The 55,413-nt window shown below is 43.3% G+C and overlaps 6 protein-coding genes across 7 annotated transcripts; 1 reads left to right on the forward strand and 5 right to left on the reverse strand.

Moving 5' to 3' along the window:
- Positions 1–15,039: 15,039 nt before the first annotated feature.
- On the reverse strand, positions 15,040–18,795 carry LOC310993935 (uncharacterized protein). The gene is made up of 2 exons (XM_083982419.1): positions 18,627–18,795; positions 15,040–17,244 (listed from the first exon to the last, which is right to left on the reverse strand). The coding sequence occupies exons 1-2, from the start codon at positions 18,688–18,690 to the stop codon at positions 15,494–15,496; spliced, it is 1,815 nt and encodes a 604-aa protein (XP_083838545.1). The 5' UTR covers positions 18,691–18,795; the 3' UTR covers positions 15,040–15,493.
- Positions 18,796–24,071: 5,276 nt separating this feature from the next.
- On the reverse strand, positions 24,072–28,128 carry LOC310993936 (uncharacterized protein; the record flags this gene model as incomplete). The annotated part of the gene is made up of 2 exons (XM_083982420.1): positions 24,072–25,384; positions 27,843–28,128. The coding sequence occupies 2 exons, from the start codon at positions 28,126–28,128 to the stop codon at positions 24,072–24,074; spliced, it is 1,599 nt and encodes a 532-aa protein (XP_083838546.1).
- Positions 28,129–32,769: 4,641 nt separating this feature from the next.
- On the reverse strand, positions 32,770–36,300 carry LOC310993937 (uncharacterized protein; the record flags this gene model as incomplete). Its single annotated transcript, XM_083982421.1, has 2 exons — positions 32,770–34,555; positions 36,060–36,300. The coding sequence occupies 2 exons, from the start codon at positions 36,298–36,300 to the stop codon at positions 32,895–32,897; spliced, it is 1,902 nt and encodes a 633-aa protein (XP_083838547.1). The 3' UTR covers positions 32,770–32,894.
- Positions 36,301–36,404: 104 nt separating this feature from the next.
- LOC310993641 (RNA/RNP complex-1-interacting phosphatase-like) lies at positions 36,405–39,114 on the forward strand. Of its 2 annotated transcripts, none has more exons than XM_083982056.1 (2): positions 36,405–36,601; positions 37,286–39,114. In XM_083982056.1, exon 2 carries the CDS (start codon positions 37,354–37,356, stop codon positions 38,230–38,232), a length of 879 nt encoding a protein of 292 aa, XP_083838182.1. In that variant the 5' UTR covers positions 36,405–36,601; positions 37,286–37,353; the 3' UTR covers positions 38,233–39,114. The 2 variants fall into 2 exon arrangements, with proteins under 2 accessions (XP_083838182.1, XP_083838181.1); XM_083982055.1 differs by having other exon boundaries at positions 36,425–36,629.
- Positions 39,115–40,034: 920 nt separating this feature from the next.
- Positions 40,035–43,795, reverse strand: LOC310993938 (uncharacterized protein; the record flags this gene model as incomplete). Its single annotated transcript, XM_083982422.1, has 2 exons — positions 40,035–40,960; positions 43,603–43,795. 2 exons carry the CDS (start codon positions 43,793–43,795, stop codon positions 40,230–40,232), a joined length of 924 nt encoding a protein of 307 aa, XP_083838548.1. The 3' UTR covers positions 40,035–40,229.
- Positions 43,796–44,637: 842 nt separating this feature from the next.
- dnai2b (dynein, axonemal, intermediate chain 2b) lies at positions 44,638–53,730 on the reverse strand (the record flags this gene model as incomplete). Its single annotated transcript, XM_083982423.1, has 12 exons — positions 53,400–53,730; positions 51,852–52,013; positions 51,614–51,735; positions 50,372–50,514; positions 50,170–50,283; positions 49,212–49,351; positions 48,996–49,118; positions 47,736–47,959; positions 47,524–47,659; positions 46,072–46,218; positions 44,913–45,140; positions 44,638–44,703 (listed from the first exon to the last, which is right to left on the reverse strand). The coding sequence occupies exons 1-12, from the start codon at positions 53,580–53,582 to the stop codon at positions 44,638–44,640; spliced, it is 1,788 nt and encodes a 595-aa protein (XP_083838549.1). The 5' UTR covers positions 53,583–53,730.
- Between the last annotated feature and the right edge of the window lie 1,683 nt (positions 53,731–55,413).

Below are 55,413 nucleotides of genomic sequence, written 5' to 3' on the forward strand. Positions count from 1 at the left end.
AACAACAAAAGTTTTCGGTTCATTTCTGGTAACAACCACATGTTAGAACGTGTTCATGAAATGTGCTTGTGTGTGTGCGGATGTATGTTCAACTTGATTAGAAATTAAGACTTCAAGAAGCTTCATTAGATCATTGGTTCCTCACATGTTACATGCCAAGTCACATCTGTTTACAGTCAGATCAGCTTAATGATGTCCTTACAGTACTTTTTTCTCATTTTGGCTTTGATTGAATGTGACGATATAAAATTGTTTCACCTATTCTTTACTCTGTTTTACGTTGTAAACTTAATTATAAATTGATCTCTGTTGTGGCTGCTGTGTATGTTCTCTGTGTTTTAAACCACAGCTCGTGTTGACAGACCATGACTCCTGTTTAATCTCTGCTATTGTCTGTTAATTTACATTACAGTGACACTTATCCTGGTTTTATTCACTGTAAATGTCAGGCACACCTAGGAGGCCCTTCTGCAGATTTTATTTAGAAATATTTTACTCTTATTATCTTGCATTCACTCTTTTACTACATTTAGGCAATCGTGTGGACACGCTGACACTGAAGAGCTTACATTTCTATTTACACTCCTCCAAGTGTCACTTTTCAAAATAAAACAAGTATACTGAAATATAATAATCACTGATGATGTAATAGTGAGTGTCCAGCTGCGATGCTGCTAACCATAAAGGTGCAGATACTATTACAGTGCCACATTACATGAAGCCAGAAGTAGTTGTTTGTTTGTTTTTCCACTGGCAGCTGGATCAAACCTATGTTTTCTCCTGATGTCTCCACAGTCAGCGGCTTGACTCTGCTTTAAAAAGAAGACATGTTAACTTGCTCTTCTCATTTGAGAAGTGCTAAGCCAAAGTTAGAAACACTGTCTCTAAATAATGAATGAGTAACTTTGTTGAAGTGATTCGTGTCTTGTTGGTTGTTAAAACTGGCTGTATTGTTCAAACTGCAACCATAACCAAATAAATAAAAAATACATGAAAAAAAAAATGATAAAAGGGCCATCCATGATAACTTTGATCTGTAGGGGGGAGAGCAGCTTCTGGATCATTTCCACTTCATTATAAGTTATATCATGAACTCACAGTGGGACTGAGCTGAAACTAATGAAAGGTAGGAGTATTCTTGATGTTGCGTTCACGTGGAAACGGGCAGACGTCAGACAGACAACAGACGCTGCATGTAACAGGATAAACAAGCGTCTATGTAAACAAGTGGTCCGCCAGCACCAGGCAAAACAATACAGGCGTGACAATATGTTGTAGGGGTGGGAGAAAAAATCAATTCACATAAATATCGCAATATCTTTTTTGACGATTTTTAAGTCGATTTTTTTTTTTTTGAATTTTTTTTTTGTTGTTGAATTTTTTTAAATATTGTGCAATGTGCATTTGTTAGCCTTTTTTACATACATAGAGTACAGGTTTTGAAAAGGGTTATAAGGGTATAAAGTTCACTTTATAATGGAGTATGTTAATTTATAGGCTCCTACAGTATTTGTGTGCAGATAAATGTTAAAAGTGCAGACTAAAAATCGAGAGAATTGGCAATATCGTAGAATCGCAATTTAAATCGAATCGCCATCCAAAAAATCATAGAAGAATCGAATCGGGAGAAAAGCATATCGTCCCAGCCCTAATATGTTGTCATGGTGATGTCGTATTGTTTACCCGACCCACGTTTTACCGTCTTTCTCTCGTCGAGTAAAATTACATCCGGTTGGTTTGCCGACGGCCGTCTGCCTGACTGCACCTGAATGCAACATCGGTGCCTCCGTCCTTCCTCACACTACACAGTGGTGACAGTTTTAACAGGCGCTAAAAATGGTGATGCAACATGGCCGCCTCGGTTCGGTGCGTCGCCCACTTATGTATTTGTAATGACTTGTAACAACTCATTCTAAGATACCAGAAAGCTTTCATTTGTATGCAGGTGTGATTCGACTATAGTGAAATACGCATTTATGAAAGCAATATTTGATTTTTGCTAATAAAAAGCCAAATAAGTTACATACTGGGGCTTTAATATTCTGAACAGTAATAATGATGGGTTCTCATTGATAATAACAAATGTGTTATTAGTGATGGAAAAAATAACTCAGGCGTCTTGTTTTGAAGTGCTGTAAATAGCTTAATAGGAATATACAAAGAAATACTTAAGCATGTCATACGTTTTTAATTTTATTTTTATTAAAGTACAAATATCCTGAACCCACAAAAAAAGCAAAACATGTTACAGGTATTTCAGCTTCAGCTACAATAGCAAGTAAAATCTCCCACTTCCACCCAAAACAAAGTCCTGAGTGGCTTGAAGAACAATTATCTCACAATGTATGTTATAAACTATAGATATTTCCAGAATAACTCACTGAACATCCCATCTGTAGACGGTCTAGTATGATAAGAGAGGTAGATGGGAAGCGTGTTGAGGTTTCCCTTACATAATGAAAACAGAAATAACTTTATCTTTTTAGTTTTGCCATCTGCAGAGGACCAACCAACCGCCATATCAAAAACTTTATTCATGTTTTTCAACTGTAACCACAAGCAAAATCGTTTTCAGCTTAAAGTAATAAGAATCTCAGAGTTAAGTGACAGTACATTTAGGATATTACCTGTTTTTACTTAATCTTTCTTTTAATGTGAGGACTCACCAACACACTTATGGTATTTAAAGGGATAGTTCACCCACAATTCAAATTTCACTCATTATCTACTCACCCTCATGTCGACTGGGAACTTCCGCTAAAAACAAGCTTAAAATATAGACTTATTTAATTTTTTTCTGAACAATTTCTCATGTCGAGGCTTCAATACAAGAGGGACATTACAGACGAGCAGCATGGAGGTATTTGGATGTTTTTTGGTGTGTCTTTTTGGACGAAGAGCTCCGTTCGCAACCGTCATATGGACATGCAGTGCTGCACGGAGCCCCGCTGTAACTCCGAGAAGGCACAGAGGACTCTGAAACTTCTCCCAGCCCTTAGTCCACATGAGGGGGAGTAGATAATGAGTGAAATTTGAATTTTGGGTGAACTATCACTTTAAGCTCTGTGTGCCAAGCAAAGCCTTTTTCACAGACACTGCAACTGTAGCGTTTTTGCCCAGCGTGAACGTGCAGGTGACCTTGCATACTTGACTTATGTGCATATCTTTTACCGCATATTGGACGAGGGAATGGTTTCCCTCCCCTGTGGGTCCTCGTGTGTTTGCTCAGTCTGCATTTGTAAAGACATTCGAGCCAACAAATGGCATCTCGGCGGCTGAGTGCAATTTCCAGTGGGCCTTCATTTGGATAAAGGTGGGAAATATTTCCTCGCACTCTGGGCAGCGGTGTGTGTGACCTCATAATCTTCATCTCACTTTCAGACACGTCGTCATTTTCCAAATCCAACGGCGCCCTCTTACCAAAAATCACTGTCGACACTGTCGTCGCTCTCAGGTTCGAGGGACTCTGCAGATTTCACATCGGAGCAGCCGACGGAGTTCTTCCCACATCCAACGTCTCCTTCGGCGATTTCCTTCTGTGCGACCGAGTCAAAACTTGAGGAATCTGAAGCCTTGTTGTCAGTGTCCGGTTGCCAAGCAGGACACAACTTCCTGTCCGGTTCAGGTTCTCCACCGTTGGCTGTTTCCATGTGTCCAGTCGAGCTGCTGCTGCCGCTGCCGACGTGGAGCCATGAAGACGGAGGTTCCTCCGCATCGACCTCCTCTGGTTCTTGAACCTCCTTCTCCTTCTGCGTCTCTTTAAAACCCGAGTCCTCGCGTGCTGCGTCGCTCCGAGAGGTTTGTTTTTCCATCAGGGAGTTCAAGGACGACGAATGAGCTTTCTTGTCCTCCTTCCAAAAATCGCTGTCGACACTGTCGTCGCTCTGATAGTTGAAAAACTGACCAGGAGCACTTCCAGTTTCGCTTTCAATCATTTCCTCTTCCACATGCGTCGAACCTGACGGACGCTGCTCCATCCAATCCCAAGAATCACTGTCCTCAGTATCAGTAGAGTGTGAAGGGATCGTGAACAGTTCTCCTGGGGGACGTCCCGGTCCGACGGGCCTACGACCACATATATGGCGAGCGAGGTCGGCACGGGAGCTGAATATTTTGTGGCACTTACTGCAGGCAAATTGTCCCTGCTTTTTATGGATCTCTATATGTTTGGTCAGACATCTCCTCCATACAAATCTCTCTTGGCAAATTACACATTTGAATTGTGTTTGATCCACGTGGGAGCCCATGTGTTGATTTAACGACTCTTTGTCGCCGAACTCCTTGTTGCACAGCGAACAGCTTAGAGATTTATCGCCCACGTGGCACATATTGTGGAGATTCAGCGCTTCATGCGAGGGATATCTTTCGCCACAGATGGCGCAGATGAACGCGTTCTCCTCGCTGTGACCTTTCCACCGCGAGAAGCTGGTCAGATCACTTGCCTCATCCAGACAATGAGGAAGCTCGGGCGGCTTAACGCACTTATGTCTGAAGAGCTTTTTCTCCGTGGGGAAGCTCTTCTCACAAATAATGCACGTGAGAAGTTGCTCTCCTGTGTGGATGGACACGTGTCTCGTCAGATATCCTCCTCTTTTAAATTCCTTCTCACAAAAGAAGCAACTTAACGGTTTCTCTCTCATGTGACACTCGAGGCGCGCCTGTAACGCCTGATGGTCCTCGGATGCTTCGCGGCACTCAGAAGAGCCGAGCGGTTTCGTGCAAGCGTCCCAATCTTCCTCACTCCTCGAGGCGTCTTCTGTTTTCACACCCATCTGCATTTTCTTGTTCTCTTTGCTGGAATCACTGTCGACACTTTCGTCATCCTTGGGTTCAGTTTTAACGACGACGTCAGAGGCGCTCGGTTTATTTTCGGTGTTACATCCAACGTCCGAGACTTTGTTTTTCCTCTGGTAAGTGACACCTGACTGATGTGTCCTGGTGTCCTTCCAGAAATCAGCGTCAGTGGGAGTTTCCATTTGTGAAAGTCTGTTCTGTGCTGATTCTCCGTGGCCGGTGCCTGGGTTTCCTCTCAGCGAAACGGCCGAACACCTGTGACTTTTGAGCTGAAACGGCCAAAAGAAATCTCGACCACATTCGCAGCAACTGAACGGTTTCAACTCCGAGTGGGACTGTTCCTTTTCCTCCTCGTGCATTTTCTCGTGTTCCTTCAACTGGGATGCGAACCTTAGCTCCAAACTACAAACTTTGCATTTAAACAGTTTCTTTGCCTTCGCCGTATGTGTTTTCATGTGTTTCTTCAACTGGGTCTCAAACTCCAGCTCCAAACTACAAACTTTGCATTTAAACAGTTTCTTTGCCTTCGCCGTATGTGTTTTCATGTGTTTCTTCAGCAGGGCTTTGACAGGAAATATCTCGTCACATTTGGGGCAGCTCACTGGTCTCCTGTGCTCATGCACGCCCTTATGGACATTGTACGGTTTGATCCCTGTGTGCATTCCCATGTGGTTCTTTAAAGTTACTTTGTTTTTCAACGTAGGTTTCAGCGTTGAATGGGTTTTCAGGTGGTAATGCAAAATTGTCTTTACAGCAAACTTTTTGCCACACACATGACAACCAAAAGGCTTCTCCATTATATGAGAGTTTTTTGGACGCGAAGCTGGATCAAAGTTCTTGTGCGATTCTGATTGAAATCCTCCGCAGTCCTCTCCATCGTCACTACATTGTCCTGATCCCTCTTCAGCGTGTGGACTTTCTGGGTCCCGCTGCTCCCGTTTGAAGATCTCTTCTCTTGTCGCCAGCTCTGATCAGATAAAAACAGACACGCATCAGTGGTGAAATAAGAATAAAGAATACAGAATGCTTTACTTCATTGTAAAATTGTACTTATACCACTCCTATCTAGTAGCCTACTACCTAGAGAAGCAGCTGGGGATCACAGGGCTTCAGACGGCCCCTCAATGCGGCATTTTCATCTACTGGCACATGGGCAACTAGTAAATTTGCCTTTTTTTTTTAACACTGGTAAAATGTAAAAGTGGAGACTCGAAGAATCTGGAATTTGTCATTACAAGTGTCAGGGCCGTGTGTATGTGAGGATCATGAATGAAAAGGAAAAGTGAATATTTGCTTTGCAAGTTGATTTAAATTTTCTGATTGCGCTCTAAAAGTTAAGCTAGGGGCCACTGTGATCCTAGCCAAAAAAAAAAAAGTTAGCCTGGAGCCCTGGATCAGGGGTACAACATAACTGTTGGCTTTACCATATAAAAAGAAACAAACACACAACTTTTCTTAGAAATAAAGACTATGTGACTCAAATCAAAGTTTTCACATAGACATAATAGCCTATTACTCTGAGTCATGGGTACTTGTCAGGACTCATCTGGACTAAATTACAGTATCTGGACTTAACTAACATTAATACGGTATGTAAAGTATTAGTATATTATATTATAGTTTTGTATAATTTGTCTAAAAAGAAAAGATCCCTGTGTGCTCAATTGAGAGCTGGTATACTTGGTCTTCATATTGAGACAGGCAGATATGTCGGCACAGCAGAAGACGATAGAATTTGTAATTTATGTGACATCCAAGAGGTGGAGAATGAAATTCATTTTGTGTTATACTGTCCTTTCTTTGACTCTATAAGACAAAAATTGTTTAGTAAGGTAGATCCAGATAACGAATTTGTGTGGTTAGATGATGCTGAGAAGCTAAAACATCTTTTTCAGTCGAATATATTTGCATTTTCTTTATTTCTTGAAAAGGCTTGGGCAATGAGACGAAGAGCGATATATAGCCTAGTTGAGTACTTAAAGTAATCTTAAATTGTTTATTTATTTGTCACACTTGTGTGGCAGGTAACACCAACAGGAAGGACTGTCTAGTCTTTTTTCTTGTATTTGTCATTAAATGTGTCTTGTAATCCCATATGGGATGGGCCATGTGGCACGAAAATAAAAATTCATTAATTCATTCATAGTTTATAGTTATTTTATGTGAGACAGAAACGAAATTCCTTCTGAATGTCCTAGACATATAGAGCTGCTGACAATAAAATACAATATTTGAATGTTTTATCAGCTAAATGCAACTAACAGACTGTGTATAGATTATGTAGGCCTACAGTAGTTTATTTATTATTACTGCATCCTACACTGGTACAAAAGTAGTCCTACTGTTTCTATGTGTTGCATATGGTGTGTTTATTGTGCCAACTGCTGTTGTATACTAAATTGCCCCCTTGGGGATATTAAAGTAAATCAATCAATCAATCAAAAGTACTGTTTTATTGCAGTGAAATACAAACAAACCTGTTGTTCGTGGCTTCAAATCCGGGTGTTTTATCATCTCCAGTAGTTTTCTTTTGCGGTCGATCTCCTTTTCATACTCGTTTATTGTTGTTTCGAAATGTCCGAACAGGCTGTGTCGGACGGTGGCGAGCAGCCGCCGCTTCAACGAGGCTTTCACGCTCTGCAGCGACATCTTCCTCACACCGGACACTCACAATACTGGTTATTACTATTATTTTATTGTTTTTCCCGTCTTCTGTAGGAGCCGACACAGCTGCACCATGATCTGCACAGGACAAGGTTTTAGCTACTTCCGCCACCACGAGCCGCTACGACCCGGAAACTAAACACGACTTCCGCCTCACTCCTGCCTTTCAGAATAAAATGTCTCCAAACCATAGACTGTAAAAAAAAAAAAAAAAAACTCAACATCTACATTACAACCTCTGAAGCAGGCGGATCAGGGCCGGTGTTATAGCCCAAGCCTCCATGGGGTAAAATGTTTATTTTGGGTTAATGGGATTTATGCACAGCTCCACTACTTCCTGAAATAAACCAGCTCGTTTATTTCCTGTCTTACATTATTGGACCAAATGATTAATCCAGGTGTAACTGACCATTATTGTGAGGTCAGACACACCTGGATCAGTTAATTAGTTTGTCCAATAATGTCAGACAGGAATTAACGAGCTAGTGTGGCAAGGTGAAGAGAGCCCGGGAAGGGATTGAACCCACACCTCCCGGGTAAGAGTCATGCGCCTACCAGTCACCCAAAGGAACATCCCTTTGGCCAAGTAGCCAGGGCACATGATCAATTGGAGGCATAGTGACAGGACAACCACTGTCACACTGGCTTATTTCAGGAAGTAGTGGAGCTGTGCATAAAGCCCATTGTGAAAAAGGATAAGTGTATAGCCTAGCCTACAACACTAACATACAGTCATTAACACACCAGATGGTTTAAATGTGACAACAGAGAGAGAGAGAGAGAGAGAGAGAGAGAGAGAGAGAGAGAGAGAGAGAGAGAGAGAGAGATAAACTAATATGAATATTTTGTAAAGCTGACAAAGACTATATGTTTTAACAGCTTTTTTTTTTTCTTTTCTTTTTTTTTTTTACTATTATTATTTTCACAAGCAACTATAGATGAGATAACACACACACAGACAGTTCCAGAAAATTTTACTTATTACCTGAAAATTTAGATTTAGGCCTATGTAAATACCGGTATGTGGATAGAATAATTAACACAATAATCAAGTACAATTGGGAATTTAGTTCATTGTCAAATTCAGTGTAGCAGAACAGAACCAGAGCAAAACACCTGCATAAATTAAACTGGGGGGTAAAAATATGATCACTGGTAAAAAACAAAACAAAACAAAAAATAAAAGAAAATAATAATAATAATAATAATAATAATAATAATAATAATAATAATAATAATAATAATAATTATTATTATTATTATTATTATTATTATTATTATAGGCTAATAATAAGCGCCTAATGCCTAATGATTAGTTACCGTAAAATCATAGACTGTAAAAATCAGTGAAGTTTTGGTAGCCTACCTTTATTTTGAAACGTGGCCCGGAAGTTGTCGTTTCACAGCAGAGGATGCGCTGAACTGACAGTTTGGCTTGTGTTTGGTTTGGTTGGAAAAACCTTCAATAATATAAAACAGGCAGTGAATAACAATGCGTCAGTGTCTAGTTCCGTGTGAGATGTCCAAACTGCGCAGTCTGAAGCTGTTCGTGTCCCAGCGGCTGACCGCGGCCGTGGAGGAGATCTTCGGACACTTTGAGAAAACCATCACCGAGTACGAGGAGGAGATGAACCGCCGCCATCACCGCCGCCAGATGTTGGATGATGTTGCTGCTTCAACACCTGAGAAACAGCAGCGAGGTTCGTTTTCCTTCTCTCACCGTTTTGTTTGGTCATTCAGACAATAAGTTAACACACGTTTCTTCCCCGTGGCTGTAAATTTAAAACCTCAACACTTATCTCTCATAGGTGCACATAGCTACAGATTAATATCCACGTTTAAATAAACAGTATGCTAGTGATTTTACAATAACTAATAGACTGAGAAACAGCTTTTATGCAAGAGCCATATAACTGCACTAAACGCAGCTGACTGACTGAAACAAATGTACAATAACAGAGTTGCTTTTATTGAACGTGAATATCTGTAGTGTATTATTAAAGGTTAAAGCAGAAGTAAGCGATCCGGTCGTTTTGGCTAATGCTGCGTTCCAGGCAGGCTTTTGAAACCGTAAATTACAGCTTCAAGTCACAACTTACGACTTTGTAGCGTTTCAGGCTACCCACTCGTGTTTTTCCGACCTGTTTTACCGGTGAAAGTCACTATAGCGGCCACTCGTAACTTCCGACCCGTGAACTCGTACCAGATTGAACTGGTATGACTTCACAGGTCGGAAAAACACGAGTTACGAGTTTCCTTGAACGCACCATAACAGTCCTCGTCCCTACGTCACCACATTCACGCGCGTCCCTTGGCTGCACACACAGCCCTGCATGCCGTTCTCTCTCCTCATTGGATAAAAACTGTCGGATACGAGAAATGTTTTCTCTTCGGCTCAGAGCAGAGCAGAGGGACTGAGAGAAAGTGATTGCTGTCGGAAGATATAACTATTTAAGACTTATATTAACACAAATATATCACTTACTTCTGCTTTAATGAATGGATGGAAAAAACTATGATTTTTTACGTTTCCAAAACAAATCTACACGCGTCGGCCAGACAAATGTCTTCAGGACAGTGGGAAATGCAAGTCTTCATTCCGGCAAAACACCGGCACTTTCGTCCACAGGGGCCGCCAAAATCAACACTAAATGAAAAGTCTGTACAGGGGCTATAAAGGGATAGTAGCATTTTTTTTTTAAAGTGGGGTTGTATGATCTACAAAAAGCCCCTAAGTACTTTAATTGCAGTAGAAGACTCTCTGCACTCCTCCCGTTAGCAACGCCAGCCCATAATAGCCCTGCCCAGAGATTTACAACATACAGTGTTGTGAACAGACCCAAAGAAACGGCCTATTTTCGCGGCCTAACACCTCGTCCTGACATACAGTGAGCAAGCGAAATGGCAACGAAAACTCACGCGTGACGATTTTGTCGCAAGTATATTCTATTGGTTCAGAATCCAAACCAATCAAATTATCGAGGGACGTACACAAACTTGCGGTGCTATTCTGAGATTCCTGGCATTTCCTGGTTGCCGTTTTTCACATCTTTGAGTGTTTTTTCCTCTCATATTCTCCTCTCTCTGATAACTTGCTTGTCAACAGAAAGCAGCATGTACTTTTCAACCAATAAGAAGTGTTTAGGGGCGGGACACCGCCGCGAAATGTCGTCCAGATAGAGACAACGTGAGCGATAATTTCAGGGTTGAGCGACATCGCTGGACGGCGCGTTGTTGCTCGCGGCATGTCAGGACAGGCTGATTGAAAAGTACGCATTCTAATCACTTTTCCTCGCTCGTGCGCGTCGCTGTATGTCAGGACGGGGTGTAAAAGAGGTTTTACCTAAATAAAAACTGTGTTTTTCCTGCACTTTTAAAGGCTGGAAAAAATTATATTATAGCGAACAATGGAACTGTGCTTGTTTTTTTTTCAGGTAAAACCTCTTTTAGGCCGTGAAAATAGGCCGTTTCTTTGGGTCCGTTCACAACACTGTATGTTGTAAATCTCTGGGCAGGGCTATTATGGGCTGGCGTTGCTAACGGGAGGAGTGCAGAGAGTCTTCTACTGCAATTAAAGTACTTATAGGGGCTATTTGTAGTTCTTACAACCCCACTTTAAAAAAAATGTTACTATCCCTTTAAATGTCAGGATGTTGTTTTGGTCTTTGTTGTGTTGGTCCGTCGGTTGCACTGATAAAAAAAATTACAAAAGAAAATTTCCCAAGTGAAAACTCAGATCAGTGTTTGCTTCATGCAGTTGGGGAAGATATAGGTCACTTGATCTCCAGACTCAGAGTCTTTGTGTTTCCTGCAGATGTTCAGCAGCTGTTGGTGAGTAAAGAGGAGCACCAGGACCAGGACCAGGACCAGGACCAGGACCAGGACCAGGACCAGGACCAGGACCAGGACCAGGACCCATCAGATCCTCCATGCGTTAAAGAGGAACCGGAGGAGGTCTGGACGAGTCGGGAAGGCCTGGAGGAGGCCGATGGTACCAGTTCAACACTGACTCCTGTCCATGTGAAGAACGAGGATGATAATGAAGACGAAGATGAAGAGAAACCTGGGTCGTCACATCGAGGAGCAATTGATGGAGAGGAGGACGACGACGGAGGTCCAGGACCAGACAGAGACTCACATCCACGTCCACTGTTACTAGAACCAGTTCATCCCGATCACAACACTTCAGACGTACATATTAATAGGAATTTATACCGATGTCCTGAGTGTAAAAAAAGCTTTGGCTCTTTGTCGTATCTGAAGTTACACGTCCGATGTCACACGGGGGAAAAGCCGTACAGGTGTCCGGTCTGTAGGAAGTGCTTTTTGTGGAGCGGGCGTTTAAAGAAGCACCTGAGGGTCCACACGGGGGAGAAACCTTTCCGCTGCTCCGAGTGCGGGAAAGGTTTTGGCGAAAGCGGAAACCTGAAGGTGCACATGAGAACTCACACGGGAGAGAAACCGTACAGCTGCTCCGCATGCGGGAAAAGATACAGACACAAATGGAGTTTGACCAAACATCTGGAAGTCCACAGGAAGCAGAAATAAACATCAGTCTGTCCTGAAGAAGGCCCGTTATCTTTCCCATGAAGGTCAAGGAAACAGGCTAAAGGGATAGTTCAACATTTTGGCAAATTGGCCCATTGCCATATTCCCTATAGTCATAGCAGTAGGTTTGTTACCTTTAATTGTCGGTGCAAGCTGTTTTTAGAACGGCGAAGCAGAGCCGCGAGCTGCTCAGAGCTTCACTACGGAGGCTAATGGGATTTCTTGGTTTCCCTCATCAAACTCATCAAATACACAATCCAACAACTCCAAAACGCTCTGGTGGACAAGTTGTGACCTGCACATTCACCAAGCTATGAGATAATAACACAACGTTACGAGACAGAGTTGTTTTAGAGGCAAATTCATGCAAAACCGCTGATGTGCGTTTCCGTCGGGGGCAGTTTTTCAGCAAGCAGTCTCTGCATTTGCCTCTAAAACAACTCAATCTTGTAACATTCTGTTATTATCTCATAGCGTGGTGAACGTGCAGGTCACAACTTGTCCACCAGAGGTTTTGGAGTTGTTGGATTGTGTATTTGATGAGTTTGATGAAGGAAACCAAGAAATCCCATTAGCCTCCGTAGCTTGCAACGACAATTAAAGGTAACGAACCTACTGCTAAAACTATAGGGATTATGACAATGGGCTAATTTGCCAAAATGTTGAACTATCCCTTTAAGTCTCCTCCAGCTCTGGTTGGACGGTTAGTCTCTGTTGTTTTTATTTATTTATTTTTATCAGATTTGTTCTGTTGACTCTGGTCTAGTGAAATCAACATGAAAGACATTTTATTACAAATTAAACAAATATTTTCAAAAATGTTGTGATGTGCTAAAATGTTTTAATGTTTTTTTAAAGTTAATTTATTGTAGTTTTATTACTTGAAATTTTAATGGTATTGCCAATTTATTGCTGCTTGGGCAGAAACTCAGAGCAGGTTCGAGCTCCTCAAACTCAAATTTCCAATAAAGTAAATTTGTCAATGCTGGTACAGTTTTTTTTTTTTTTTTTTTTTCATTTTTACTTTTGTCTGATAATTGTGAGACATGACAGACGAAGACAGACGTTAATAACCAGATACTGACAGTCAAGTTTCAAAATAATAAAGATGTTCTCAGTGATGAAGATTTATTTATCCTTTTTTCAAGGATATGAAACCTGAATAATGTTTCCTTAAGTATTTTAAAACCTCAACAATGTGTCATAGATGCATATCACAGATTAATATTCAAGTTTAAATAAACAATCACTTTATGCGTCCTGGGGCCTCATTTATCATTGTGGATACACCTTTTTTTACGCCATTTTCCCCTCGTTTTGTGCGTACGCACTTTTCTCCGCCAAATTTGGGATCTATCAAGCCAAAACCTGACGGGGAAAAGTGCGGACATTTACACCCATTTTGACCCTGGCGTACGCCTTTTTTGAGGAACAGGAGGAATTGGCGACACCGTTGCTGAGTCAGAGAACTGCAGTGTGAGAGGGAGAGAGGAACCTACATTTAGAAGAGCACAGTGGGATTTTTTAAAGTAATTGTGGTAGTGGTGGACCGTTGATGCTGGCAATCCAACCCGCTCTATAATAACACTAGGCTTTATGTTAATTGATAAACAGAGCGCATTGTGGATTTTGCTTTTTTGATTAGGCTATGTGTGACGTCCGACAAGGATCAAACCATCCAAGTTTAAAAACACACCGGCAGCAGCGCACACTGATCTGCAGCCTAGACTGTTATTATTCTGTCACCTGAGTTAACGAGGTGCACGTGAGTTTGGAGCTGACGAGAGGAGAGAATAAAGAGTGAGACAACGCGGCTCTGAGGAGGAACTGTGAAGGACTCAGCTCAGCTGACCTAAACCGAGTCCAGTAGAGCTCTAACTGTGTAGTGGGAAGGCCTGCAAAGTAATGGTAACTATCGTCCTGCTTCCTACATTGTTTTAACATCTAGGTAAAAAAAAATATATATATATATATATTTTCTGGGATAAACGGGCAGATTACATACGATTATTCTTCTTTCTGCTCCCTTTTGTTGAGATTTTGGAGTTTTTTGTTTTTATTGTAGCTTATTAAAATGCAAGATCATTTATTGCCCGTGTATCTGCTTTCGGAGAAGCGGAGAAGTTCCGCTTCTTTCCCCAGCCCTCCGCCGGTTGTCTCCGTTGTCACTTTGTTGTCACAAAAGTTGCTGCGCCACAGAGAGCACATGGCTAATTAAATATGCACGTGCTGACCATATATAGTTGTATATAGGCGTTCCGGGGGCGGAGTAAGAGGTGTGTTCACGTGTGCACCATTCTTGAGTCCTGTGTGACTTATTGCGGAGAGTTGTGCGTACGCACAGTTTGATTGATCTGAAAAAGGTGTAAATATTTAGGGTGTACGCCATTTTCGTCTTTTCGCCGTACGAAAATATTTAGTAGCAGTTTTACACCCTCTTTGATAAATGAGGCCCCTGATTGTTATGATTTCAAAAGTGAAACTGTTGATCTTGTGAATGAAGGAGGATTAAAACTTCCAGGTTGCAGGTATTTAAATGGGACGTGAACCTGCAGCTGTGACTCTCTGAATGTGTTTTATCTGTTCACAACATAACATTTTACTTTTACAGCATAAAAATCTAAACGTACAAACAATGAAATAATAAATTCTCATGAAAGAAAAGTGGTTTTACTGATTCAAAGTGAGGATGAAGACAAAAGAGAAAGCAGGCAACAACAGTCACTTTGTGTCCGTTATATAGTATTTATTTTAAGAATAAAATAACAGAATAAGATGAGCACCATCAACTCCTCCAGTCCAGCTACAATAGAAATAGAAGGAAGTTCGATTAAATATCATCAGATTCTCTTTTCTTGTTTTGGAAAACATTTGTTGATTTAACATCGTGTTCCTGCAGCTTATCGTCACTGTACAGTTCATAGTTCAAGAGGACATTCTTCTGCCAGATCAGTTCAAGAAATGATTTTCTCACATTGTGCGAGGCAATTAAACAAAACAAAAAAAATCAAGGTATCATCACCTAAATATTTAATATTCATTCAAGGTAAAAAATAATTTTCAGATTACTTTGAAAGCCGTCGTTATTCTGGATGTTTCCAGAGTGAACGGTGAGAACAAGTCCGAACCAGAGCCGGTGGTGAGTTCAAGTGTCTGCAGTCAGAGTAGGACAGGTGAGTGTTATCGTCCAGTCCAGGCCACATAGTAAATTGAGATAGATGTTTTCAAAGTAAACATCTGAGCTCTCCCCCTCTCTCCCTTCTTTTGATTTCAACACATTCATAATCATCATGATTGAGTCAGTAACAAGATTCTGATTTTGATGAACGTTATTTCCTTTTATCCCGGGAAAATAATGAACATGATTGTTTTCGTGCAGAAGAAACTTCACATTTCTCAAGTCAAGACTATTCTACTCACTCCACATCTTTAATTTATTCCAATGATTCAGATTGTGATCGCAGGGTTTTTTGTTTTTTTTACGAGATTAAAGACAAGTGTGTTTTTTGACGAGTAACTTCTTATTGAATCCTTTACCGCACACGTTGCACTGGTAGAGTTTCTGACCCGTGTGAATCGTCATGTGCTCCGTCAGATGCACGTTCTGTTTGAAACTTTTACCGCAGATCCGGCAGCTGAACGGTTTCTCCCCCGTGTGGATCCGCATGTGCGTCTTCAGGTTGCCCTTGAGGCTGAACGTCTTCCCGCAATCGGTGCAGCTGAACGTTTCTTTGGCCGAAGCCTTTTTCTCCGTTTGGTTTTGTCGTATCTGCGAAGACTCGCCGCCGACACATTTGTGGGTTTTGAGCTGCGTGTACCACGTGAACCTTTTATCGCACGCGGTGCAGCTGAACCGCTTCTCCTCGGTGTGGACCGACATGTGCAGCGTCATGCGTCGCTTGTGGGCGAATCTCTTGTCGCAGAACGGGCAGCTGAACGGTTTCTCCCCCGTGTGGATCCTCACGTGCAGCTGCAGCGTTCCCTTCTGGCTGAAGCTTTTGCCGCAGAACGAGCACTCGAACGGTTTCTCCCCCGTGTGGATCCTCATGTGCGCCAAAATGTTCCCGCTGCAGCTGAAGCGTTTCTGACACACGGAGCAGCTGAACGGTTTCTCCCCCGTGTGCGTCCTCATGTGGCTCATCAGGTGGTCCTTGCGGCAAAACGTCCGCCCGCAGTCGGAGCAGCTGAACGACTCCTTGTCGCCGCTGCATCTCGATGAGACGTCGGCATCGTCGTCGTCGTCGTCGTTCGTCAAAGCGTTTGAATCCGACTGATCCCTCGTTTCCTTCCAGCCGTCGTCGCTGGGTTCAGTCTCGGGTTCTGGCGTTTTATCGTCGGTAACCGGTGCGACGCGTCGGGCCGCGTCTACGCTCCTGTTCGGTTCCGACGCGGCGTCAGCGTTGCCGTTGACCACGTCGACCGTGATCGTACGTTTGATTTTCTTCTTTCCCGTGTGGATCCTCATGTGTCTGCTGACGTCGCCGCTGTATCGGAAGCTCTTGCTGCAGACGGAGCAGCTGAAGGGTTTTTCTCCCGTGTGGAGCCTCATGTGACTGATCGAGTTTCCCTTCTGAGAAAACCGTTTGCCGCAGAAGGAGCAGCTGAACGGTTTCTCTCCCGTGTGGATCCTCATGTGCGCGTTCAGGTGCGGCTTGCGGCCGAACCTCTGGCCGCACTCGGAGCAGCTGAACGACCGCTCCACCGTGTTGCAGTTAAAATCCACGACGGCGTTGACGCTGCCGTTGTTCTTCTGCGAGTCGAGACTGGACTGAGATTCCCAGTCGCCGTCGCTGACTTCGGTGTCTGAAGAGTCCGAGGCTTTGTCGTCGGTGTCGGGTTGTAAGTGGCCGTCTGGATCTGAGCTCCCGACTCGTTCTGGTTCTCCGTCGGCCTCTTCTTCATCTTCATCTTCATCACCGGCTTCTGTTTTCATCTGCTCAATCCTCCTGTTCTCCTCGGCGTGACTCTGATGAAGCTGCGAGGTCAGAGGTTTCTCCTCCTCCTCCTCCTCCTCATCATCTTCACTCTTCACAGGGTCGGTGGTGAATGTGAACTTGGTGACGTCGGCCTCCTCCGGTGCGTTAAGCTGCTGCTCTCCGTCCGCACCGGTCCACAGCTCCTCCTCTTCCTCTTTAATCCGCGGAGGCTCCGCTGCGTCGTCCTGGTCCACAGTGGAGCTCCACTCCTGCTGCCGCTCGTCTTCACCAATGATCACCTTTCGGACATCTGAGGGTAAAGCTGCAGCACAGACAGACAGAAAGGTATTAACAGTGGCCACGGTTACACAATGTTTTTTAATTTGGAATTAAAATATTGTCCATAATTCAGGAATAAACGTTTACGTGATCGAGGAATTAATTAATCGGATTTAAAATCGGAATAAACCAGCGACTTACTTCGGAATTAAGTTTAATTCTGAATAATAATTTTCATTCAGAATTAGTTTATTTGTTTGTTTTATTGTTGTGGATTATTTTCTTTTGTTTTTTTGTATTGTTGAGAACATGTTTGTACGATGAGTTCATGTTTGTCTATTTGTTTGATGAATCTCAAGGGGTTTATCCAAATAAAAAAATTTCAATCTCTCTGAACTAGGTGTTTACGTGGTCTTTTTTCAAGCAGAATTACTTTTTATTCATTATTAAATGATTTCTATTCAGAATTAAAGCTCTCATGTAAACGTGGCCATTGGGGCTCTTTGGTCACACTGGCAGTTATCCAGTCATTGTTTTCAATACTGTACAATCAGATAACAAAAGTTCTTGCTTTATATTTAAGGACACATGTTCTTACTATGCATATTCTTACAGGAATTTAAATAACTTGATGTATTCAAACAACCGAAATAGAAATAAAATAAAATGTAATGTTTTCTGCCAAGATGTTGTGATTTACAATGAAAAACCTTCAACATGCTGACCAAACAGAAACCTATAAGATGAACCAGGCCAACGTTTTAGTTATCCTTCTTCTATTTCTTGTCTTTCATTATTATCATCAATTATATTAACTATTTTCTGAACTGTCTGAACTCCTGCTTATTGCAGAAAATACCTAGTTTTTCCATTTGAAGTCAAAAGTTACAAGTCAGTAAAAGGAGACAGTGATCGACTGTTCTGAGTTTGTTTGATCTGATTAGATTTATACACATGGTGGTAGAACAGTTTTGAGTAAGAAGAAGTGTTACAATACATGAAAACACTTTACATAATACTGTGAAGTTTTCCTAAACAAGAAAACTAACATTTTCTATTATTTATTATTTTTTGTCATTATAGTAAAAAAAAATTAAGCTTTCCTTACAAACAAAAGTGAATCCAAATAAGGAAAAACTCTCAACTTTGATAATCTTATGTGTATTTACAGCTGTTAGTCTTATATAAACTACAGATTCACCAAACATGGAGGGTTTCACAGCACCACAACATTAAGAACCGAGCTTTTAAGTTAAAATGTGAAGGTTTTTGTCCTTTAATTGAACAAAGACACAACATATAAACACAACATATAAACCATAATCCATCTGCTGCTACTGTTGTGAACTCTGTAGCTAACGTTAGCTTAGCCACATTAGCAGCAGGGCAGAACTAAACGTTTCCCGCAGCAGAAAGAAAACAAACCTTCTCGTTTCAGCTTCTTCTCCGGCTTTAAAACAACGTCCGACAGTTTACGGCGTCGATCCATCGCTGCTCCGGTCACAGAAACCCCGGTTTTCAGCTCGTTTTTAGGGGGTTTATTTAGTCCACAGCAGCTCCGTTGTTCACAGCTAGCATCGGTTCACACAGGACTGACCGCGACTTCCGGGGGCAACTTTCAAAATAAAAGCCGCTGTCAGAACCGAATCATATACTGATGGATTATTATCAGCACTTTGATGTCAAATCACATATCAGTTGATGTTAATTTTTTTCAATGATTTAATTTTTTTTTAATTATTATTATCTATATCAGGGATGTCAAACTCAATTTAGTTCAGGGGCCACAAACAGCACAATTTAATCTGAAGTGGGCCGGACCAGTAAAATAATAGCATAATAACCTTTAAATATATTTTAAAAATTGAAAATTTTCCTCTGTTTTAGTACATTAATAAGATTTTACAGTTTTACAAAACATATTATGAACCACTTGAAATTTCTTGATAAAAATATGTGCAATTTCAAATTTTCACACTTGACAAATTCATCCTGAGGGCCAGGTTGGACCCTCTGCAGGGCCGGTTCTGGCCCACGGGCCACATGTTTGACACCCCTGATCTATATCTATACCTTCCCTTATAGCTATATATAACTCATTACAGTGTCTGGCAGCAGCTATACCACGTTGTAAATGTCTCTCTGAGGTTCCTCCTCCTCCTCCTCCTCTTTGGTCTTCACAGCATCAGGAGTGAATATGAACTCCTCCGGTCCCTGAAGCTGCTCTTCCTCCTGACTGGTCCAGATTTCCTTCTGTTCCTCTTTAATGTGTTGGGACTCTCTGGTCCTCTTGTCCCCGACTCGATCGCTGCTGCTCAGGATGAATCTCCTCCTTCTTCTTCACACACTTCTTCACACAGAGGACCAGAGGATATCTCACCAATAACCTTGTTACAAACTTCTGGTTAATATTAACGAGTCAGTGAAAAAAGTTGAAAAAGGGGCGAGAAACAGTCGAAGCAGAATCTGGTTTGGCAGCAGACTCTTGGTCCAGTGAAGGCGGACTCACCTTCTCTATGGAGCTTGACCTTGGGCTGCAGCCAAAAGATACTCTACTATATATACTCTACTAATACCAAAGATACTGTACTCTGATTTCTGTTTCTAAACCATCTTTGGTAAACAGAGATATCGAGCTCTGCGTCTGCGACACTTCACACGAACACAGACTGGAGGAGAAAAACCTAAACACACACACACACACTGAGGGACCATAGTTTTTATTCAGGTAGCCAACTGTAAATGTTCTGAGTTACTGTCAAAATAATAATAACAAAAACTTGTCTTGTTCTTCTGAGAACTGTTTTTTTTTCTGTTTAGCAGTAAAATATAAAACCTCAACATTTAAATATAAACCATCATGTAAATATTCAGACTTTAAGTGTCAGTCAACGAAATAAACTAAACTCAGGACATCTCCTGTCAGATTAATAATAAAGTGCTTATGATGTCGTTAAATACGCAGAAACCAACCTCTTATTTAACAAAAAGCTGATGCAACATTTGTTTTTACTTACTGATGTGTGTTAATGTGACCATCAGCTCACATTTACCTCCTAAAAGAAAGTTTTTTTTCCCATACAATAATAAAAAGAGATAGTTTTTATTATTACTGTATATAATCTCATATAATGATTAGTGTTCTTAGTGTTTCTTAACCACTTTTTCTTTTTTTGGCAAAACAATCCTGCTGTGAAACATCTTCAGGCAACAGGATGTCATACAACAGTTAGTAAAAAAAAAAAAAAAAAAAGCAGTTCAGGCACAAACAAACTAAACAAGTTCCCGTCCTGCACAGACAATCTCCTCGTAGTGTCTAAATAAAATCTTCTTCTTTTCCTTCAGGTCCTTCACCTGTTTGTCCGACTCGTCCATGTTCTTCTATAAACTGTAGTGTTCATAACAGTGACGTTGGGGATTATACAGCTGAATTTTTTTTTATCTGAACAGCAGCGTCAGTTTTCTCTCCATTCATTCACAAAGCCGTTCGTAGTGTCGTGTTCAGACTCTGTGTTTATCAAGCTCCTCAACAGGAAACATGTCGTCACTGCCTCCAACACTGGAGATAAATTAAATCCTAGCCTGGTCCTTAAAAAAAAACAAAAAAAAAACAGTCTCATTGCACTTTATTTCATTTGAGCAAAGAGACCGGACACTCCCCGTTGTGACACATTTACTTCTTCTGAGACTCTGTTGAAGTTTAAAGGTGTACAGAAATGGCCGTTTGTCCTGTTTGTCGCGCCGAGTTGTCACGAGCTGCAACACGAGTTTACCCGAGTGAGGAAAACGAATTTGATTGGTCGTTATCGAGCGGGCGGGATATTCAAAGCTTGGGGCGAGACCGAGCTCTGTGTGTGTGTGTGTCTAAGACGTTTGAATGACGGATGACGGATCCAATATCAGTGGCTGGTGAATCGTGTACAGGCTGACGTATAATCCGTGCGCCTGCATTATCCAATGCGAAAAAAAAAATACACACTTTCATCCCAGATTTACTCAAAAATAGAATTTTGCACAAAGTTTGGCCTACAACGTCTGAAAGATGAGTTATCACATTAATTTTATGATCCAGAGTGGGCTCAAATTCAGTTTTCTTGTCTGTACACCTTTAAACCTTGATTTGCCACTGGCACTTTTGTTCAAGTTCATGAACATCCGGATTGTCGCACCAAGGACGTTTTACTCCATCCAAGACTGTGTACTGCGTGGACAGTATAAAGGAGTGCTGGTGCCGGATCAAACCCCGGGATGTGGTGCTTATTGGTAAGAAATATTTTATAGTTTTTTTTTTAGGTCTCTGTTAAAAAGGAGGATGGACAGCCCTGGCCACTGTGCTCAATACCGCACATACGCGGTCATGGACAACGACTCGAAGGACATCATCTCGATCCTAACCGTTGACAAGCGTCAGACAGACCGAAATTCCGTTATCATGGAGAAAAATGGCGTTTGCGGACACCGTGACCCAACTCATGGCCGAGGTCAAGGTGGTTGAGGTGTGCACAGATGCCCATGTGCAGATACCTGCCCTCGTGGGTAAGTGGGTTTTATAATAGCAATGATACTGTCTGTCTCTGTCACTGCTGTACTTTTTCCTAAAGTCAAACACAGTTTTGACATGTGGCATGGGTCAAAAAAAATCTAGCCAAAAAGATCTCTGCAGTAAGTGCTACCTGTCATGGAAAACTCAAAATGACCAAAAATGTATTTATCAAACTAAAATTATCTTGTGCATCTACTTTTCAGGTGGCCAAGACCAAGGGGCACCCCGAGTCGTTTGTTCGGCTGCGTGACATTGTGAACCATTTTTGGTGGGCGGCGTGTTGCAAGGCTGAAAGCTGTGACCAGTTCGCCAGGGGTGGAAAGTAACGAGTTACATTTAGTCTTGTTACTGTAATTGAGTAGTTTTTTTGTGTACTTGTACTTTTTTGAGTAATAATTTATCATTTATCATTTATCATTAATCAGTAATTTTACTTTTACTTAAAGGGACAACGAGGAGTTTCTCCAGCGGCAGAACGAAAAGTTCCGCGACAATAAAAAAGTCTCATATTAATGTGGATGAATCTACGTTACCACTTGTTAATGGGCCCATTTTAGATAAATATGTCGTTCTGTCTTTATCGTTATTTTGTTATTATTAGTGGTGGCAGAAATGCTGGGCGAGCCGACCAGCGTTTCCTTACTTTCCGTTTCGCAGCGAGTCATGAGAATAACGCCGCCGAATCGCCATTTATGGTCGGGACTACGACGGTATGTGATCGTCTTCGAACCTCTGACTTTAATTCTTGATGAATAAAAACATGAGTCCGTCTTGCGCTGGTCAAAGAATTTCACGGTGCGCACGGAGGCTCATAAATGTAGTGTGAAAACACTTTTCCAAAACTCCTCGTTGTCCCTTTAAGTACATATTGTTGGAAGTAATTTACTTCGCTACATTTTAAATAGCTTCGGTTACAAAGTTAAAAAAAAGATGAACTTAAAAGTACGCCCCCACCCACCCAAAAGAAGTAACTAAGCAACCTAACTTTTAGGTTTGTTCAAGACCTGTCTCCGTCTGAAAAATACACTCTCGTAAGATTTGGCTCAGATCTCCTAGCCAATGCCAATCCGGCTAACTCATTTTTGCAATGCTAAATAAGACTGTTAGCTGTGTAAATATTTAATGTTATCACAAGAAAATATGAATATGAATAGCTCACTTTCCTCCACCAACAACTTTTATAAATCCACACACACGTTCACAACACAAGGCGACCTGACCACTTAGGAGACAGGAAGTACCATTTCATGTCATTGGCGCAGCTTGTAGCCGTCCTGTCGTAGTAGAGTATTGGCCTGCACGTTATCAGCAAATCTGGTCGACACTGTTCAATATTGCGATGACGATACGACTGAAAAAGTCAATACGCTGTAGTACAAACACCAGGCCTGTAGCGGCGCTGTAACACCGCCACGCAAATACACCAAAAACAGAGAAGAAGAAGAGTGGAAAGCTTGTGATGCAGTGAACAAACTCCAAACATTTTAAGTCGACGAAACACTAGAAGTCGCGCCAGAACAAATATGCTGATCCATCGACGCCACATAGATGCGTTTCAGGCGCGGTATCAGTTGTTGTTCATTACATTACGTTGCGTCTAGCGGTGTCGCTCAGGTTATAGGTGTGAGCTGCGCCTGTAAATAAAACGTACTCATCGCGTTTCAGGCAACCTTTGCGATGTGTTTACCGTGCATGTTGACATCGCAATGACGATGAAAATAAGATTAAAGAGGAGCTTTTGGTTATAAAAGAGTCTCTTATTAATGTAGATGAATCTACGTTACCCACTTGTTAATGGGTCCATTTTCAATAAATATATCGTTTTGTCTTTATAGTTATTTTCATATTATTATTTAGTGGTCGACTCGCCCAGCATTTCCTAGTTTCGGGTTCCTGGACGCTGCCCGCTAGTTAAGAACTACGACGGTATCTGATCATCTTCAAACCTCCGACTTTCATTCTTGATTAATAAAAACATTCTTAGCAAATGTTTTCGCTTTCGTCCGTCTTGCGCCAGTCCAAGAATTTCACCGTGTGCGCGGAGGCTCATGGGAAATGTAGTGTGAAAACACTTCCGCTTTCTGAAACTCCTGTAGTTCCTTCAATCGTGCAGCCCTAGTGGAGTATCTTTGTCAAAGGGAAATAAAAATTGAGCAGAAGTACGTAGGCGGGAGGAACCAGGCTAGAAATATTCGACCTGAACGCTGTTGAACAACAGAATCACTAGTTTCAGTTTAATAAAGGTCGTTGACATGAATCTGAGGAGCTTGATAAACTCAGGCTTCGTCCTGAACCACCTCTTTGTCCTCGTCTGACCGTTTCATTCATCATGACGTCTTCAGCGGCTCCGCGGTCTCGGCTTCTTCCTTCTCTTTGCCCGATAAAGCGTCCGCGGCCTCGGCCCCCTGACTGTCCGCCGTGTGCAGCTTCATGTGTCTCTTCAGATGTCCCGTGACGGTGAAACATTTGCCGCAGACGGAGCAGCTGAACGGTTTCTCTCCCGTGTGGATCCGCATGTGGATCTTCAGACTCCCCTTCTGGGCGCAGCTTTTACCGCAGATGTTGCAGCTGAACGGTTTCTCCCCCGTGTGCACCCGCATGTGTTTGGTCAGGTCTCCCTTCTCCGCGCAGCACTTCCCGCAGAACGGACAGCTGAACGGTTTCTCCCCCGTGTGGACGCGCATGTGCTTCTTCAGGTCCGTTTTCTGCGCGCAGCCTTTGCCGCAGACGGAGCAGCTGAACGGTTTCTCCCCCGTGTGGTACTTCATGTGTCTGTTGAGGTGCTCTTTGACGTGGAAGCTCTTGTTGCAGACCGAGCAGGTGAACGGCTTCTCCCCCGTGTGGATCCGCATGTGTCGGGTCATGTTTCCGCGCCCGCTGAAGTTCTTCCCGCAGAACAAGCAGCTGTACGGCTGCTCCCCGGTGTGACATCGCATGTGCGCCGTCAGCGACCCGCTGTCTTTGAACGACTTGTCGCAGCCGGTGCAGGGAAACGGTCGCTCCCCCGTGTGGTCTCTGATGTGTCGGTTCAGGTTCCCCTTCAGGCTGAACCGCTTGCCGCAGTAGGAGCAGGGAAACGGTCTCTCCTTCATCGGAGACCCGATATCGGCGTCCGCTTCGCTGTTTTTAACCGCGTCCGCCTCCGACCGAGCTTCGCTGGACTGCGTCCAATCACAGTCGCTGTCGTCGGTCTCGGTGGAGTCCAGAGAGTTGTCCTCGCTCACCGGTTGTAGATGTCTCTCTGGACCTGAGCTCCTGTCTGGTTCTGGTTCTGGTTCTGCTGCTGTTTCCATGAGTTCAGTGGAGCAGCTGGAGGTCGGAGGCTCCGCTCCTCCTCCGTCCTCCTCCTCCTCCGCCTTCTGACTCTGATGAAGCTCTGACGGCCGAGGTTTCTCCTCCTCCTGGTCTCTGTCGTCCTCCTCCTCGCTCTTCACCGGGACGGGAGTGAATGTGAACTGGGTGACGTCGGCCTCTCCCTCCGGACTCGTCCAGATTTCCTCCTGTTCCTCTTTGATGTGTGGAGGCTCTGGAGGGTCCTGGTCCTGGTCCCGGTCCTGGTCCAAACCGGAGCTCCAGTCCTGATGCTCAGGGGAAACCTCCTCTGTCCTCACCAACAGCTGCTGGACGTCTGTGGGACACGCTGAAACACACACACACACACACACACACAAGTTTGCGACATTTGAAACTAATGTAAATACAATTAATTTGCATTTTTAAAACTGGTCCAGCAGTGATGTCGACACATTTTTAATCAGTGATGTGTTTCCTGGTCAAACAGCATCAACATCACTGGAGCTGCAATGATTAGTGAATTAGTTGTCATGAACATGTTTCAAGTTTCAAGTTTCAAGTATATTTATTTATATAGCAGCTTTAAAAGCAAATCGTTTTTGCACCAAAGTGCTTCACAAACAAAACCTTAAAGTGGTTTTACACCAAAGTGAAAACAATATGTACAAGCAACAAGCAAAAAGTTATTTAAAAATCAAAGCAAAAAGTTTCAGAAACAACAAAACATGAGACTCTATTTCGGTCATTGATTAATGGTGTAATGTGGGGTAATAATATCTCAGATGAGTTTAAAGCAATAGTTTAACATTTTGGCAAATTCTCCTATCACCATAATCCCTATAGTCATAGCAGTAGGTTCATTACCTGTAATTATCGGTGCATGTTGTTTTGAGATCCCATACAAGACAGTGTTGTTTTTGAGGCAAATGCGTAGCCAGAACTACATTTCAGACACGGCTGCTGGGCGGAGTGATTTCAAAAGCGCAAATAGTTCCGCGTATTTGCTTTGTGTGTCGTAATGTTACATAATTATACATGATTATTTCATAGCGTGGTGAATATGCAGGTCACCACTTGTCCACCAGAGCGTTTTGGAGTTGTTGGATTGTGTATTTGATGAGTTTGATGAGGGACAGGAGACCTGCACCGTTCACCTCCATTGTGTTCACTGAGCAGCTCAGCTTATTACCATGGGCTATTTATTGTCACTGTTTTTTTTATTATTTATTACCTTGAATTTCTTTATTCTAATTATCCTTCTTTTCTCTATGCACTAATTTTATGAACTGATCTGTTGTCTTGTTGTTGAACGATGATGTTTATCGTGCAGCTGAGAAACAGAATTTCCCTCGGGATAAATAAAGTATCTATGTATCTATCTATCTATCTATCTATCTATCTATCTATCTATCTATCTATCTATCACGTGACATCTCTGCCCTGTGGATCTCAAAACAACATGCACCGATAATTAAAGGTGCACAGAAATGGCCGTTTGTCCTGTTTGTCGCACCGAGTTGTCACGAGCTGCAACACGAGTTTACCCGAGTAAGGAAAACGAATTTGATCGGTCGTTATCGAGCGGGCGGGATATTCAAAGCTTGGGGCAAGACCGAGCTCCGTGTGTGTGTGTGTCTCAGACGTTTGAATGACGGATCCAATATCAGTGGCTGATGAATCGTGTACAGGCTGACGTATAATCCGTGCGCCTGCATTATCCAATGCGGGAAAAAAAATACACACTTTCATCCTGGATTTACTCAAAAATAGAATTTTGCACAAAGTTTGGCCTACATCGTCTGATAGATGAGTTATTACACTAATTTTATGACCCAGAGTGGGCTTAAAGCAGAAGTAAGCGATCCGGTCGTTTTGGCTAATGCTGCGTTCCAGGCAGGCTTTTGAAACTGTAAATTACAGCTTCAAATCACAACTTACGACTTTGTAGCGTTCCAGGCAACCCACTCGTGTTTTTCTGACCTGTTTTACCTGTGAAAGTCACTATAACGGCCACTCGTAACTTCCGACCCGTGAACTCGTACCAGATCGAACTGGTATGACTTCACAGGTCGGAAAAACAGGAGTTACGAGTTGCCTTGAACGCACCATAACAGTCCTCGTCCCTACGTCACCACATTCACGGCGTCCCTTGGCTGCACACACAGCCCTGCATGCCGTTCTCTCTCCTCATTGGATAAAAACTGTAGGATACGATAAATGTTTTCTCTTCGGCTCAGAGCAGAGCAGAGTGACTGACAGACCCGTGTTTCGGTCCAAACACTCTATGTAAGTGATTGCTGTCGGAAGATATAACTATTTAAGACTTATATTAACACAAATATATCACTTACTTCTGCTTAAAATTCAATTTTCTTTTCTGTACACCTTTAAAGGTGATGAGCCTACTGCTATGACTATAGGGATCGTGGCAATAGGAGAATTGGCCAAAATGTTGAACTATCCCTTTAAAGACAGAGAGAATTAAAAAAACCTGCAGATATATTGATGTATATTTACGTGTGTAAAAACTCCAGCTCCCAGAAGGCTTTGCTGCTGGTGAACGTTTCTCCCTGAGACTTGTGGGAGTTGTGGTTGTTGCCTGGTAACGGTGTTTCCGACGCCTTCTCCGTGTTAAATGAACTCGCTGCGTGTGTTTGTGTCCCGTGTTGCTGTTTTATCTCAGAGTGAAGTTTCAGCTCAGTTACAGATGAAACCTGCAGTTCGCTCCGTCATGCTAACGGACATTAGCTTCATTAGCCTGTGGTGGTGGTGGGAGGGGGGGACTGACTGACTGACTGACTCACCCGCTCTGTGCAGCCTGACCTCGGGCTTCAGCACGGCATCGAGCAGCCTCCTCTGGCGGCAGATCTCCCGCTCCGACCGCTCCACTCGGTCTTCGTACTCCGCCACGGTTTCCTCCAACAGACCGACGATCTCCTCCGCCGCCGCCGCCAGCCGCTCGGTGAGCAGCGCCCTCAGCGCCGCGACCTCCGCCGCCTCTTCTCCTCTCTCCACCTGCAGCAGGAAGTCTTCGGCGGCGGCGCTGATCCGCTGGTGGACCGACACCCGCAGCAGCTGCACGGCGCACATTTTTATTTCACTGCCTTTTCTGCGCAATTTCAGCCCCGAGCGAACAAAGGGAGGCAGCGCGGAGGTAAACAGAGACACCGAGTTCCGCGTCGACGACGGGGCGCGCAGAGGAGAGCGAAGCGGCGAGAGCGAACAGCGACCTCTGCTGGGCTGGAGGAGAGAGACCTGAACACACACACACACACACACACACACACACACACACACACACACACACACACACACTGAGGGACTGAAGGAAAACTACAAGTTCCTGCAATATTTATTCAGGTCACCAACAGTAAATTTACTGAGTTACTTTCATAATAAAAACATTGTCTCAAGGAAATTTAAAGGTCCCATATTATGAAAAACTGTTTTTTTTTCTGGTCTCTACATAAATAAACTGATCCTCCCTGAGCCGACCAACTCCTAGAATGAGGAAAGCAAACGGGTCCTGCATCGACTCTGCAGCCCACCGACTGGTAAAACGGTGCTCATACAGGCTGTTCAGACTCAGCTCCTGTGGTGATGTCACGACGGGAGTGAGGCCGGCCCCTCAGCGCGATAAAACGCCTACCACGTCTATTTCTATGGCTGCAGTGCACAGCAAGAAACTCCTGAGCTAAATTGATGAAATACCAACCAATTTTAAGTCATAAAGTGGTAATAATCTTTGCCGTGTACAGTAACCATGTTACTTAAAGGTGCAGGCACAGAAACAGCTTGTTCTCAGCAGAGCTCATTTGAGCGACTTTTAGACAGCCGCCATTCAGGACCACGGATCAGTTTGGGGCAGTTTGGACGTCTGACAGCTGAGTGAAATTGAGTAAAAAGAGTATAATATGGGATCTTTAAATCGAATGCAACTGTACGCATCTGACCAGGCTAGGACTGGTCCAGTCCCAGCCTGGTCAGATGCGTACATGAACTGATGAAGCCTCTTGGATGAGAGGTGAAACGTCTTCCTAGACAAATAACCAAGTCCAGTTGCATTCGATTTAAATTGTCTTGAGGTAACTATGACCTGGACAAATGAGAATATTCGCAGGCATAATAAAAACATAGTTTTATCTGAGAACTGTTTTTTTTCTGTTTAGCAGTAAAATAAAAATAAACTCAATCATGTAAAGATTCAGACTTTCAGTGACGGGACGGAGTGTCAGTCAACAAAAGAAACTAAACTCAGGACGTCTCCTGTCAGATTAATACATAATATTAAAGAGTTTATGACGTAGTTAAATGAGCAGAAACCAACCTAAACACACACACACACACACACACACACACACACACACACACACACACACACACTGAGGAACTGAGTGATACAAGATGAAGATAAATTCACTGACTGAAAATTATTCCACTATGAAACATACAGTTTGATACATGACATTAACATCCATCTTCACTTCATGTCGTCCTGTTTGACTTAGGGTGCTTTCACACCTGCAAGAACAACTTGATTCCTCCTCACATTGGGCAGTTCGGACCACAGACAACAACACATAATTCATCAATTCACTCTGTCAGTGACATGAACCCAGATCAGTGCACAACTGAAGTAATTAAATAAATAAATACATGAGTAAACTGATATTTACCCCAGTGTCTAGCAGCTTCATGGCTGAAGGAATAAAGGAACGGGTCAATCTGTCATCTAATTTATCTAAAAATATCAGCTTTAAACACTGTGAACATTTCTCCTTCCCCAATAAATAAACTGTTACACTGTATAATAGTAGATATCTACAGATTTTGTTTCCTCAGTTTTCCAATCTTTCTTTACTTTTCTTACATTCACACCAAAACTAATTCTTCATCCAGTCTGATTCTGTAACATAGTCACAAACAAGTTGAATTTAAAGTTATTTATTAGTTGTTTCAGTTTGGTTTCTGTCTGGTTGGTTGGAGTAAATCAAAACAAGACATTTCATGATGTCACTTGACCTCTTTACACATTTTATTTTATTATTTTTAGACAATAATCTGATAATACTCACTAAACCTTGCTGGTCAGGTCCCATCCGTTGTTTTTGACTCTTCTACAGTCTGATGATGCAGGATAAATCTGTTGTTTTTATTATTGATTATTAGAAGCAGATCAATAATTGACTTACTGATCAGAATAAACAGAACAAAAATAATCTCTCTAATATTATCAGGGCAAGAGAAACCGTATGTCAAATAAACACAGAACATCAAACAGGAAATATGAAATGTTTTTTATTTTCACTACTTTTTTTTATTTTTTCTTCACATTATTCGTTCTCAAACATCCAAGACCAAACCTCCAGCAGAATAATTTTAGTTTAAAATTGTGATTTTGTAAACGAACATATCCTCAGAGAGTCGAACTCCAGGGTTTGGTCTGAAAACACTCACTGAACTCTGAGCCTTCGATTTAAAAACACATGAATGGAATTAGTAATTAGACCTTTGTGAAATAAAAGGAGGTGACGATTAAAAAAAGATGTTCATTTTTTAGCTGAAATGCAACTCTCCATTTTTTTTCATTCAGAAGTTTCTACTTTATAATTATATAATTTTTTACTATTATTGTTTATTCTATTGAGCACAGTGAAGTCCAACATATTCAGATATGAGACACACATCATCAGTACCAGCAAGAACTGACAGTTCAAACACACAAACCTGCCAAACTACAGGAACCTCCCCAGAAACCAAATAACTGTTTGTTTTCGACTAAATCTTAAAGGGATAGTTCAACATTTTGGCAAATTGGCCCATTGCCATAATCCCTATAGTCTTAGCAGTAGGTTCGTTACCTTTAATTGTCGGTGCAAGCTATTTTTAGAACGGCGGAGCTGCTCAGAGCTACGCTACGGAGGCTCATGGGATTTCTTGGTTTCCCTCATCAAACTCATCAAATACACAATCCAACAACTCCACAACGCTCTGGTGGACAAGTTGTGACCTGCACATTCACCACGCTATGAGATAATAACAGAACAATACAAGATGGAGTTGTTTTAGAGGTAAATTCTTCTGTATAGTGACAATAAAGGCTGATTCTGATTGTTTCCGAGTTAAATTCATGCATAACTGCTGATGCGCGTTTCCATTGGGGGCAGTTTTTCAGCAAGAAGTCTCTGCATTTGCCTCGAAAACAACTCTGTCTCATAATGTTCTGTTATTATCTCATAGCGTGGTGAATGTGCAGGTCACAACTTGTCCACCAGAGCGTTTTGGAGTTGTTGGATTGTGTATTTAATGAGTTTGATGAGGGAAACTAAGAAATCCCATGAGCCTCCATAGCGTAGCTCTGAGCAGCTCGCGGCTCTGCTCCGCCGTTCTAAAAAATAGCTTGCACCGAAAATTAAAGGTAACAAACCTACTGCTATGACTATAGGGATTATGGCAATGGGCCAATTTGCCAAAATGTTGAACTATCCCTTTAACACGAACCTGTAACTTTACATTCATGTTCCTCATGTTCCCTCGGCGACAGACACAAAGCCAAAGTGACATAATTAACCACCCGGTGAGACAGGTCTGTCTGACCAGCAGCTCATAAAACCTACAGGACATTTAATATTCTTTGAGGTTATTTCTTTAACATAAGAAACACAACAAAGGAATTAACACTGCAACACTAATTTGCATTTGTTGTGATCTTTATGCACTGCATGTATTATGAGACATGTGATTATGCACCACATCACATCATATAATAAACGTTTAAACCTCTCTGCTGTTTTTCCAGCAGTGATAAATATCACCTCCGCTTTGTGTCTCCTTCTACAAATGATGTCTTCATGAAGCCGAGGAACATGAACGTCTCTTGATTCAACAGCAGTGAAACCAGTTTACGTCATGTTTTTTAGCCCAGAGCAACGACTGGTGAAAAACCAGCAGGTCAGATACCGACGCTCCAGGGCCCAGTTGTTCAAAAGGTGTCATCTGGATCGAAACTATCCAGATTTTGAAATCTCTTTTTCAGCCATGCAGGATTACGTAATCCGTCTTCACTTTTCTCCCAGTTGTTCAAAGCAAAGTTTGATTGGATACAAACTTTTCAGGATTACCAAATCCAGATAACAAGTGTTTTAAATGTGACTGTGTGTCACACTGAAGGTAAAAAACAGGTGGAACAGCAGCATGGGGTCACTCAGAGTGTGTTTATTTTAATGGGATGCATCTATAGTTTTCTGTGCTGCTTTTTGTTTGTTCCATGTCTTTTAAACGGCCAGACCTGATATAGTATATGTATAAATATACAGTATAATAGTCAAATACATTGTGAATGTTTTTCCATCCGTTTCAAATTCAAACTTCAAATTTCAGTAGTTGGGAAAAAGTTCTTATTTTGTGGACTAATAAAAAGTTAACTTAATTAACTTATCACTGTGATGGTTTAAAAATCAGCTGCAAAATATAGATCAATTATTTGACCAATTTGAATTAAATTTAAATTACATTTTGTCCCTGAAGCCACCAAACTGCTGGGATCAGAATAATCCTGATTTTTTTTGTATCAAAGTTTTCCCGACCCTACTTTTGCACAACACAACCTCAGAGTTTGATCCAGATTAAAAGCAAGACTGGATTATGTGATCTGATCCGATCTCAGACTCCGTTTTTAGTTTTGAACGACCCATTCTAAGATTTGATCCATCAATTATCCGATCAGATTCCCTTTGAACAACTGGGTCCTGGACTCCAGGAAAACTTCCCCTTAGTGGAAACCGACCAGTTTGTGAAACTGTTTTTGAAGAAAAGTAGAAAACTGGGCTTCATCGATGAGATGAGACGTCGGTTCATCACAGCTGGATGAAATCCGCGTGAACTCCCTCCGGTCGCTTCATGTTCTGCGTCGCGGCCGATTCTTTCGCGGCTCGTTCTCCCGTGTGAACCTTCATGTGCGAGTCCACCGAGCGTTTCTCCTGGTAGCTCTTCCCGCACACGTGGCAGCTGTAGGGTTTCTCCCCGGTGTGAGTCAGCATGTGTCTCTTCAGGTCGATCTTCTGGACGAAGCCCTTGGTGCAGAGCTGGCAGCTGAACGGTTTCTCCTTCTTGTGGAACCTCTCGTGCGTCTCCAGCGAGATCTTCTGGCGAAACCTCTTCCCGCAGAGGCTGCAGATGAACGGCTTCTCGCCCGTGTGGATCCTCATGTGCGAGTCCAGGTTGCCGATCTGCCGGAAGTTCTTCCCGCACTCCCTGCAGGTGTACGGTTTCTCCCCCGTGTGGATCCTCTTGTGCACGTCCAGGTGTTGGCTCATGGTGAACTTCTTCCCGCAGACGTCGCAGGAGTAAATCCTCGGCTTGCCGCCCGTGTGGCTCTTGATGTGTCTCTTCAGGACGGTGTTTTCGATGAAAGTCTTCCCGCAGAACTCGCAGATGTACGGCCTCTCGCCGGCGTGCAGCTTCATGTGTCGCTCCAGAGATCCTTTCCTGGGGAAGTCCTTCCCGCAGTCTTTGCACCTGAAGGGTTTCTGTCCGGTGTGCGTCCTCATGTGGATCTCCATGTCCCGGAAGCTGATGCCGCAGATGTCGCAGACCCTGCTGGTTTCTCTGTGGCTCTGGATGTGGATCTGAAGACTCTCCGAGGCGTCCGACTGCTCTCCACACACGCCGCAGCGATATTCAGGCTCGTTTAGATGAGTCTCAGCGTGCCGCACAAAGTTACCTTTGTTGTGGAAGGCGTTCCCGCAGACCTTGCAGCAGTGGGACGGGGTCAGACTCGGTTTCTTGCGTTTGCTCCTGGCAGCCGGCTGGTCGTCGTCGGGCTCGTGGCTGCGGGTGTGCCGCCTCAGCTCGGCGCTCTTGGCGAACCCTTTCCTGCAGACTTTGCAGCTGAAGGGCATCTGTCCGTCGTGGGCCTTCATGTGCCGCTCCAGGGAGCCGGCGTGGCTGAAGTCTTTGCAGCAGACGTTGCACCTGAACGGCTTCTCCGCCGTGTGGATCCGCATGTGCGTCACCATGTTGCCCTTCTGGTTGAAGCCCTTTCCGCAGACGTGGCAGCTGAAGGGTTTCTCCCCCGTGTGCAGCCTCAGGTGAGTCTCCTGAGCTCGGATCGAGGGGAACTTCTTCCCGCACACGTTGCAGGTTCTGCTGCTGTCGCGGTGAGTTTGGAGGTGGAGCTTCAGGCCGTCGCTGGACTCCATGTACTCGCCGCACAGACCGCACCGACACTCGGCGTCCTTCGAGTGCTTCTCCACGTGTTTCATCAAAAAGCCTTTCCTGTCAAAGGACTTCCCACACACTCTGCAGCAGTGAGCCGTCGCCTCTTCTTCATCGTCGTCGTCGTCGTCCTCCTCCTCATCGTCACAGGCAGGATCCTCGGGAGAGGCCGGCGGGCGGTCTGGTTCAGAGGCGGTCTCTGGTCTGGAGGACGTGCCGGGCAGAGGCTCCTTCAGTCGGACGTCCGGCTTCAGGTGTTTTTCATCAGAGCGACTCCGGACGCCGACCGACAGACACAGCTCTGCAGAGAAAACACACAAGTCCATTTAAAACACGTCAGATCTCAGATAACTGAACATCCTCACACCTTGATTAATCTACAGGTTGTAAACTGACAGGAAACAATCGCACTTTTCTTAAATGTTGTGTTCTCTCGGGTCCAGATTGATCTTAATAACCTAAAGGGATAGTTCAACATTTTGGCTGGTTATAGGGATTTGGCCATAATCCCTATAGTCATAGCAGTAGGTTTGTTACCTTTAATTGTCGGTGCAAGCTATTTTTAGAACGGTGGAGCAGAGCCGTGAGCTGCTCAGAGCTACGCTACGGAGGCTAAGTTGTTTTAGAGGTAAATTCGTGCAAAACCTCTGATGCACGTTCCCGTCTGAGGTAGTTTTTTGGCAAGCAGTCTCTGCATTTACGTCTCATACAACTCTGTCTGGTAACGTTCTGTTATTATCTCATAGCGTGGTGAATGTGCAGGTCACAACTTGTCCGCCAGAGCGTTTTGGAGTTGTTGGATTGTATATCTGATGAGTTTGATGAGGGAAACCAAGAAATCCCATTAGCCTCCGTAGCGTAGCTCTGAGCAGCTCGCCGCTCCGCTCCGCCGTTCTAAAAATAGCTTGCACCGACAATTAAAGGTAACAAACCTACTGCTAAGACTATAGGGATTGTGGCAATGGGCCAATTTGCCATAATGTTGAACTATCCCTTTAATATCATCAACAATAAATCATTGAATCAACTGATTGTTTCAGCTCTTATGGATGATCAAGACAAATGACTGACTCATTAACATGAAGTAAATTATTCATGTTTTTAATCAAATGCTCCATTTTTCTGTTTAGTGTTCCAGCTCCATGGTTTTCATGAAAAAGGTTTCCTTCCAGCTTTTTTATGATTTGATAAGAAATGAATAGCATCTGCATCATGAGTTTGTTTGTTTTGGTTTCTCACAATCAGAAACTGAAATAACAATAACATAGCTAAGTTAGTAAAACAACAAAATAAAATACAAAGATAAATGTATATGATTAATCAACTTTTCGTACATTCACTGGTGAAGACCACCAGATGCGGTTGAAAGCTCTTCATATCTAATCTCATTAAATGGACCCTGCTGTGTTGCCTTGTGTCCTGCATTTGTGGCCCTCTGGTCGTCGGTATGTGTCTGTTCGTACGTGTCGTTTCTTGAAATCTTTTATTCCCTCCGTTATTCGTCTCATAAATTCTGTATAATCATTTTATTCTTTTTCTTTTTTTTTACCCATGTACAGTCTTTAATATCTTATTGGTCAACATTAGTAACCCCCTGCTATCTATTTATTCATTCTATTTATTGATCCTTGATCCCACTAGCATTTTATTCTACTTCTATTCCACTATTGTACCTATTTTATTGTATGTGCTCGTGTCTATATGTTATATACGCTGCGGCTGTTCAAACCAATTGCCCCTGGTGGGTTTAATAAAGTTTCTGTCCGTCTCCAGCTGTTGTTTGATCTCTGTCCGGGGACACTGACCTGTCCTGTCCGCCCCGGGCCCCTCTGGGTCTCTGTCCGTCCTGGAGGCTCTGAACGCGGTGAAGATTTCCTCCACGGCCGCGGTGATCCGCTCCGTGATCAGCTCCCTCAGCTGCTCCGGCTCGGCCTGCCCGCGCTCCTTCAGCAGCCAGAAGATGTGGTCGGCGGCCGCGGCCAGCTGCTGGTCGATCACGGCTCTCAGGTTCCGGCTCTCGGCGGTTTTGGACCGTTTTTTGGACATTTTGCCAGAACAAAGACCAGAATGTAAACAACGCGAGGACGCTTCCGGGTTCCCCCAAACCCCTGCGTGTTGTGCGTGGTGACGTCGACGTTCCTCCTTACGTCCACACGTTACGTTACGTCCCCTGCGTCTGCGAGAACGTGGTTCCAGGGTTGCTATGGTTGCTAACGTGCTAACTGCTATCTACACGTGAAAAGACGAATTATTGAAATAATTTCGCAATGTCGTCGTGTTTTTATCTACTTCACGTCTTCAGCTTAGCGTTTTTTGAAGGGAATTTTAATTAATCGTCTCGTTTGTGGTGAGAACAGCTTTAAATACTTCACCGGGTAGGAACTCAACACAGACTCCAGTTAAAAACACATCTGTTTAATGTTTCCGTGGTTATTTAACATTATACATAACTGTAAAATACGAGTAAAAAGTCTTACGACCAATTATCAATGACTTATAGTGAATTCGGGTCATAAAGGATCATTTTATCGGCTTTGTAAAGTAGTAAATTTGTTTGTGCTGTGTAAAAGCTGCGTACACCACTGTTTATCCCCGAGTCAACAAGTGAAGGAAAATTTAAGGGAAACTTAACAGTCTGAGAGTTTTCATAGCTGAGACTGGGTGTTAAGAGATAATAGTTAAAACCATGACACCATTTGAAACCTTTTTTTATTCATAAGACCAGAGAGATTCAAGGAAACAAAAAAGGGAGATCTCACTAACACCAGACCATGTTGGACCAGATCTACATGAAGAAAACTCCATATTTAGACCAGATTGTCCCTCACAGGCCAGAAGTTCATAACTGAGTAATTCTGTATGTGAATACAAAGTAGAGACTTAATAACCTTTTGCACCTTTAGATCTCATCAGACCAGGTTCAGATCAAAAAACAATAGTTGAAACAGATGCACACATTTTGAAGAAAGCATCTTATCTAACTTAAGTTCAGTGTGACATATTCATTCATTGTTTCTGTGTGATGTTTCAGGTCGACGCTGAAATGACTTGAGCAGAGTAAATATTGAAAACACCTGAGACCTCGCAGCAGCAGCCGAGATGCCGTATCAGAAGAAGAAGAAGAAGAAGAACTCTGTACCAGACCGATGGTTGAATTACCGTCCCGTCGGCGAGAGGATACCGGGGACTCGGTTCATCGCCTTCAAAGTGCCTTTAAAACCGTCTTTGAACTGCCGCGTCCCGGCGTCGGAGTCCTTCGGCCTGTGGGACCTGCTGGACTCCCTCGAGCGTCAGAACCAGGAGCTGGGTCTGATCATCGACGTCACCTTCACCACGCGGTATTACAGACTGACGGACGTCCCCGAGTCCTGGTCGTACATCAAGATCTTCACAGAGGGCCGCCAGGTGCCTCCCGACGCCGCCATCCTCAGCTTCAAACGGGCGGTGAGACAGTTCCTGAGGGAGAACCGGGACAACGACAAGCTGATCGGGGTCCACTGCACCCACGGCCTGAACCGGACCGGCTACCTGATCTGCCGGTACCTCGTCGACGTGGACGGGTTGGATCCCCCGGCGGCGGTGAAGCTCTTCAACTCCTGCAGAGGCCACCGCATCGAGAGGCAGAACTACCTCGAAGACCTGCAGCGAGGCGCCAAGAGGAGCAACAGTGGGATCGACGAGCCGGAGGAGGCGCCGGCCAAAGGGCTCGCCGCGGAGAGGCCGCCGCCGCCGCCACCGCAGCAGACCACGCCCGCCGCAGCGGAGAGCCGACCGCCTGACGAGGACCCGGAAGAGGAGACTCAACAACCAGCAGCTGAGAAACAACCGCCCAGTAACCGCCGTCGTCGTAGAAGTCGGCATCGGTGCCGAGGAGGAGACGCCGTAGCCCCACCAGGTGGCGCCCGGCCCTCGCTCCCGCTACTCGCACCCCCAACTCTGACCTACGTCTGGAAACCACCACAGAAACCGGCAACTTAAACTGACAGGACAAAAGTGGTGCTGCCGCCGCCGGGAGAGATAAAGAGTCTCTGTGATTTGTTTTGGTAAAACTGCTGCTAACAGCTGATTGGCTGACGCAGCGTCTGATCTGTGTGGCCTTTTACTTTGACGAGTTCAGTGTCGTGATCTGTGTTCAAACTGTGTCCACGAGTCTCCAGGTGGTTTAAACAGAGACCGTCGTCACAGTTTTAACAACAGTTTGAAGCAAAGTCTGAATTTTAAAGGGATAGTTCAACATTTTGGCAAATTGGCCCATTGCCATAATCCCTATAGTCATAGCAGTAGGTTCGTTACCTTTAATTGTCGGTGCAAGCTGTTTTTAGAACGGCGGAGCAGAGCCGCGAGCTGTCTTGGTTTCCCTCATCAAACTCATCAACAATCCAACAACTCCAAAACACTCTCGTGGACAAGTTGTGACCTGCACATTCACCACACTATGAGATAATAACAGAACGTTATGAGACAGAGTTGTTTTAGAGGCAAATGCAGAGACTGCTTGCTGAAAAACTGCCCCCGACGGGAACGCACATCAGTGGTTTTGCATGAATTTACCTCTAAAACAGCATAGCTCTGAGCAGCTTGGGGCTCTGCTCTGCCGTTCTAAAAATAGCTTTAAATTAAAAGGTAACGAACCTACTACTATGACTATAGGGATTATGGCAAAGGGCCAATTTGCCAAAATGTTGAACTATCCCTTTAAAGCTGAAAACTGAGATGAACACTTCTGTCCCGTTTTTACCAAAACTATAACCTGTAAAAACAAACAACCACCGCTGCTGATCAGCCCACACACTCAGGGTAACGCGTCGATTCACATCACACCTGAATATTGACACGTGACAAATTCTCCAGGTCTTTACATCACGGCCAAATGAATAAAAACAAGTCTTTCTTACAGTGACAACCTGTCTCCTGGTGTTTGATTTGACTCAAGTCACAGAAAGTTCAGTTCAGACAAAAACCTCCTATTAAAGGACAATTCCTGGCAAATTCAACCTGGGGCTCTAGTTTCCTAATGTTTTAGGTATAAAAGAAAGAATCTGAAGATTTTCTTTTTAATGTCCCCTGTTCTGCAGTAGTTCTGTCTGTCCCCGCATCACCACAGCAGCATATCATGGGAGCTGATGGATCTTACGCTTTAAGAAAACCCATAAATTTTTCCCACAGACAACGTCAGACGGCTTCAAACACACACCGAGGGGTTTGTTGTTGTCAAGAAAGCGACATGTTTGTAAACGGAGCTGTAATACAAAGTCTCACACGAGAGTCAAGTTGACGCGGTTGACTTACTCTTACTGCTACAAAGACGTTGTGTGCCTCTTCATTGATATTGATATTGATATATTGATATATATGATATTTCTTTGTTGATAAAACAAACGGGAGCGTCACTCTTGCGCGAGACTTTGTATTACAGCTCAGTTTACAAACTGTGGTGTGTGTGTTTGAAGCCGTCTGACGTTGTCTGTGAAAAAAAATGTGGGGGACAAACAGAACTACTGCGTAACAGGAGCAATTAAAAAGAAAGTCTTCAGATTCATTATTTTAGACCTAAAATACTAGGAAACTAGAGCCCCAGATTGAATTTGCCCAGAATTGTCCTTTAAATCCATTTAGGAGCTTTTGATTTTGAAAAAGCTGACGTCCGTCAACAAACCCTTGATGTGAAACTGAGAATCATCTCTAGAGAAAAGTATTTATTGTGAATCAGTTGATGACAGAATAGAAACCTGAGGTTCGAGAGAAGTCGACTTCATCCAAACTCTTTCTTCACTCAACCAGACTGAACTGTCGACACACACAGACATGAAGCTGCTGCAGGTCAGAGAAACAATCTGAGGTGTAAATATAACAAAATATCAGTTTTTGCTTTTTGTCTCTTGTGAATTACAAAAAAATTTAAGTCAATAAAAAAAAAAAAACCACAACAATCGACCTCTCAGGCTTTTCTTCAGTGATGTCACAGCAGCACATGTTTACGTCTTCTTCCTCTTGTTCTCCTCCGACTTCTGGGTTTTTTTCTTTGGGCGGCCCCTTTTCCTCTTCTTCCCGTCCGGTTTCTGGTCCTCGTGGACGCTGATGTTCGTGTTGTGGTTCGAGCGCTGGTGCAACTCTCTTCTCTCTTCCTGATTCTGGGTCTTCTGGGTCTTCTGGGTCTTCTGGGTCTTCTGGTTCTCTGGGTCCCGGCCCCTGGTGGTCCAGTGACTCTGAATGTGAAGCATCAGACCGTTGGCGCTCTCAAATCTTTCGCCGCACACGCCGCAGACCGTCTCCGCCGCCTCCAGCAGGTGGGACTTGACGTGTCTGAATAAAAGCCGGCGGAGTCTGAAGGTCTGGTTGCACACCCTGCAGCTGAGACGTCCTCCTGGTCTGGAGGAGCTCGTCTTTGGTTTCAGTTTTTTTGAAGGGGGTCTGGGGTCTTTGCTGTAGTCCTCGCTGTCCTCGGTCTCGGACGACAACACATGCAAGACGTTCTGATTTGAATCTGCTGTTCCCGTTCCTTCCCGAGGCGCCGCCTCGGCAGCCGGCAGGTCCACGTGCATAGGTGGCTTCGTTACACGCCTGCGGTTGTAGGTGAACTTTATGATTTCAGCCTCATCCAGCTCCACTTCCACCTCCTCCACCTCCTGGTTCTGCTGCTGGTTCTGCTGCTGCTGCACAGGATGAGCTGCTTCGTTATTTCCAATCAGCTGCTGAGTGAAGGCGTCTGGAGGAAAACAAACATTTAAGATCAACTTTAAAAGATACTGGACTCAGTCGATCTCAGACAACCAGCGAGTTAGAAGCTTATGAGTTAAGACCATGTCATCAGCTGTTAAGTCGTCTTCATAGAGGAAGCAGCAGCACAAGATCACATGACTTAAGGACTGAGGGAAAATCAACCTACAACCTGATGTTTGTTCTTGATAGTATGAAAACAGTGGATTTACACCTGGACATTTGTCACAAGATGAATCCACTTTAAAACAAAATATAACTCACATTCATGTGTCTATCTGTATCTATCTAACATATTTACTATTAATGTTACCATCAATGACACAACAGGAGGAACAAACAGGCAGAAATATATGCACATAATAATAAGATTTTACTGAAAAAAAGAAATAACTAACTACTCTTTTCTAATGAACCTTAGACTGTAACTTCAATGGCAGCAACATACTGTATTTTGAAAAAGAAATGTATCAATCTTTTTGGTAGAGAACATAATTTATGTATACATAGCCTACACAAGTGCATCTAAATAAATTAGAAGACCGTGGAAAAGTTTATGTCCGTGTCTTCAATTCAGAAAGTGAAACTAACACAGTACATAGATCCATTACACACATGTACCATTGATTGTTTTTTGAGTGTTTGTTGTGGTTGAAAAAATTGCCCCCATAGGTTAGCGCCGTCTGGTCTAACTCCGGTTTGCCTGCATCCCCAACACTGGGTGACCATCAGGAAAACGATTTAGGGGTCAAAAATGACGGACTTTTCCTTTAAAGGGATAGTAGCATTTTTCTAAAAGTGGGGTTGTATGATCTACAAATAGCCCCTAAGTACTTTAATTGCAGTAGAAGACTCTCTGCACTCCTCCCGTTAGCAACGCCAGCCCATCGCCCTGCCCAGAGATTTACAACATACAGTGTTGTGAATGGACCCAAAGAAACGGCCTATTTTCGCGGCCTAAAAGAGGTTTTACGTGAAAAAAAATACACAGTTCCATTGTTCGCTATAATATAATTTTTTCCAGCCCCTCAAAGTGCAGGAAAAACACAGTTTTTATTTGGACCTAACCAACTCACTATCCCTCCGCCCAGGGTTAGCGCCCGCTGATCAGCAGTTTTTCCTGCACTTTGAGGGGCTGGAAAAAATTATATTATAGCGAACAATGGAACTGTGTATTTTTTTTCAGGTAAAACCTCTTTTAGGCCACGAAAATAGGCTGTTTCTTTGGGTCCATTCACAACACTGTATGTTGTAAATCTCTGGGCAGGGCTATGGGCTGGCGTTGCTAACAGGAGGAGTGCAGAGAGTCTTCTACTGCAATTAAAGTACTTAGGGGCTATTTGTAGATCATACACAAGGGGGCAGTTGTCGGTCTGAGGAGTGAAGCTCACTTCCGCGTTCAAAAAGCTGCAATCCCCTCGGCTGTCGGTGGGGGCTGGCTCCAGAAGGGAGCAACTCTAATTGAGCCCCATGTTAAAATAGCGGATTTTACAGCTAAAAAAAACATATTTACAGCCTGGTACATTTCATTTTTTTGGTCTCAACCGATAGTTTCTACCCCCGCACACACTCTGAGGGGGGTGAATTTTTTTTAAACTCTACCGTTTTACTATTATTAGGTTTAAAGTTCTGGCCAATTAGGGCGCAGAACCGTTGAGTGACAGGTCCGGCGACCGCTGCTACGAGGCCAGTGGGCGGGCCCTCGGCCGGCCAACGGCCGCACCGCTCCAAATATGGCAAGTAGAATCCAACATGGCGCGGCTCAAACCCCCGTAGTAGCGGCACAAAACAGACTCCTCCAAACCAATGGGTGACGTCACGGACGCTACGTCCATTCTTTTTACAGTCTATGATCATATAGTCTGGCCTGACGGAAGTGCGTTGCTGCGATTAGCCTCTGATTGGTCGGAACGAGCCACCCGGCGGAAGTCCCGCCTCCGTGCTGCAGCTTTCATAGTCCGCCCAGTAAAGGGAAACATCAACAAACAACAACAGGAACCGAACCATGGATCCGTGTCATGAACCGAACAGAAGAATACATATCTGTCAGCGGTTGCCAACCGCCGTTAAACCGAACAAAATAATAAATATCCGTCAACGGATGCCGACCGTCGTTACACCGCGGACCGAAATCCAGTTTCCAACCGGCAATATTTTGCAAGCGCGCCGTTGCTACGGCGTTGCTACGGCGCCGACCACAACGATTGTGACTGGTTGAAAGAATTCCAAACGGCCGGAGCGTTTTTTTCTCTGATCGCAGAATCATAGGCGGAGCAGCCAGACTCTCCTTCTTTTCTGGAGGAGGGTCTGGCAGGCGAGACTAATGATCATACAACCCCACTTAAAAAAAAAAATGCTACTATCCCTTTAAGCACGCGTTTTGGCTCCCAAGAGGACACTTTAGCACCTGTTTTTCAACAGTTGGGTCGCCGCCCCCCTGCCCCCCTCCCCCCGTGTACGCCACTGACCTGTACAACTAAAACCAAATCTCAAAGTAAAACAGACTGTGTTCAGCCCTAACAGGTAAAACACTTGTTGAAACTATGAACACCTGAACCTGAAGCAGCCTTGTTTACAAACTGATACAGCTGTGTCCTGATACAGCTGTGTGTGTCTCGTGCTCCTCCTCACCTGCGCGCGGCAGGTCCATGAGCGGTCTGTTGAGCGTGCAGAGCAGCGCGTGCTGGCGGGCGATCACCTCCTGGGACAAAGCCGCTTCCTCCTCGTACTTCACGATCGTTTTTTCAAAAACCGATAAAATCTCCTCGACGGCCGCGTTGAGCCGCTGACCGACGAACACCCGGAGCTTCTGGACCCGGGACATGTTCACACCGAGAGCCGGGACAGAGAGAGGGAGAGACGGGCACACGGGGCTGCTGCTGCTGCTGCTTGGTAACAACCATTGAAGTCTATGATAACAACACGTAGCGAGTTCCGGTAGCCACAGCAACAACACGGCGACTTCCGCTGTCCTTCAGAATAAAAGCACGATCTGACGTGACCTGTGAGTTTAAAATGATTTTACACACTAATGTAAATTTCTAAATGTTACCCGATTTTTTTCCCTAATTCCTTGAAAGAGCACTCTATATTTTGTGATTCACTAAAAAGTATAAAATCTAAAAATGTGTATATCAATATTATTCGATCTTTCCCATCATCAGATCCCAGGAAACTATAATTGATTTATGTATTGTAAATACTATTATGACTCTAATATGTCATGTTTATTTAGAATTAATTTATTTTTTATTTATCCTATTTTTGCTTTTTTATTTTTTATTTTCATAGCTTTCCTCTTCCATTTGTCACTGTCTTATAATATACTCAAACTTTACATGTTTTGCTCAGTTTTAATGTATAATTTGTATTGGGATTTATTCAGCTTGTAAGATTTGTACTACTAATAAAGAATACTTTTTTTTTTTTTTTTTAAGTTTCAAATGATTTCAGTATGGGAATAATTACACAAACAGTGAGTGATTGAAGACAGGTGGGGGAAAAACAAAAACTTATTAGATATTATTTTAATTTCACAAAATTTACAATCATTGAACATTTCACCCTGAGCTGAAAACAAACTTAACTGAAAACTCTTGAGTTCATTACAACAGTTTTAACAATATAAATCAAAAAGCCAATGTAATAACAGAAACATGTTGTTATTCACTGTGATGTTTCTGCATTTTCTGCTTCATTCTTCACTTCTTTTTCTTCACAGACGCCTTTCTCCTGAAAAACAAAATCATATTCACTGAGTTCCTATTAAACAAATAGTTCCTACGACTTATGAGTAATAGAAGTGCAATAGTTTAAAAGCAGATTAGTTTATATTTATTTAAAGCAAAATAATGTTTTGTTTTGCCTTAGTGTGAAAGTCTCTGATATTTGTGTTTGTGGATCAGTTTTAGACATTAACACAACAAGGAATATGAACACACCCGGTTTGCCTCGTCCTCCCTCTCTCTCCTCCTCCTCTGCTCCGTCTCCACCGTGCTGTAGAAGTCGCTCTCAGCTCTGGCGATCTGCTGGTCGGGACTCTCCTCCCCCTCCTCTCGACCTCCCCCCTCCTCCTCTCTGCTCTGCTCCGACCGACTCCGCTCCTTCAGACGGATCTCCCTCTGCCGAGCCTCCAGGATCTTCTCTCTCTTCGTCTCGCGCTCAAACATCTGGATGTGAACAGACAGTGTTGTGGAAATTTTTTTGCGGTTTGCTGTTGGTGAATGATGAAATAGAGACTTCTGCCGGCCCGACAAGTTTTTATTTCCTTCAGGGGTCGGCCCCACATCCAGAGTGGTATTGGCACCGAGCCCCGAGGGTGTGTTTCACACCTGGGGCATCCTGCAGGGTTTTGTGTTAAGAGGTCTAGAGACATTAAAATACACCAATGGTTAACAAACAAAAGGAGATCTGATACTTGGTGTAGGGACATCTCAAGTGATTGAAACATAGAAAGATTGAAATTTACCATTACAACAGAGAGAAAGGTTTGAGCTCAGTTCATCTTCTGCTGCTTCACTGTTTGAAATTATTACTATTATTGAAAATAAACTTTGCTGTATAAAAATCACAGTGACATTTTGATAAATCAGTCAGTCAGTCAGTGCATTTTAAAGGGATAGTTCAACATTTTGGCAAATTCTCCTATCGCCATAATCCCTATAGTCATAGCAAGTAGGTTCATTACCTTTAATTACCCGTGCTGTTTTGAGATCCGTGGGGCAGAGACACGAGCTGCTCACGAAACAATACTTTAACCATTCCCTCAAAACTCATCAAATACACAATCCAACGACTCCAAAACGCTCTGGTCAAGAAGTATTTGCTTCGTGTGTCGTAAATGTTACATGATGTGACATAATTATTTCATAGTGTGGTGTGTTCCATTGTGTTCGCTGAGCAGCTCACGTCTCTGCCTCGTGGATCTCAAAACAACATGCACCGATAATTAAAGGTAATGAACCTACTGCTCTGACTATAGGGATTATGGCAATAGGAGAATTCGCCAAAATGTTGAACTATCCCTTTAAATGCAGATCACACTGTTGAGTTCCGGCTGTTGTAAATCTGTGTTTGCAGGTGTGTCTGTGTTTCTCTCACAGCAGCCAACAGGCTCTTCTCGTTCTTCTGGAGGGTCGACAGTCCGGAGCAGATCTCCAGCAGCGTGACTCCGCCCGGCTGAGAGCCACACGCCACCAAACGCCCGTTGTCCTGGATGCGAAGGCTGTACAGAGCCTCGTCACACACCTGAGGACGAACGCAGGCAACGACAAGGACACAGGTTAACAACAACAACAATATGTAAGAGTCCATAACCCTGTAAACATAGGGGACATGCAAATTCAGGGTTCCTAAACTTAAATTTAAGACTTTTAAAGACGTTTTTAAAGCCACTTGAAATGAAATTTAAGACCGACTTCACAATAAACACAAATGCAAAAACAAAACAAAAACGTCACCACATCTATTACATAGGGTTAGGGACAATTTTACCCACTTTCCTATGTGGTCCAAGGTAAAGTGACTGCTACATGAATGATTGGGGAAAAAAAAAAAAACTGATTTGGGAGCTGGTGGCGGTAAGAAATTTAGCGTTCACGGCCGCCACTAACTTCTCTATGTCAGAATGTTACCAATTATTTTGAGATTTGAGACTAATTATAATCATAAAATCCCACTTACCAAGTGTTAACATTTTTAAGACGTTTGAAAAATTGATTTAAGACATTTTAATGCCAATTAAGGCCTTGTTTTTAGATTAATGAATTCAATGCCTTTTAAGACTTTATAAGGATCCGTAAGAACCCTGAAATTGAGCAGGTTTGCTCATATAAATATCTGGGGATACAAATGGACAACATGTTAAAATGGAATGTCCATGTTGACTACCTGTGTGCAAAATTGGCACAACGTTTGCACTTTATCCGAAGACTGAGACCATTCAGGGTGAGCAGGAAAATGATGTCAACATTCAATGACGCAGTGCTAGAAAGCCTTAACAGATATTGTATGGCGGCATGGTTCGGGTCTCTCTCTGTCCAGCTCAAAACTAGGATTGTGAAAACTGTTAATACAGCTATGAAAGTAATTGGTAAAAGTGACCCTCAAACACCCCAGATTATCTTTGATGTCAGATCCATCACACATTCTGTTCCCAGAGTACGAGTTGTTACCGTCGGGCAGACGTTTAAGAGCTTGTCGCCCCAAAAGCAACCGTTACAAACACTCCTTCCTCCCTAATTCTATAGCTCTTTTGAATAAACAGCCAGTCCCTATTCACGCCAGCATCAACCTTAGGCTGGTGGCCTCCTCATTGGAGGAAACGTTGGAGTTTTTACTTTTGTAATTCTCCATGGATCTTATGATCTTTTAAATTCTATAATTTTTTATTTTTTACCAAGTCAAGCTTCTGTCCCTTTATACCTTCCACCTCGCTTTTAATGCCGACTGTTATGGTCCTGATGCTGTGAAATGCTGCTTTGCCTGTATGTCTGTCACTGTACTTATTGTATTGTTGCTATATGGCTCTTTTTCTGGGGGAGATCACGGCACCTTGAGGCTGAGCGTGGGGTCGCTCTGTTTGAACAGGATGTCCCAGACGTCCAACATGCCGTCCATCTTTACAGTGAAGAAGACGGAGGGCCGGACCGGGCTCCAGCAGGCGTCCATCAGGTACGCCATCTGATATCTGGAGAAACACAGCGCTGGTCTGAATCTGAGCCTGACGGAGCAGGAAGTTGAGATGTGGAGGGTCTGATTCTCACTTGGTCCACATGATGGACGACTCCTTGATGTCCTCGGACCAGATCCGCGCGGTCCAGTCTCCCACGGTGAGGAAGTTTTTGGGAAAGAAGGGGTTCCTCTGCAGGGCGTAGATGGGCCCGTGGTGGCCGTCGTACGTACAAACGATCTTCTCGGCCGGAGTCTTTGCTTTCCTGTTACAGGAGACGACCACGCCCTGCTCCGTCCCCACCATGAACTTAGTCGGCTGCAGAGACATCGAGGACAGAGACAGAGACACGCTGAGAGTCAGAGAGACGTGATCACATCTTCATCATGAGAAAGGGGAGCTCAGCTGTTAAAGAGGAACTATGCAGGATTTGCACTTTAATTAAACAGCTTCATGATGGTTAAATGACTTGTTACGGGGAGAACAGAGCCTCTCCACCTTCCACCTGGTGTCTTTTGGACGAAAACCAACCTTGCAAGATCAGTGGCTCTGACCCGGTGTCCCAGATCTCGATTCACAAGAAACATGGAACTGTTTTACGGCGCTACAACACAATCACGCCCGGTAATCTCCTGTTAATGTTTCCCACCTCGGTAGCAGTGTTGGACATGTTACTTTTAAAAAGTAATTAGTCAGTTACTCTTGACTTTCCTCCAAAAGTGTAAGAGTTAGTAACTGAGATATTACACTATAAAAGTAACCAATTACCAGGAAAAGAAACTATTGCATTAGGTTTTTTTTTAATAAAATGCTCAAATATGTCAAATTACTTGGACTTCCCTTCCTAACTCCCCTCAATCTGGACCTAGCCAACTCACTCAGTATCCCTCCGCACAAACAGGTGTATTATTATTTTCTGCTGGGACTTCTTCAGTCAAATAACAGCACATTTTATTGTCAGTAACGGTAACAGCATTTTAACATGGGGAAAATGCAACTTTTTTGATTACTCGTTACTGAAAAAATTAGCACTGTTAGTAACACTGTTTATTTATAACGCCCTTATTCTCATCACTGCTCAGTAGACGTTGCTCCGTCTTCGTTGAAAACAAATGAACTTGGTGTGGGGGGGTTGGGGGTTAGCTGTGAGTTTGACAATTTGCACTCAGAAACTGTAGAGGGAGAAAAAAACAACCAAAACAGCTAAAAAGTGACCGGTTCCCCTTTAAGGATCGTGGACTATTGGCTCCTGGTCGGATCTAAACTGGCCTCTTGTCAGAATCCAAACTAACGGCAGCTCTAAATACGCCCATGACTCTGAATCATCTGTTGTGAGCGTTGAACATAAACTCACCATCGTGGCCTCAAACTCCAGAGAGATGGCTCCTAAAGCTCGATCCAGGTTCCCCTCCCTGCCCGGGTCCAGAACCAGGCGATCTGTGGGCTCGCTCAGCTTGCGAACATCCCACCACAGAACCTGGCAGACGGAGAGAGAAGAGAGTTATGTTAAAGGTTTAATTCAAGTCTTTTTTTTTTTTTTTTAGTGGAGATCAGATCCCAGTCACTTCACCTGTCCGTCGGTGGAGGCAGAGAACGCGTCTGTCCCGGTTTTAGACTGAAGCCAGATGATCTTGTAGACCGGATCTCTGTGACTCTGCTCCACAGAGGACAACTCCACCGGCTGGCTGCCTCTCCGGGTGTCCCAGTACGCTGAAACAAACACACCCATGTTAGAAACCATGTCACACAGAAGTCAACAGTTTGTTAGATATAGAAATGATCCGACACAACGTCTCTCTCAGCTCTGCAACCTTTGTATATGAAACATATATAAGTTGCATCGGTCTATAACTCTCATTTATTTTTGAAACATTTATTTCATTAGAAAGACTATTCAGTGAGTCTACACAATAGCCAAAAACAATTCCACCAATCAGCTTGTTGCAACAGCAGAGCAGCCGAAAAATGTAAAACTGCTGGTGCCACCGTGGACAACGACCGTTTACAGAGTGAAAACAAGTAAGAAGAAGACTGATGTTGTTACAGTGAGCTAACTAGGCCCTTGTGTTTCACGCTGAGAGACATGAGACAGGACCTCTTGTGGTCATAGATGACATGGCGTATATTTTTGATATATTAGTCGCATGACCAGCCAAACTACTACAAAAAGCGCGACTTATAGTCCAAAAAATACAGTACATGCTTTATTCACGTCCCTCTCTGTCAATGTAACTTTATGTTTTTGATTTTTACATAATGCCTGGTACAGTCTGTATTGTTTTTGAGCCTCCTGTCTGTGCATCTGTAATGTATGTTTGTTCATTAACACGTGTCGTGCTCTTCCTACTGTGCCGCAGTGTGTGTGTTGTCTATATTTTATATGTTTTTAAAGTTTGTCCCATACGGTTTTGTACATGTCTAACTGTCTGTGTAACTGTCTTGTAATGTGTGGAGAAAAAGTAGAAAGAAAGAAACCATGTCACAGGCAATAAAAAAAAAGAAGTCAGTCAGTCTGGACATGAACCCACCGATCTGCCCGTTGTAGCTGCCTCCCACCAGAGTGTGTGAGTCTTTTGGGTTATACTCCAAACAGACGAGTGGAGACGCCGGCTTCAGGGTCATCTCCGGTTTGTTTGGGTTTTCTGAAACAGAAAACATCCGTCTGTGAACAACAGAAACTGAAACTCTAAACTGGTGTTTTCAAATCCAGCTGCCGTCCCGCCGACCCACCAATGTCCCAGATGTAGGAGTCCAGGCTCAAGTCTTTGGAGGTTTTCTGGAAGTTGAGGCAGGAGTAGGCGGCCGCCAGTTTCCTGCCGCTGTCTGGATGCCACGACAGACCGGTGACGGTGCGTTTCACCTCGTTAGGATCCCTGCAACACACGGGAGAGGAGCTAATAATCAGTGCCAGTGATCAATCAGTTACAGGGTTCCTACAGCTTAAGCCAAGTTAAAGCAGAAGTAAGTGGTCCGGTCGTTTTCGCTAATGCTGCGTTCCAGGCAGGCTTTTGAAATCGTAAATTACAGCTTCAAGTCACAACTTACGACTTTGTAGCGTTCCAGGCAACCCACTCGTGTTTTTCCGACCTGTTTTACCTGTGAAAGTCACTATAACGGCCACTCGTAACTTCCGACCGGTGAACTCATACCAGATCGAACTGGTACGACTTCACGGTCGGAAAAATACGAGTTTTACTTGAACGCACCATAACAGTCCTCGTCCCTACGTCGCCACATTCACGGCGTTCCTTGGCTGCACACACAGCCCTGCATGCCGTTCTCTCTCCTCATTGGATAAAAACTGTAGGATACGATAAATGTTTTCTCCTCGGCTCAGAGCAGAGCAGAGGGACTGACAGACCCGTGTTTCGGTCCAAACACTCTATAGAAGTGATTGCTGTCGGAAGATATAACTATTTAAGACTTATATTAACACAAATATATCACTTACTTCTGCTTTAAATTTAAGACTTTTTAATACTTTTTTAAAGCCACTTGAAATGAAATTTAAGACCGACTTCACAATAAACACAAATGCAGAAGAAAAAAAACACCACATCAATTACATAGGGTTAGGGATAATTTTACCCACTTCCAAGGTAAAGTGACTGTTACATGAACATTGGATTGTGTCTCTTTCCAGCTGTCCTTTCAAAATAAATGCATAAAAAGCCCGGAAAAAAAAAACACTGACTCGGGAGCTGGAGGCGGTGAGAGATTTAGCGGCCACTAACTTCTCTATGTCGGAATTTTACCAATTCTTTTGAGATTTGAGACTAATTACAACCATAAAATACCACTTACCAAGTGTTAACATTTTTAAGACGTTTGAAAAACTAATTTAAGACATTTTAATGCCAATTAAGGCCTTATTTTTAGATTAATGAATTCAATGCCTTTTAAGACTTTTTAAGGATCCGTAAGAACCCTGAGTTATCAGTCAGTTCACCACCAGTTTATCGTCCGCTGCACCTGAAGACGTTGATGGTCTTGGCGGACGGCGGCTCCTGAATCTCCTCCATCTCCTCCTCGTCCTCGAAGCACTGCAGGTAGATGTCCACGCCGTTGTTCTGTCTGACGCAGTGCTCCATGACCTGGAGGGTCACATGACGGCGACAGACCGATCACTCGACAGCCAGATGCTGACTCCACACAAAAAAAACAAATGAGGTAGACTGTACAGATGTGGACTGGTGTTTGTTGCTCTTACGCTGCCCAGCTGCAGGGCGCTGTTGATGTAGCTCTCATCTTTCTCCACTTTCTTCCTGAAGCGAATGGTTTGCTCCATCTCCTGGGGGTTGACGTCTTTGGGCCACCCCCCCTCCACGTGGTTTATCCCGCAGCTGTCTGACTCGAAGCGCTCCGTGTTCACCTGGATATGCAAATACCAATCATCCGATATCAGGTGAAAACTTTTATACAAACTAAAGCTGATCTTAAATCTAAATAAGGTTACATCTCTTGACACAAACCGTTTGTTCAGAGACACAGTATTTATCATGGACAGTTTCTACCCAAGTTTCAGTTAATGTGTCAGTGACAAGTGGAAAAAAAAAATTGTTTTAAAAGCATGCATCAGATTTGTCAAAAAGTAAATTTTGTATTCATGTTGGTTTTTATGTCATTTGAACCTTTTTTAATAAAAGTTAGGCTGAATTCCCCTGAAAATGTCAAATCGTGTTGTAACCACAAAATAAATATTAAATATTTTATACAGTGGATTTAAGTGTAGTTATAAAAAATGTACTTCCTTCTGAAAACATTACATTTCTATATTTGAATTGTAATGCATTTTGGCAATACTGAGCAGGAAGTGTCCTAAAAACAGGCTTTTCTTCTAAATAATCAACGCATACCCTCTATTTAGAAGAAAAGCCTGTTTTGAAAAACGTATATAAAATGTGTCAAGAAACATAGTGTTGCATTCAAAAGTGAATTACAGATTTATTTTCCTGTTGCTATACACCTAGTCAGATTTTTACGAAAAAATACTACCAGTTACACCACTTGACATTGTGTTGCATCACGTCATTGACCTGAATATTGATTAGTCTATATTTATAAATCACAGGTAAAGTTATTTTTGATTGACTTAAGTTGATTAGACAACATGTAAATGTGGCTCACATGTTCTGTTTATAAGTAGCCTACAGTCTGGAGTAAAGTGTTCAAAGATGGCAGGTGAACTGGTTTGTTTACACCTGTGGAGTCAGGTGAAGTTGTAGTTAAGGGATAGTTCACCCAAAATTGAAATTTCACTCATAATCTACTCACCCTCATGTCGACTAAGGGCTGGGAGAAGTTTCAGAGTTCTCCGTGGCTTCTCTGAGTTACAGGGGGTCTCGGCGTAGCAGTGCATGTCGAAGCTCCTCTTCCCAGTTCGGCAAATTTGGACGAACCGGGAAGAGGACAGACCCGAAGAGGAGCTTCCGCTACAAACAAGCTTGACATATAGACTTATTTAATTTTTTTTCGGGACAATTTCGCATTTCGGGGCTTCAATACAAGACGGACATTACATACGAGCAGCATGGAGGTATTTGGATGTTTTTTGGTGTGTCTTTTTCTTACGAAGACAGTTGGTATCCATTTGCAACCGTCATATGGACATGCACTGCTACGCTGAGACCCCCTGTAACTCAGAGAAGGCACGGAGGACTCTGAAACTTCTCCCAGCCCTTTAGTCGACATCAGGGTGAGTAGATAATGAGTGAAATTTCAACTTTGGGTGAACTATCCCTTTAAACATCAAACGCACCTGGTGCTCGGACATGTCCCTGCAGGCCTGCGTCGCTCGGTCTCTCGGGGTTTTCTGGAGGAACTGCGGCCCCAGACTCGGGTCGGGGCTGATGTCCAGCACCAGCTCGGTGGGCCGGTCGGAGAACAGCGCCTGGCGGCCAAACTCGCTGCGGAGCTTCGTGTAAACGTGAACGATCTCCATCCCGGAGAGCGGAGCCGTTAACTTACCGTCAACTTCAACTCTCTCTTAACGTCTTATCTCTCTCAACGGCTCGATCAGCGGTGTCCTAGCAACGCGGAGGAGGAACGGGGCTGTTGTTTGGCGTCTCCTAGCAACAGAGGACTTCTTCAAGAACAACTTTATTGAACAACACGACGGCGATAGAAGCGTCTCCCCATAACACAGAGCGATAGATTGTTATGTTATATCTATCGCTCTGCCAAAACATAATGAAAGGGTTAGGGGTTTTATTAACTACATCGACATTATATCAGGGTTATTGTTTTTTATTTTATTGTTTTATTCACCATTCAAGTTATCTGAGTTTCTTTCTCACTGGTATGATTTTAAACCTGTAGATCCTCAGAAAGACGACGTTTGTCTTTGTGTCTGTTTTTCACACTTAACATGCAGATATACAAAGACAGACTGTCTCAGGCCCTAGTTTTAGCCTATACAGTACATATAAGGCTACACACCATAGACTATATATAAAAATAGCTACACAAACACCAAACAAATAGAACCAGGGGGAACCATAGACTGTAAAAGGGGGGAACACATAGTAACTTAAAATAATCATGTGCATTTTTATTTGTTTTTACAAGAAAATCTATACCTAAAAAATAACCCAAAGTACACACATGTTAAATATATGATTACATATACACCATGGTTCTCAAACTTTTGCACAACAGGACCCTTAATCTGACACAAATTAGACAATGAACTTCAGTTTAAAGGGATAGTTCAACATTTTGGCAAATTGGCCCATTGCCATAATCGCTATAGTCATAGCAGTAGGTTCGTTACCTTTAATTGTAGGTGTAAGCTATTTTTAGTACGGCGGAACGCAGCTGCAGGCTGCTCAGAGCTACACTATGGAGGCTAATGGAATTTCTTGGTTTCCCTCATTAAACTCATCAAATACAACATCCCAAAACTCCACAGCGCTTTTGTAGACAAGTTGTGACCTGCACAACCACCACGCTATGAGATAACAACGGAACGATATGAAACTGAGCCGTTTTCGAGGTAAATACAGGGTAAATACGGAGACTGCTTGCTGAAAAACTGTCCCTGAACGCAACGCGCATCAGCGGTTTTGCATGAATTTACCTCGAAAACGGCTCCGTTTCGTATCGTTCCGTTATTATCTCATAGCGTGGTGGTTGTGCAGCTCACAACTTGTCTACAAAAGCGCTGTGGAGTTTTGGGATGTTGTATTTGATGAGTTTAATGAGGGAAACCAAGAAATTCCATTAGCCTCCATAGTGTAGCTCTGAGCAGCCTGCAGCTGCGTTCCGCCGTACTAAAAATAGCTTACACCTCGGTTAAAGGTAACGAACCTACTGCTATGACTATAGCGATTATGGCAATGGGCCAATTTGCCAAAATGTTGAACTATCCCTTTAAGATTTTGTCACAAAGTCACCAATCTGATAAGGTTTTTTTTTCATCACCATTTTACATCAAATATTCCGTCATTGTGTTATTATTAATGGATATTTTTCTCCTTTTAGTCACAAACTCCCTCAAACACCTCACTTTGAGACCCACTGGTATTTGGATAAACAAAACTCTAAACACTGCAGTGATATCTAACACTCCTCCTGTCACTTAGGTTTTACTGAGATTATATTAAAAAATGTAGATTAGATAGTTATTAGAAGAACAACATTGTCAATCATTAAAATAATTCATTACATTTACTAGGCCTACTGGTGACCTGAATAAAAAATGTTCCCCTTTCTGTTTAATGAAACAGAAAGGGGAACATTTTTTGCCAGAGGATAGAATAGCCAAAAAAGTC

The sequence above is a fragment of the Trachurus trachurus genome (genome assembly GCF_905171665.1).
Source record: "Trachurus trachurus genome assembly, chromosome: 11".
In the NCBI taxonomy this organism is placed as follows: domain Eukaryota; kingdom Metazoa; phylum Chordata; class Actinopteri; order Carangiformes; family Carangidae; genus Trachurus; species Trachurus trachurus.

Bases quoted from the DNA above. Each gene is read 5' to 3' on its own strand.
- LOC310993641 (XM_083982056.1), top strand. From the start codon at position 37,354: ATGCCGTATCAGAAGAAGAAGAAGAAGAAGAACTCTGTACCAGACCGA.
- LOC310993935 (XM_083982419.1), bottom strand. From the start codon at position 18,690: ATGGATCGACGCCGTAAACTGTCGGACGTTGTTTTAAAGCCGGAGAAG. The intron at 17,245-18,626 runs GTTTGTTTTCTT...TCTGTGCTGCAG, and splicing joins GAAGAAGCTGAAACGAGAAG to CTTTACCCTCAGATGTCCGA.